Source organism: Hyposmocoma kahamanoa, unplaced genomic scaffold (assembly GCF_003589595.1).
Source record: "Hyposmocoma kahamanoa isolate Upper Pololo Valley unplaced genomic scaffold, ASM358959v1 210, whole genome shotgun sequence".
In the NCBI taxonomy this organism is placed as follows: Eukaryota; Metazoa; Arthropoda; class Insecta; order Lepidoptera; family Cosmopterigidae; genus Hyposmocoma; species Hyposmocoma kahamanoa.
In genome coordinates this window covers 11,056,729-11,128,817 of record NW_020653731.1, presented here as the reverse complement: position 1 = coordinate 11,128,817, position 72,089 = coordinate 11,056,729, and the positions used below count along the sequence as shown (strand labels likewise).

The 72,089-nt window shown below is 36.0% G+C and overlaps 1 long non-coding RNA gene across 1 annotated transcript; it reads right to left on the bottom strand.

Moving 5' to 3' along the window:
- Positions 1–35,277: 35,277 nt before the first annotated feature.
- On the bottom strand, positions 35,278–40,670 carry LOC113227462. Its single transcript, XR_003310199.1, has 3 exons — positions 40,552–40,670; positions 40,285–40,415; positions 35,278–35,328 (listed from the first exon to the last, which is right to left on the bottom strand). It is a non-coding gene; the product is annotated as an uncharacterized LOC113227462 (long non-coding RNA).
- Positions 40,671–72,089: the final 31,419 nt, after the last annotated feature.

Below are 72,089 nucleotides of genomic sequence, written 5' to 3'. Positions count from 1 at the left end.
CATTCCAGTGACACTCTATTGAGACTCTAGTGCCATTGCAACTAGATTTTAGAAGAATAAAAAATATTATCAAATCGATCTTTGTATTAATAATTATAACAAACTAGTGGAGTAATTTCACAAAAAGGTAATTGAATATCAATTCAATACAAATTTAATTACAAATAATAGCGACGTCTCTAGCCAAGACTGGTAGCTGTAAAGTTACCTAACCGGGCGACTAAATATTTTCATAGATTTCTCATAGATGGCGTTATGTCTAAAAAGTCGTTGAAAACCGAATACAAAGATCCGACAACAAGCACATAGAAAAACTCGTGAGGTCTGCTGGTTCGTTCCATGGCTCAGTTGGCATAGCGTCTGGCACGATTTGCTAGAAGACGTCGCTTCGAATCCGGCCGGATCGAAGGAATTTTTTCTAAATGTTCGATCTTCGTATTAATAATTACAACAAACTAATGGAGAAATTTCACAAAAAAATTCAAACAATATCTAATATTTACAATGACCTGAGGTTCCAAGAAAATTAGTAAACTGGGATCACAGTGCCCTTTTGCCGTAGCGTAATCCCCGCAAACAAAAAATTAACCACATTATCCCCATTCACGTGGCTCTCTTAAATCGTGATATTATTCAAGTGTGACAATTTCCCCACTCGTGCGGCGTTTTTGCCAAGGGGATTTCTTTAATGCGCCACGTTTCTTCCGACGAGTCCCGACCACAGTTCATGAATAATTTCATACTTTAGGATTACTCCCAAGTTTTTTAACTCACATTGTACTCCTTTATGTTTGACCTGGGAAATTTGTTATGGGATGCGTGATTCGTAATCTGGCGTCAGTTTTGTCACCAACATAATAATATTTTTATAAATTAAAACCGACGTCTAAAAGTTGTAGAATTTTATCTTTTTGCCAAGTTTTATTGAAATCGGTCAACGGAAAGTAGGTGAAATCAATAAACCTGATTCATCCCATAATTTGCCTCCCTTGGAAGTGGAATCTTTGAATATTTTCTTCAAATTTAAATGTGTCTTCTATTGAGGTACTCCTTTCCCAACAATAGAGGAATAATCAAAATTGTTTCAAAAAAACAGAATAGAATTAAGAATCTACTCGTTTTTTGAAGTCTTTGGTATATTATATACACCGGGCTTGTCAACTTATGTCTCAGTGTCCTTCAGATCTTTGCTATTTAAAGTTCTGGAAATGGATTTGCCATGGACAGGAGTATCGCTTACCATCAGGCGAACGACTTGTTCGTCCCGTCACTTGGTAGGTATAACAATAATTTAAAAAAAATTCTTTGTTGTAATCTCCTCAACCATTGTAACTCGGTGTCTAATAGTAACTTACCTCGTCGAATAAAACTGTCAGGCGTTTTACATAAAGGAAACTAGAGCGGCTTATAATTTTGAATAACATATACATCAGTCATCAGCTCTTGTATCATAAAAAAATAAATAAATACATCCAAAATGGATAAATTCAGCAGTTACTTTGCAGAAGTCTATGTCAATAAAAATGGATATCGATCATTCTGCTACTCCGCGAATCAGTGAAGGTTAAATCTTGCAAAATTTAACCTAAATTTCTATGTATTTGAAGATTATAATTGTATTGTATTTACTACAGTCACAAACACCGTCACTAAAAATATGCGTGCCACGTGTTTCTCCTTCAGGAATTGTTGAATTGATTGTTCGACACTCGTTCTATGAAATGGATTCTTCCATTTTCGTATTAAAATATGTTTCTTCCTCCATGTGAAAAGTAAAAGCCCGTTATTTGTAATTCGTTTTGGTACATGTGTTGGCTTATACGTGGATGATAAATGTTAAGGGAAAACCGTTTTAGCAGATTCGTTGGCATGGAAAAGAAAGATTGGAATAATAGAAACGTATATTACTCGGTGGATAATAACATGCTGAGTTATGCAGTATGACTACAGTGACCATGGTTTTGCATTTAACGCCAACGCTTGAGCCAGCCAAGCAGGGTGAAACTTTGTAAAGGTTTTTCTTTAGCTTTTACTTATAAATAATTATAAATTTTCTAAATTCTAAATGTCCTTATTTAATTATTAATTTATTATTATTAAATAGAGTTCCTTATCTCTTAGATAGATTCTCCTGAAACAACTACATATGTTTATAAGAAATCAATAAATATAAAATTAAATATATTTATAAAGAACAACCTCGTTTCTTGTAAATACATTATTTGTTATAATTTATTCATACAAAGATCGAACACTTAGAAAAAATTCTTTCGATCCAGCCGGATTCGAACCGACGACGTCTTCTAGCTAACCGTGCCAGACGCTATACCAGTTATGCCACGGAACGAACCAGCGAAACTCATGAATTTTTCTATATCCTTGTAGCCGGGTCTTTGTATATGTTTTTCCACGACGTTTTTAGTTCACCTATAGGAATTAATAATTATAAAAAATAGTGGAGTATTTTCACAAAAAATAATTGAATATCAATTCAATACAAATTTATATACATTATTTTTTAATGTAGAGAATTAAACTGGGCTGGTACACCAGTTTATCTGACCTAATTATCTATACATGTAGATATATGGATGTAGATATAAGGGTATGCGTAAGAAATATCAGAAAATAACGTATAATAGCAACTGCTTTTTTTTAAAAGCGAAAAATAAACGAACCCTTAGTCACAATTGTTATTAAGCGATATGGTCCACGATATTACTCATTTGTGTAGTTATTCATATTCACTCTAGCCTTTAATAACCCTAAATTGTAGCTTTAGGAATACATAGAGAAACTGGCAGTGTATTCCATTCCAAAGGAATGGATGAAGCAAAGCGCTTCTAGCAAAAGGGTGGTAAGTTGTTGATATAAAAAGATGGACTGTTTCGGTGTTACTTTCTCCTAGACCGACGGATGTGACTTATAATCACTTTTCTGTAGTGATGGACAATGACATGAGGATAGTTGCTAATTAGTCTCTTTGTGTTTCCACGCAGCCAACTCGTATCAAAAAGTGCCACTCCAACATTGACTTACAATTATATGGACGTCGCGTCCGCGCTAAAAAGTGTCAGAACTTATAGGGCGTTAAAATCGTATACAGACCCGGTTTCTCTCAGGACCCTGAGAGAAACCGGGAAAAACTTGTCGCTGAGCTCAACCATGTTTTGGAACATATATCGTCGTGGGGCTCCCGAAACTTGGTTGAGTTCAACGCCAAGAAAACCCAGGTATGCGCGTTCAGCTCCAAAAAATCCCCATTCCTTCCACTTCCTCATCTTCAGGGTACAACGCTGACGCTGCAGGACAAGCTCAGTTTACTGGGGATGAGCGTCCGGAAGGACATGAGCAACAAAGATTATATCGAGAGCGTCATCTGTACCGCGTCGCGCAAGCTTGGCATCCTGAACAAGGTGCACCGATTTTTTACTCCAGAGCTGCGATACCTGTTGTATAAAGCTCAGGTCCGAAGCAGCATGGAGTACTGTTCGCACCTTTGGGACGGCTCTGCCAAGTACTTGCTCGATGCCCTAGATGGACTGCAGCGCTACGCCTTCCGTGTTGTAAACGATCCTCATGTAACTGAGCATGCGGAGTCGTTACAGCTTCGCAGAGATATAGCGTCTCTTAGCGTATTCTATCGCCTGTACCACGGTGAGTGCTCTGAAGAGTTATTCAACCTTATCCCTTCCTCTCCTTTCCATCAGCAGACCACCCGTGCCGGACTGCGTTGCCACAGTTGGACGGTCGGTTCAATACCGTCCCGCACTAAAAAGTTTGGCAATTCGTTTTTATGCCGAACCATCAAATTGTGGAACCAACTCCCGGCGCATGTATTCCCTCCCCTCTATAACATCGGGTCCTTCAAACGTAGTGTGAAGAAGCATTTGGCCAGACCGGCAAAATGATAGTGACGGAGTGAAGATATTTGTGTTTTCCATCCGTTACTCTCATCTCTGGACTGTATTCGCACTTTCCATCAGGCGCGGTGCAGTCATGTTGCCGAGTCACAATAAAAAAAAAAAAAAAACAGCGTCATTCACGCTTTAGTCTTATTTTGTTCGACTGACAGCGAAGCAAGCAAAATTAGACAATATTGCGATGACATTACGATTTAAATTCAACGTTTTAGCTTTTTCATATTCCTTTACATGTCACTACGTTTAAATAGGTTGACTTGGGACATTTTTTTCGTGGTTTTTGTATTAGATCCGTCGTCCATTTATTTGTAAGTCAATGCACTCCAAGGATAAAAACAGTAGGTACTCTCTATACACGACATTGATAAAAGACTAAACTAGACGGCGAAAATAATGCCGAATTTATTTGCAGCAGTTTTTTCCAGTGTTTTTTATAAATACAAGGAATCGCTCTGGACCTTTTGGAGGGAAAAGTTTCGTTTTTATTTTGACTTTCGATTATTTTGTGAAATCTAGCTTAAAGTGGAATAGGATAGTGCTATTGCGCCTTAATCGCAGATTAAAACGCGAAATTATACGAATCTCGAACTAGAATACCCGTAGCGGCCCGTTTTAAGGAATCCCGAGTCAATCCAAGCACGCCGCCTCAAATTGCCTATCCTCTTTGTGGCGGCCATATTTACAGAAACATAAACTTCATATACATTCTGCTAAGCGGAAAACTCGACACTGGCGAAATCTTAAAAAGAAGGAACCGCCATTGAGCAAAACGAAGAAGAAGTATAAATACAAGTGGCGGAATGAACAAGTCGTTCGCCAGGTGGTAATCGACAAGCCTGTCTATAAGCAATAATGAATAAATAAATAACAGTTGCCGTGCCATTTAGAGCTTTAAATCGCAAAGATCTGAGGGACACTGCCAGCGCACCCTTGACCTTGAGACATGAGTTAACAAGTCTATATTTTACCAGGACCCAAACTCTTTAAACGGAAGTAATATGAGTTTGTCAGTAATGTGAGCATTAATGCTTAAAGGCAGAAATACGTAAGGTGGTAGTACTTCGTGTAGTACTAAGTAGTAGTACTAAGTGGCGGCATTAAGCTTGACTCTGTTCACGTCTCCCTAATCGCCGCTTTCAGGCTCAAGATCGACCATGTGACCATGTTATGAAAATACGTTTGCCAAGCTGCCAAACCTCAGATCTTCCAGACGATTTATTATATTTTGAACACACGTTACTGTTTCTATTCTATTAGATTGCTCTACTTGTTAGTTAATATGAGTTTGCCAAACTTATCTAATGAAATAAGTTTTCCACATCGTCCTTGCAGATCAAGACTCAGAAGTTACTTTGTGTTTCGGAATGTTAAATGGTTTTATTACGAACATAAACTTCTTTTAAAATTTTTACTTTGTATTTAGGGCTGACCTTTAAGTTACTATTACATTCTTGAATTAGGAAGTGTGAAATCGAAATCGGTACGGGGTCGTCGAGTCAGTATTAAGAAAAAAGTCTGTGCGAGAAAAATAATAAAAAAATCCCAGTAAGTGATCATTATACAAGAACCAATTTAAAAACGAGTTTAGAAATGTGTTTATGTGTTTGCAATGTATGTCCTAAATAGGTTTAACAGGGGATGAAAATGTTATCAGAAATCAGAAACATTTATTGTACGTGTTGGTAAAATATATATAGAAATTTAAAATTCTTCGTCCAGTCGCTTGACTTACATGAATATAATTAAAACAGGTCTTAATTAAATATTCTTCAGATGATTTATTATAAAAATTAATTAATATTATTATTGTTTTGAAAATTAACGATATTTTTAAATTAACTCTGAATTTGTTTTAAACTATTAAGCATGAAGAATGTATATATGTTATATTATTGTAAAGGTTGTTGCATACTGCGTGAAAGTTTTCGTTAGTAAAGCCGATTAAAAGAAAAATCACCTACCTTAACAAAGGTTATTTTTTTCATAAAAGGCGTGTATAGTATAATAATCAAGTTGGACTAAAGCGGCCATTTACAGAAAAAACAAAAAAATATACCTGTTAAAAAATCTTGAAAAGACGCTTTGGCGAAACTTAAAACAACACTCATTAACAGACAAGACACTAGTAAAGGTAATTTCATTGGTTCCATAACGCTAAATATAAAATTACAAAATCACATTATTTTAACAATTAATTACTTGTAAACAAACTTTCATATCGCGAGAATCGCGACAAGTGAATGCAATTGTTGCCACTTTACTTTTTAATTGAAGCTGCTAATTAACACGAGCTTCTCTTTCCTTTACATAGGCTAGGTCTAGTAAAATAAAACACCTAAACAAACATTTTTGTAACGCTATTTATCGTTCAGCATTTACAAAATACTAATAGACCTTTTTTACTTAATATGTTATTATAATATTTGTATAATAGTAAAAAAAATGTTTTGCACTTGGCAACATTCTTTCCTAAGAAACATATTGAGGGCATGTTAGTACGTATCTTTAAAAATCAACCTTCACGCTATCTAATATAAGGTTTAAATTTAAGTGAATATTCGATCATAACTCCATCATTAGCGGGTTACAGGCGAGCCATTTCTACCAATGTGTGATAGCGAACTTGCGAATGTGTGCGTGAATTTTGATGTATACGCGTAGGTTTTATGAATGAAATGAAAGCCGAAAAATGCCGGCTTAATTCGGGTTGTGATTGGTTAATAAGATCCATCGGGTAGCTCCGTATTATCAAGGACAGGTTACGTACTACACGTTTATGCGTTTATTAACAAATATTTTGAGTAAAGTTTTTAAGTAGTGGGGTTTGCGCGCTGTCTCGTACAGTGTTTTGATTATTCGTGGAAAATTTTAGGCACGCCTCGAACGAAATTAATATTATAAATGCGACAGTAACTCATGTGTTACGTTTTCACGCCTTAACCGCTGAAGTAATATTGATGAATTTTGGTATAGAGATTGATGTGACCTAGGAGAAGGATATAGGCTACTTTTTGTCCCAAAAATAAACCTTATATGGGGTGAAATAAGGTATGAATGTTTCTGTAAAGAACCATAAAACTATGAAGATTTGTATAGTACATCTGACTACTCGATGTACCTATCCTACACAGCTAGTATCCCAGCAAATAAGAAAGCATGGTCGCTCTACTTATGGGAATAACCTTTCGATTGCTCTGAGGATGAACGGAAAATTGAATTATAACCATATTAATACTGTAAAAAGAGATGAAATTTGTGTTTCCCGTAATTTTGTTTTTGTTTTGTGTCTGGAGGTACATTTCTTTTTCGTCCTTTTTTTTTTCGCTTTTACGACAGGGATTTATTTTGAATTTTCTTATTTGTCGAACATGTACGTATTTCCCATGTCTCTGTTTATATATAATCTTACTGCTGATGTCGAAACAGGTTTCAGTAAAAGAAAATTAAAGGTGGAGTTGACTAGGTTATTTGTGCAGTGAAATAGGATCGCGGTAGACAAATAGTGTCAACAGCACATGTGCTTGTTTCCGATAGAATTGAAATTGTATTAAATGACCTTTATGTTCGAGTAAAATACAATGCCACTAACGCAAATGATTCTTCCTATAGTGACGAGTGACTTAGCCTATATTTTTCCTTGTAGCATATATTTGTATTTAAGATCTGCAGATGAGGCACAATGTTTATCAAATTGGAACGGATAAGATTTTTGTTTCAGCTGATCTCATGGCTTGAAATGTATATATATATATATATATATATATATATATAAGTGAGTTACTAAAACTAATAACTCTCTTTTATACTAATAAAATTTCGTTTAAGTTTTATTATATTTTCAGTTTCATAGTTATTTGTTATCTTTATAAGCTATATAGCCAATTGTCAATAAATAAATACTATTAACTATTGAGCGTTTTTCGAAAATTTTAGTACGAGTTAACAATCTTTAAAGTATTGTTGATAAATTATTGGCATGAATGTTATTGCAATTTTTAAATGGAATTTTAATTATTTTAATTTATTATTACATTTAATTTTATTGACCGAAAATCGTAAAAATAACTTTGAAATATCGCCAAGTTTGACTTTAATGCAATCAATGAAAATGTATGAATACAAGATACGTTCCAATTATGTTATCAAATTACAAACTCTCCTTGTTAATTTCAATGATAATGACTAGATATGACATATAATTTTGTCGTACGACAAATTGTAAAATATGATTGATAAGTTGCCGATATTACAAAACGTAATAAATATACCTAATCAATAGTAAAATTAATAAAACAAAAATAGAAATATCTCCATTTTAAAACACAATGGGTTAATAGTGCTTGAACGCTCCCAGGATAGTATATCTGTCTATTTCTTTCATATGATTTATTGTGTAGTTCCATCTCGCTCTTGTTAGATGTCAGCTAGCCGGCCAGAGACTATAATTAACGTTTAAAATGTAAAACCCATCATCCTGTCATGCCATTCCTGTTCAACTTTGTGTAGATCATGATACGAATTTAAGCAATTCGGTTTTACCACGTCAAGTGAATTGCATGGAACTTGGCTGGCTGCTTATAAGCTCATAGTAGGCCCCAGCTTAAGACTCCCACGCCTTGTTCGTCCCGTCACTTGATATAATAAATAAAAGAATAATAATGAAAATATCGTATTTAAAAGCGCTATAAAGACCAAATGGTATCTAGAGAAATACGTTTTTGATATAAAACTGAATATACTGTCAGCAATAGCATAAAAAAGGACATACTTTTACATTGATTAAACGGAAGTGGTCTATTTTTATGAACGGGAACTCAATGGAATCTGCTTTCACAATCAGTCTCATTGAAATCCCTATAGGGTTGAGTCAATACAAATAATTCGAGAATTTGAATAAATTGGAACTATTCGAGTGTCCAGACTATTCTCCAACTCAGAAATAACGTAAAGCATAGTAAAGAGTACTGTTAAATAATAATTAAAAGCAATTTTACAAAAAAAAAATCGACTTTAAAAGTTGGTGGAATCTATTAGGCAATTTTTACTGCAATCTGTTGATGGGAAGTGGGTGAAATACAATTAACCGTATTCATCTCCTAATTTGCCTGCCTTAGAGGTGGAATATTTTCTTAAACTTGGAATGGGATCACTACTAAGGTACCCTCTTTCTAACTAAAGAAGAATCATCGAAATCAGTTCAAAAATGTCGGGTAATCACGTAACGAACATCATACATAAGCTCACGCCCTGGTACCACAGGAGGGATAGGCAGAGACCACGAAACGCCACTTTATCCTTGAGCCTCACATACTTCAACGACACTTAATATAGACACCAAAAAAAAAAAACGAATTTTCAAACCTTAATTGTACATACATATAAACTAAAACTTTAACAATCGGTTTATCGGAAAGTGCGCCAAACTGGATTCATCCCTGAGTTAGCTACCCTTAAAAGTTGAATATTTTCTTCTAATTTAAATTTGACCAAGACGGGGGTAATCTCTTTGTAACAAAAAAAAAACCATCAAAATCGATTAACAAATGCAGTATCGCGTACACAAAAAAATACAGTCCAATTGTGAACCTCCTCTTTTTTGAAGACGGTTAAAAATAAATTCCAAGCTGACCTTATCTCGACATTGGCTCTACCACTTTTTCAACACCGTACAGTACGTACATACGTAAGTCCAGCATCTACAATGAGGCTTATCGTTTTTGTTTGTTTTTTTGTCAACCCTTGTCCATGGAACATGTAATCGCCATGAAATAAATGGATAAGTTATTAATTAATACTAAATCATACTGTGGCAAGTAACTCTTGGAAGTTCATAATCCTTTAGTGAATAACGAGGGAAATCTTAATATTGATATCCAGTTGACTTGTTTCGTTTCTTTTTTGCTATAATTCGATGGCTTATTTACTGTACCTTACCGGTTAATAAAGTTGTTATGCTATTACATTTTGAAACTGCACTAATTGGATCTATCTAACTGTGAAGTTAATCTGCTAAGGCTAAAGTTAATTAATCCAGTTATTTACAAGAGGCGCCGGCTGCAAACAAGTATTATGATGTAAATTAACTTTTAGTTTACTGTGGACCTACTGTTTATTTATGATCTGAAATTTAAATTGGACGGTTTAATACCACCACGTTTCTTTGTAATTTATTGTTGAACAATTTTTTACTCGCGAATTTTGAGTTGGTTCTCTTCTATAGAGCGGAGTATATTTGAAAATTTAGTGCGTTTGTTTATTAGTGCGCGGTACTAATTGACATAGTCGATTTAGATGCGGTTGTCGGTTATATATACATAACTTTAGATTTAGTTAGAGTTATCGAGTTTTTAAGTTCTCGCGATTGTTACACGTAGGAAATGAAACTATTTTTCCGGATTTAATCCGCGTATATTTGTTTTTTCAAACAAACCAACGTTTCGGGCCTTTACAGGTCCCATGGTCACGGTTGACTGAGGTGGTACAGTCATCAACCAGTTATGTCTAATATTAACGCAAACCAGCCTATTTTTATACTATAGTTACAGTTATTAATTAAATACCTTATTTTTAATTTTACTAAAAAATTCCAATTTACGCTACATTATATTTTACAAATTATTTTATTTTAACAATATGAATTTTTATTAAGTTAAATTTATTATTAATTAATAATGGAAATTATGATAATTTAAAACATATTAATTAGTACTGCAGTCTTATCTCTGTCTGGAATTTTTCATCAGAGGAAATACTGGATCCCAAACTGGTGGTACGAAGAAACCATATTTCCTGTTGAATTTATAATTTAAATTATAGTTAAATTTAGTTTATCTGTTGAAGTGACATTACCACGACTTCACGAAGCAAACTGCAAACAGCGAATTTAATTTGTAAACTTTTTGACAGTTATCGATTTGAAATGGAACGTTACGCTGACTTGTTAATTTTAACAAATAGATGGCGTTAATATTAATTCGTTAGATAATTGTAGAGGTCACTTCTAGGTAATTATTAAAAGGGCAACCAAATGTTGCAATGTTGGCGCTTCTAGCATGACTGGTTAGACAACTGTGTTTTTTTTATAATTCATAAAAAAGGAACACTGTTGTATTCATCATAGAAATTGTCTTGACATAAGAGTCCTGAAGAGACCTTGAAAACAAATCCGAATTTTATTAAGAAAAAGAACATTTGTAGAGCAGAGCTCCTTTTGAAAGAGTTCGTCCAGGGAAGTATTGCCACCTTACCTATTTCTGACGCTAAGCAGTAATATGAGAATTACTGCGTTCCGGTTTTAAAAGGTAAGGTGTTGGTGAAATTAAAGGCACACGAGAGTAGTCAACTTATGTCTCAGGGTGACAGTGGCAGTATAACTTAACACCAGACGCATGACTTGTTCGTCAAGTCGTTTGCGCGACTTCACGCGGCAATATTCACGAAATTTCAGACGATTTTTTTTCCTGAATTCGAAACTTTATGTCACGCAATAATATTATTTCTATTTAAAAAAAATGTATACGTATTTCGTATTATTCTCCGAAAAGGAATGACTCGCATAATATAACCAAATTGAAATCAAAATGTTTATCATATATGAAATATTCATATCCTCTCCATTATATCAGAACGAGAGCACCTAAAATAGCAAATTCTGAAGATTACTGTGTATTATCAAAGCATGCTTGTGTTTTCCTGAAATAGATAGTGAACTGATTGTTATTGCTTCGAAAACACTGTTTATGACCAACGGGAGCGCGGAACGGCGCGTGCTCATCCCACTGCGTCGCTCCAAAGCCCGGAGTCGTCTGTATCGCCTCGCAGATGACGCGCGTTTCACAAACATGCGTTTACGACGCCACTGAATTTGTGAACGTGAGCCAAGACTTAAACGTTAAACACACAGAGAACGGGTGCGGGTCGGGCGCGGATCGGGTCAAATTTCGTGTCTAATTCCGTGTATTTATAAAGACGACAACACACCGAGCGCGGGCGCGGGCGCCCGACCCGAAGGCCCAACTCGCACCCGACCCGCTCACGCTTTCACGCTTTACTGGCTGTTACTGAATCTATAGAGTTTCAAGCGCGTTAAAGTGCGGCATCTGCGTGTCGTATGCGTAATAAATATGCGGTGTGCACGTGCTCTAAAATATTTTTGCAATGAACAGAATGCGAGACGTACCTAATAGAAATATAATACCTACCTTAACGTATCATATGGCTGTAGCTGTGGGAAATAGTTTGAAATTGAGCAGCATAACTTCCTTGTGTATACAATTATACCTATTCAACCATCACCAAGAAAGGTATTCGTTTTTAGTATATAGTCTGGAAACCACTAACCACGGCGCATAATAGTTGATTTATTTAAATTGGCGAAGTCTAATATCACGATTGCATTGCCGACCGTGGGATCTTTTTAGATTGGTTTTCTTCGGAGATTTAAGTCTTTTTTTAATAAAATAAGTGCGCATTTGACCGTCACTTCACTCGACGATGAGGTCGCATCGGCGACCTCATCGTCGAGCATGAACACGTGTATTTTTAATGCCTATTCATTCTCGCCTTGAAACGATCCAAGTTTGGAATCGATACAATCTCAACGGCTCTGGTTGATTCCGCACAACAGCGAAAGTGTTAAGTCAATCACTTTGGCAAAAATATAATATTACAATTGAGGATATACACTGATTTGATATGAAAATTTATAATAGACTACCAATTGAAATAAATAATCTCAGTACAGAGTAGTAAAAAAACCAACCTCAAAAGTACGTGGAATTACGTCTATTTGCTAAGTTTTATTGAAATATCCCCTAGTTCGCCACTATACAGGACTACACTGGAGATAATAAAAATAAGTTCTCACTAAGACACTACTCAAAGTATATTGAGAGAAAAGCGCCTTGAATTGGAGAAATAGCAATATCAACCATTAAAGTAATTGCTCCTAAATTAAAGTTAGGCGCTGTTTATAAAAATGAATCTTCATGCGTGAACAGTCACCCTTCGAGGTTGATGATTTTCTTCAAAATGAAATGGGACCACTATGGATGTTCCAACAAAAAAAGAATCATGACAATCGGTTCACAAATACCGGAGTTATCGTGTAACATACATACAAAAAAAAAAGTCGGTTAAAAATCAGACATTTAAAAGAATAACAACTGAACTGTATAAATACCCAGTTAAAGTAAATGACTACTTAGAAGATTAAATTTAATTTTGCATGCTTTTGTATAATGGCTGAATAGATGAACTCAAATGTAATAACTACCATCCTTTTATAACCTATTCAATGCAAATAAACCTTATTTCATTTCATTTCATTTGTATACGGTGGAAAAACACGCTTCCTAAAAATTTTCACGATGGACAAAAACACAAACTTACTTCGAATTTTACAAGAAACCCGCTGTATGCAATAGGTATTTTACAAAACATACCAATGATTTTTTTATGTTACTGGCCGCTATGGTGATACCGTTTATTCTTTTTTTTTAATTAGTGAACCTCTGTTGCTTATTACGTTCCACTTTGTATTTTTTAACCGACTTCAAAAAAGGAGGAGGTTCTCAATTCAACTGTATGTTCTTTTTTTTGTATGTATGTTACGCGATAACTCCGGTATTTGTGAACCGATTTTCATGATTCTTTTTTGTTGGAAAGGGGGTAATTCCATAGTGGTCCCATTTTATTACGAAGAAAATCAACCACCTCAAAGGGTGGCTATTCACGCATGAAGATTCATATTTATAAATAGCGACTTTAATTTAGGAGCAATTACTTTTAGCAATTATTTAGTTGATTTTGCTATTTCTCCAATTCAAGGCGTTTTTCTCTTGATATACTTTGAGTAGTGTCGTAGTGAGAACCTATTTTTATTATCTCCAGTATCAAGTCCTGTATAGTGGCGAACTAGGGGATATTTCAATGAAACTTATCAAATAGATGTAATTCCACGTACTTTTGAGGTCAGTTTTTTTAGTACTCTGTACTGAGATTATTATATTTGTATATTTCGCTTTGTCGGAAGAACAAAGCAAAATGTATAAATATGATCGACTACACTTTTTTAAAAGCCTACAATTGTATACAGAGTTATTTGTAAATACTAACAAGGAATAATAAATTGTACCAAGTCGCAGGACTAAGTATATTTTTTTCCACAAATTTTGTTCCATGATTTTTTTTACAAAACATAATACCTAACTAAAATGAATTTGACGATTTCTAGACCTGAATCAAATGTGTAAGCGTCCTCCCCGACAATCCCCAGCCCCGCTCCAGCGTTTTGTATCGCACTGGTGTTCACGCGCTTTCTTTTGTTACCGCACAGAGGTGTTACCGTTTAGATCTATTCAAATAACAGTAAATTCTGATGTTAGGAATATAGTCCTGAGAAGTTGTTGGTATTTTAATAATCTCAGTCATGTCAGCCTGTTAACACCCACTGCTGGGTATAAGCCTCTTCTTTTGCACGCCGGCTCAATCGGACGTGTGCGAATCTCATCCACAATCTTCCGGCCACCCCGTCGATATCGTCCGACCATCAATCAGGTAGTCTGCCTCGAGGACGTCTTGTTCCTACCGGGTAGCACTCAGTGACTGCCTTGGTCCATCGGTCGTCGTCCTGCTCATCTCCATTTTAGACCCGCGATCTGCGACGTCTATGTCTCTTGTTCGCTGTCGTATCTCCACGTTGGGTATACGGTCGACAAGGGAAATTCTGAACATGGTGCTCCATTGTCCTTTGTGCTACTCTGACTTTGTGCATGTATTCCATTGTGAGCGGCCATGTGTCGGTACCTTAAGCTTTAAGCCGTAAACTTTAGTTTTCAGGCTTTGAGGGATTTTAGATTTAAAAACGCCCTCCAGTTTTCCAAAGGCGGCCCGTCTCGACTGAATCCTTCTTGTCTTGGGAAGCTCGGCTAAAAGATACACACTGTCCTAAATAAAGGTACTTGTCAACTACATCTAGCTGGGTGTTCCCAACGAAGATGGTAGGTTTTGGGCCCGGACGGTTGGACATGATCTTGGTTTTGGACTTGTTCATCTCAAGGCCGATAGCTAGTGAAGCCTCGTGCAGGTCTTGGAGTATAGTCTGGAGATTAGCGGAGTTCCCAGCCATGAGGATCAGGTCGTCTGCGAAACGCAAATGCGTCTTGCGACGGCCATTGACGTTAACACCTCTCTCATGCCATCCATCATTTTAATAATCTCAGTACAGAGTACTAAAAAACCAACCTCAAATGTCATTCATCCCCTAGTTTGCCACCCTTAGAGGTGAAATATTTTCTTCAAATTTAAATGGGACTACTTCAAAGGTATCCTCTTTCCAACGAAAAAAGAATCATCAAAATCGGTTCACAAATGCCGAACTATCGCCTAACATACACACAAAAAAACATATAAGTAGTCCAATTGAGAACCTGCTCCTTTTGAAGTCGGTTAAAAATAACCCATATTTGCCGGGATATTGAAATAAAAATAGCCACGGTGATCTTTTATTCCATACTCAGGTAGATCGTTTAAACAAAGCAACAAGAAGCAATGTTTTTTTTTAAGCTTTGAATACTGTATTACCATAGATATATGCAGTATTACTTACTAAAAAATAAATGTACTTAAAGCAAAATATCCTACCTACAATACAATAGAAGCAGAAGAGCTCCTTAGTCACTTGGTATTATATTATAAATTTAATGTGCTTTTGTCTGTACGTTCGTCGTAAAGAAATGAAATAACCCTTCGCTTATTTAATTTCATAGGTCATTCAATATTTTCTCTTTCATACATTATTTTAATTAAGTACGTTATGGCTATAAATATATCTTTTGTTGGAAAAGTGTGTTTCACATTTGTTGTTATGCCAATTATGGAGATGTTCCTGCCTAGATCGTATTATTTTATAAAAATATCTTTTTTTTTCAACATTATTAAGGGTTTCGGTTGCTGAAAAGGAACAAAGTAGGGACTTGTTAAAACAAAAATCGATGAAAGAACAGTCCCCTAACACGAGATTCTTCTCATCTTAAAATTATGTTACATTTTTTTTGTTTTGTTTAGTTCTGCGTGTGTACCCGTGCTTTTAGTTATAGAGTCCTGTATAAAGAAGTTAAAATATACAGGTAAGGTACAATAAAATATTAAATACTAGAAACTAAAGCTAGGATTAAATTAAATGAATAAACTTGGGTTCCCGCGGCAAGGTGCCCAAGATGCTGGTAGCGTTCCCTCTGTGTATAGCTATGCCAATACCCAAAGGTAAGGTAGCTGCCGGCCCTACGAGCTACGAGCCATAAAACACATGCTAGTCCTTTGAAGAATACTAGCGCAGTCTCGGGAATCTCTGCACTTACCGTATCTACTTTTTAACCGTCTTCAAAAAAGGAGGAGGTTCTCAATTTGTCTGTATGTTCTTTTTTTTTTGTATGTTAGTTTCCCGATAACTCCGGTATTTGTGAACCGATTTTCATGATTCTATTTTTGTTGGAAAGGAGGTATTTCCATAGTGGTCCCATTTCATTTTGAAGAAAATCATCCATCTCAAAGGGTGGCAGTTCACGCATGAAGATTCATTTTTATAAATAGCGCCTAACTTTAATTTAGGAGCAATTACTTTTAGCAATTATTTAGTTGATTTTGCTATTTCTCCAATTCAAGGCGATTTTCCCTCGATATACTTTGAGTAGTGTCGTAGTGAGAACCTATTTTTATTATCTCCAGTATCAAGTCCTGTATAGTGGCGAACTAGGGGATATTTCAATGAAACTTAGCAAATGGACGTAATTCCACGTACTTTTGAGGTCGGTTTTTTTAGTACTCTGTACTGAGATTATTACTATAAACAAGTTGACTAAAAATTCAAAAGCTATCTAGAAACAAGTGAGAATAGTTGATTATCTAGTTTCTGTGGTAGTAATAATGTAAATGTGACGTCATATAATTGGTAGCGTTATAATAAAGATTTTTATAGATAAAATGAATAGCGCGGGAATGGATCATACTGTTTTGTTTTAGAAATAATTGGTTCAGTGATTATTGGTGTTTTATTTGGTTATTAAGTCAATATTGAAGCCATTAGAAGGTGAGTCAATACGAAATTGTTGTCGCACAACCGACTTTGTAATGAAATATTCTCCTACCTGCTTTCTGTTTTGATAATATGGCCAATGCTATTGAAGAGAACCATTACTGTATAAATAAAACTGGAAATAAGCAAAGAAATGGAAAGTAAGTAAATACGTGGAAATGACCATATTATTTACTATGTGAAACGCAATAGAAAATATGCCGCACAACACATCTCTGACAGCACGAGAATATAAAAAAAAGTTTGTGACAGCCGACAAATACTTTACTGCCACCTCACTATTCTGCCGTCAAGCAGTAACGCTCACGTTACTGCGTTCCGATTTTGAAAGGTAAAGATTCTGGTGAAATTACAGGTACATGGGACTTGTCAACTATGTCTCAGGATGACGGGCGCCGTGGCAAAGCCCCTGAGATCTTTGCGATTTAAAGCTCTGAGTGGCACTACAACTGCTATATGCAGCCGTGTTGCTTACCACCAGGTGCACACTTATCGATCGTTCCGTCATTTGGTATCATAAAACTTTAAAAAAATCGAAACGATACGACACAAAAAAAGAGTAATACCATAACAAATACAAAAATATCCGTATCGAAAGGAAAATATTTGATACAAAAAAATATCGGTACATTTTTCCTTTTCCCTATCCACGCCGCAAACGTTCCGTGTTTTAGAGACAGTGAACTAATTAAGGTATATCGAAATCAATAAAAACTAAGTTACAACTGAAAAGAAGTTAAAGTTTTTATTGACCTATATTCTACATTATACGTACTAGGTCAAGATTTATTTGGAAAAATAATAACATGTAACTCTGCAAACAAACCAACAACTACTGAGTTAAATGGGATTCCAAATCGAATAAATATGACAATGATATTATGAGAAACACTGTTAAGATTCTTTAATGTAATTAATATATTTCTATATAACGCCCCCTATAGGAAATTTCTGTATCGCGTGGGCCATGGACACATTCACGGATAATGACAAATTACACCCAAACTCACGAGAAAAACAAAATCTCACTCCTCATGGAAGAATGGCATGTGAAGTTACATCAAAAACGTTTATTGCTCCGTTAGATACAGAAAAATATAACCTACATCCTCTCCAAATCTTGTAACTCTAGCGACTAATATTGTAGATAGAGTTACCAAAATTGAAGAGGGTGTGAGTTATATTTTTGTGTATCCATGTAGGCCACACAAAATATTTCTCCCGGCCCAGGAATCAAACCCGAGACATCTGCGTGGCAGATCCGCATGACAACCATTCGGCCACAGAGGCAGTTACAATTATAGATGATGATCTTGTATTTAGGAAATTAATTTATCCTAATTTATTACATACGAATTACACGCCTTCCTTACGCCACGATCTTACACTGTCACCATCTTAATTGGAACTCTCAAAGCAAACGTGTCAATAGTGGGAATTGTTAGTGACTACGACCTACATCTTACAATTATGAGTTAGTTATATTGCCAATCCCGTATATGCTTAATGAATTCGTCAGTCACTGTCATCTGGCGTCTTTAGCGGAAAGCATGAAATGTTCAAAATTAATTTTTGGTATTATATTGGATTAAGTTTTTACTCTTACATTAACCTAAATGCGTCAATAAAGTTGAGTGATAGATGATATAGTGAGTAGAATAGAGAAAGGAATGTTGAGGTGGTTTGTGCATGTGGAGCGGATGGATCTAAGAAGAAACAGATTTATAATGCGAATGTGGATTGTAAGAGGACGTCTCAGAAGAACTTACATTGACCAGATCAGTGATATCCTCAAAAAGGCTGTAATCCGAAGTGACAAGAATAAAAGAAGTTATATGAAAAGGGTAATTGATATATGTGAGGCTCGAGAGTTGTGTCAGGAAAGAGTAAAGTGGCGTTCCGTGGTCTCTGCCTACCCTCCTGTGGGACTAGGACGTGAGTTTTTGTATATATGTATGTACCTAAATACGATACACTGCGAAGCGTAAATCCACAAAGAAGATTAGATCATGTTGGAAATGCAACAATTGTATAGGATGTAAATCGCGTTTATTTGTTTTTTCAAACAAACCAATGTATTTGTTCCTTTATAGGTCCTTTGGTCACGGTTCACAATAAATATTCGCGACTAGGTCCAAAAAAGTGGAAGGAGTTGATTTCTAAACTTTAGGTCGTGATTACCACATTCGTTCAATGCTAGTCAGGATTATCATGTGTCTTCTAAAGTTTTTTCTTAGTTACAGTTACCCGTCTGAAATGATGATTTTCCTGAAAAAGCGAGTGAAGAGAAAAATTAGTACCAATATAACACATTTAAAAAACTATTCAACCACCATTTACTTTATAATAAGGTTTAAATAATCAAAGAAAAAAATTTCCTTCGAAATCCACGAAAAACTTCCCTCGGTCTAAACGAAACGGTGTTTACCATTTTGCTTCCACTCGAAGTATTCGAATTGTCAATACAATCGAATGAACGGGCAATTTCGATAAGCCGAATTCGGTTCAGGTCATCTCGCCATACAATGTTCCCTATTCGACAATATATTTTCCGTAACAGCACTTCCAAAGCGATGGTCTAGAAATTATGGTTGTTGGTTAGTTATTTATTTTGGTGAAAGCGAGCGTAATGTATTGAATTATAAGTTTTATTCGAAAATAAAAAATATCCATTTCAAAGACCGTATTTTGCCAATATTTGTTTTTTTAATATCGTGATGCTTTGACTACCATGACGTTCATATATTTTTTGTGACGATATTCCACTAGTTCGTTATCATTATTGATACAAAGGTAGTATGGGACACCAGCGTGGCAACAGACTTCGGTCTGGCTCAAACCAGCATCTGTTGTCACATCGGCGGCCCAGGCATGGCAACAGATGTCGTCGTCAGATCGAAGAAATTTTTCGTTACGTTGTATCAATAATAATAAATATTAAACACAGAACAATCTGGAACTCTAAATTTGAAAAAAAAAATCTGTTGTTCTTCTTAGCAAGCTCAATAAACTTGTGATTTAAGTTGCTCCACTGTTAATTAAATTACTCTTTACAATACTAATCATAAATCTCTTACAACACAACATAAAATTTTAAGCAAATAGAGTCATTTGGCTAAATTTTGGGCTTCAATAATTTATAGTCAATCAAGTCAAAAACCTTTATGTTTACATAGTAAAAGCAAAAAAAGTGTGCGCTTTGGCTCGTACAGTCAAGAGCACATTTTGGACCCTTACGTTTACTGAACGTTCTTATCGTAAGCGGCATGGCATAGAGTTGGATGTAAGTCTTAAGTGTAAAGCTTGACGTGCTCTTGACCCTCTACGACGCGGCTCGACACTAATTGGCAACGAATCTCTTCTTTGCGAATATCCGATCGCGTTCGTACGCAGCATGTGATCGGCAGCGTCGACACCCGAACATCCGCGACGACGTCCGAACGGTAGCGTCAACGGAGAATCGGCTTACAAGTGTGGTAAAACATTCTTTAAGTTGATAAATGTGTTGAGTATCGTAGTGTAAATAACTTCAACAACATAGTATTGTTCGTGAACATTATATAATAATAATAATAATAACGCACACGCTCAACATGGCCCCGCACTAGAGAAATCCTGTGTCGCGGGTGCCATGGACACACACATAGACAACCACAAATTACACCCAATCTCACGAGAGAAATAAATGTAGGCCATACAAATATTTCTCCCGACCCGGGAATCGAACCTGGGACCTCTGCGTGGCAGTCATGGCATGGTAACCGTTCGGCCCCTGAGGCAGTTAATATATTTAGAAGTGGTGGATCATGTTTGATCCATCAGGTTGGGAGAGGTTTGCTTCACATAGGTCGTCTTGGCGATCTACTATCTATAAAAATGTAAAAACATTCAAACAAAAGCTACTCGAAATATTAAATGAAAAACGCCAAATACGTAAAGAGAGACTTAGGCCCTTCTAGAACTGTACTTTCAACTCTGTTGGCCAACTTTATTGCTCTGTTTGTGATTGGGCATTTGAAACAAAATTCTGTACAGTTAGTCATATTAGGGCACACGCAAGGAACTAATTTTGAAAGCGTCGCTGTTACCGAAATCGATAAGGAATAGGTATAATATATAATATTTACATGTGTACTTTTATCTTGCAAAGTAATCACAGAAAGAATTTTGAGAAAAAGAAAAAGGAACTTAAATTATATTTCAGTTTAAGAACAAAAATAAACTTTTTTACTCCCCGTGTATATAGTAGAACAATTGCGGAGTAATGTACGGTACGTTATAAAAATATGAAGTTCTATTTAAATTAAGTTAAATTTACATAACGTGTAATATTTCAAATTTGTTTTGTAATTACGCGGCGAATAAAAATTCGACCCCTTGAACATCACTACACTTGGCCTTTTAGAACAATAGTGGGTCAGTGTAAATAGTAAATGCAATTTGCATGGCGTGTACCGCTGACATTCTGCTGTTCATTGGAAACTAGCTGTGGTGCTGTAAAATTAGTATTTTTGTCTTTATTTTTAGTTAATTTTTCAACCGACTTTAAAAAAATGAGGAGGTTTTTAATTCGACTGTATGTTTCTTTTTTTTGTATGTATGTTATGCGATAACTCCGGTATTTGTGAACCGAATTTGATGATTCTTTTTATGTTGGAAAGAGGGTATTTCTGGAGTGGTCTGTTTAAATTTGTAGAAAATATTCCACCTCTAAGGGTGGCAAACTAGGGGATGAATTACAGTCGAGGTCGGGTTTTTGTACTCTGTACTTGAGGTTATTTAGAATCTTATTTGTAACGCTCACACTCAACATATTATTTAATTGAGCTCCTATAAATCGACTGCTAACTTCCGATTACGCAACGCAATACACACACAACTAACTTTATTTAATATATACATCTACATAAAAATTGTTACTAAACTATTTAAAAATTGTTACATATCTACATCATCATAATCATCAACCCATTATACACCCCACTGCTGGGCATGTGTCTCCTCTCAGGCGAGGCCTTTAGGCAATAGTCCGCCACGATGGGCCAATTGCAAGTTTCATCGCGATGTTTTCCTTCACCGAAAAACGAATAGCAAATTTCAAATAAAATATCGCACATAAATTCCGAAAATTTCAGAAGTGTGAGCCCGAATTAAAAACCATGACCTCTGCTGGAGAGATGGTCAAACCATTAGGCTATCTTGGTTTATTTCTATATATCTCGGTTCGTATACTAATACAAAAAAAAAACAAAAATAAAAACAATCAAACAAATTGGTGTGATCTAGTACTTTTTAAACGTTTTGATTACAAAATGTCTATATAAAAATAAAAAAATTCTTTAAAACGACTCTATAACTCTATAAAACGGAATCCGTTTCATATGGCCATCATAGAATCAAGTATGTCAGATCACAAGTAGATTTATTTTGAAGTAAAGAACTACAAAGCTGAACCAGTAAAGACCATGAAGTACGATGCCATAGACTACGAAAAGCTTTATAATACATATGAAACAATAAAAAATAAAGACTGTGAATATAATACCCTAGAACAAAATTACTAAAAAGAAAATCCTCCGAAACAAGACTGGATAAAGAAAGAAATATCAGATGCCATAAGGAGTAGAAATGAAATGTACTAAAAACACAAACAAAACCCTAAAGACGAAAAGATAGAACAATATTTAACGAAAAGGAAAAACGTGGTGGATATAATCCAAAAAGCAAAAGTTGAATACTATTACAAAGCTTTCAAAAATTGTAAAAACAAACCTAATAAAATGTGGTCACTTATAAATACCCTCTCCCATAACAAAGCAAAGGAGACCTCTGTTTCACCCAAATTACAAATTGGTACAGATGTAATCACTGACGAAAGAAAAATCTATGAATGTTTCAATGATTTCTTTTCAAATATAGGAAAAGTCTTAGCAAATGAAATATCAAAGAAGTATCACACAAGAATAAGTCCGGTACCTGAATCTCACGCACAGAAACTATGACACCTATCACTAGCAACCACAGATGAAGTTTTAAAAAATTGTAATCATTTGAATAGTAACACGTCCTCAGGTGTTGACGGTTTAAGCACTAAAGTAATTAAATGTGTTAAAAAATTGCTCGCTGAAGACTTAACAAAATGTATAAATAAGTGCTTAGAAGTGGGAATATTCCCTGATAACCTAAACCCTGCTAAAGTCAATCCTATTTTTAAGTCGGGAAATAGAACCAATCCCGGAAACTATCGCCCTATATCAGTTCTGCCTGTTCTACCAGAAATTTTCGAAAAGATCCTGTACAATAGTGTTGAAAAATATTTAAACGCAATTAATTTCATCTACAGTAAACAATATGGTATCAGCCCAAAGTCGAACACTCTCTCAGCAACAAAGATCTTATCACCAAGTTAAAATCTAATATGGATAAGAAAAATATTGCATTAGGTATATTCATAGATCTAAAAAAGGCCTTTGATACCGCAAGTCACGAGATATTATTGGTGAAAGTAAATAACACTGGCATAAATGGAACAGCTTATAACATGCTACAATCACACTTATCGAACGTAAACAGATCTTAAAAATAGGAAACCATCAAAGTCAACCTAAAACCATTAGTTACGGCGTCTCTCAAGGATCATATATGGGACCATTATTATTTTTAATGTATATAAATAATATATATGAAATTGGTCTTAAAAGTGACGTCACTCTATATGTTGATGACACATGTTTATTTTACTTTGGAAGTTCTATAGAAACTATTGTTGCTGAAGCGCAGAGTGATCTTAAATTACTTAATGAGTGGTTTCAGTATAACCTTCTAACTATTAACGTTGCTAAAACAAATTATATAATTTTCAAAACTAGAACTAGAAAAAAATTTCAAATTATTAACCATTAACAATAGACAGTGAGAAATACTTGGGATTCATTGTTGATAGCAAACTGACGTTGAGGCCTCATATTCAAAAGATTAAATCTAAACTATAGTCTCTCACTGGAGCCATAAGAGGTGTTACCCGATGTCTTCCACATAGGGTGCGTTATTTTGTGTGCAATTTTTTAATTAAAAGAGAAGAAGAAAAAAGAGCTCTGGGGCTTAGCGGCAAAAACAAATGTAAACCTAATACAAAGAGCACAAAACAAACTAATAAAGGTACTCATCACTTTCAATACAATTACTTCACACCTACTAAGTACATATATGAAAAAATTTTAAGTATTAACAAAACATACCAGTTGTAGTGCTACTCAGAGCTTTAAATCCCAAAGATCTGAGGGACACTGCCGTGCCCGTCACGCTGAGACATAAGTTGACAAGTCCCACGTGTCTGTAATTTCCCCCTTACTTACCCTTTCAAACTGTAACGCAGTAATGCTCACATTACTGGTTAGCGGCAGAAATAGGTAAGGTGGCAGTACTTGCCTGCACGTACTCTTTCACAAGGACCTCTACTGCAACTAAACTTGACTCAAATGTGAGATGCTAGACAAATGACACCCCTTCAACAAACCAAAACGACTTTAATGAACATGTTCCAACAAGTATTTTTCATTCTATTCAATCAATCCTCTGTAGCAATTAATCAAGTATCGATTAACTTAATTGTCGATCTGTTCGCATTGCATAAAAGTATTTGAATGCAAAAGAAAAGAAATTGCAGCAATTTGATGCTGTTTCAGACAAGATCCTCATTAGTTATGTGGAGGTGCAGCTGGTGCTGGGGGCGTTCTGGTGGATTGTAATGGTGTGTAGCCTGGATAGCAGTAATAGCCTCCGCAGCCTCGCAGCCTCCAACATCTTATTTAGTAAATTTAGCAATTCAAACGTTGAAAGTCCAGTTTATAGATATTTAATCGGTTTTAACAAATATAATCTTTAAAATGTAAACTGTATAAATATAGCAAGTAAACGATTCAAAAAGATAAATCATGGTATGTTCGATACCGCGGTCGCGCAGAGAGTGACTATGGAAAGAAACAAAATCAGAATGTGAGGTAAAATGGAACAATTTTAAATTTAAATATGAGTAGAAGAAGAAAAAACGATACGATACGAATGGAGAGAGGCGATACAAAAAGGTGGGATGACGGTATAAGGAGGTCACACCGTCACAGTTGGGTGTGTATTGTATAGTCAATAGAATATTTTGGAACAATAACGCACCTAAATAATATCCGCTCTTTGACGCGGAAGCCCATAGAATGCCGTTCATTGTGGTGTTGGATTCGAGCAAGTTATGGCCTCGTGATAATCTGCACGCCTACAATTTGCAGTGCCAGTCTTAGATTTAAATTGACAAGTGGCGTTGTGGAACTACTAACGCATCCGCTACTCTAAGACGTAAAGTTGACAAGTCCCATGTACATTTACTTTCACTACTTTATTAAATATTAGATAAAATCACATAGGTATGTTACTCTGATCCCAAACTAACGATGGTACCTAGACCAGAGACAATATAGGAAAGTTAGTTTTTCTTCGTTGACCCGGTCGGGGATCGAACCGGGGACCTGAGAGATGGCGGTACCATGAAAACGGGTGTACATGCCATTAGATCACAGCGGTCTTTACTAGCACCCTCGCCTTTCAGAACCTGAACACAGTAATGCTGCTTGACGGTAGAAATTAATTATAATGACAGTCTCCCCTGGACGAACACAACCTGGACCTTCACAAGTATTGATTGATTCTTTATCTGTATTGCTACTTTTTGGCCCTTAACGACCTCATCTTCTTCTAACGTGAACCCAGTAAATGGCTCTATAATTGTATAATATTCTGTAAGAAAAATAATATTAATTTCTCCTCTTACCTATATTTAACAAGCTTTTCAAAATTCGTTAACCCCACGGACCACATAATTAACCCCATGCCATTGGCTTTCAATAGACAGTTAATAAAAAGCCAAGGAGTTAATAATTAAGTCCTTTGTCTTCGTCCAAGGATTATTTGTACAAAACTATTTAAGGCTGTATTTTATGATCAAATTTGTTAAACAAACTTCGATGAAATATGGTTTAATTTGTTGAAGTTTCTTAGAGAATTGTTCTTTCAATTTGCTACAGAATTTAGATTGTTTTAACGGTGCTAAGTTCGGCACAGAACCGCTCAACGTTTGCCGACGTCGTAAAAGTAATGAAGTCTTAAATAAATAGCTGGGCGGTTACGCAATCATGTCAAATTTTTTAATATTTTCGTTGTGGTTGGAAAATATTCATATTCAGGATCCAAATGGAAATTCCATTTAGATCCTGATTATAAATATTTTTCTCATTTTTAGCAGTTTTAAACGTATAGGTCCACAGTTCGATACATTGAGCGTGTGAATGATGATGAAAGGTGTACATTATAATAAAAATGAATAAATAAACTATTACACATTAAAAATACAACAGCAACACAGGGTAGTATTTAAGTATAATAGAATAAGCTAATATTCGACACTCTTAAATTCAAAAAATGAGCAACAAAATTAAAAAAAAATATTAAAAAATGCTGTAACTTTTTATTTTTAAGGCTATGAGCATAAACATCTACGTTTTACGCTAAAATGTTTGAAATAAAGTCCGCTTTTATGAAATAATGCTTGAAACTATCAAAATTTAATAATTATGGAGATGAGAAGGGACACTTCCCTTACTCTTGCGCCAATTTGAAAAATTAACCCTCATTACCAAAGGTGATTAGTGACAGTTTGGTTGTAGGCGTAGTCAAATCTTACTAATTAAAAAAAAATGGTGTAAGCTTAGAATAATAACGCATAGAAACCTAGTCCGCAAACGCTAAGTGAGGCAAATTGAAGCGCTCCCAATGGGCCTACACAAGCGGGCGGGCCGTCAGTGCTCAAGGTCAACTTGCACCGCGAACAGCTCAAGAATTTTAGCTAAAAATGACGAAATGGTAGATGAGTGTAAAAATACGTCAGACAAACATAAAATAGATACTAACATCACATTCCACAAGGAAGTAACGCGTTTCAACTTGTATTTTCATATAAATATTCACTAAAACCGAAAATTAATTTTGTTGCAACAAGACACGAAAATGTTGCAAAGTAACGGATTTCTTTCTGCCAATTTTGCTATTCTGTTTCAAAATAATTATATTATGTAATTTTTGTGTAATAATGCTTACCTGAAATAAAGATTATTTTGATTTTGATTTTGATTCTGGGTATCGTTTACGAGGTATTTGGGGGTGCTCATTACGAATATAGCACTTATTTCTAAATCCAAGATGGCGGACATGGCATCATTATTTGTATATTTGTGTGCGTGCCGACGAGTGTAGATACAAGTTACTTACACCTACATGAATTTGATTTTTGCCTCACTTGTGACAGTTCGTTTCATATGAAACTATCATTCTATGCGTTATTATTCTAAGGGTGTAAGTAACATCAGCTTTGACAATAAAGATGTAAATGTATCAGATCATAGCTCATTTACATCGTTATTTCCACATTACGTATTTTAAAGTAGATTAAGACTGGGATTTAAAAAAAAACAACCACTTCATAAATAATCTTTTATCAAATTCTCCGCTAATGTCCTATTATCAACAAAAGTAATGTCATTTAGAAATTATTTATAGCCAAAGTTTCTTGCACCTATGAGCATGCTATAGATTATGACGACTGTTTTAAAATATATGCGTCCTGTTTTAAAATCCAATTTTGGTTTTAAAACTCACCTAAAAAAATTTCGAAATGGCGCTTTCGCCCTTTCCACAAAACACCAACGAAATGATACTTAATATACAAGATACTTTTGCTATAAATAGTTCTAAAATAATAATAATAATAATAATAACGCACACACTCAACGTACAGATTCTGATTCAGATTCATTTATTTCTCAAATATAACATTACAGTATAAATTGCATTACATGTCAAAGTATAAGAAATTATATTGAGATCGTCAGACAAAAAGGAAAATTATAAGAAAAGCACACAATAATTAGAAAATTAACAATTCATTATGTACTATTGTTGTTATTAAATTACATATCAAATATCATTCTCCATCAAGGATCGTCATAAGTTGATAACAATTATACAAGAGTATGTTAATGCGGTAAAAATTAGAATAAAAATAGAAAATACTGAATTCGTTACAATTTAAAGTCCATAAATTCTTTTACAGAGTATATAGGATTTTTCAAGACAAGGTCTTTCAGCCGGCGCCTAAATGTTTCGTCATACGGTTCAAGTCTGAGAGTAGCGGGTTAACGCTCATAGTAAGTAGGTCCGATGACACGCGGGTTTTTCTCTGCAAGTGCCATGCGTCGGGAGACTGTTCTCAAATGACCGGTACGGCGAAGTATGATGCCAGAAACATCTACAGTACCAAATGAAGACAGATTATTTCTAACGTACATTATAATTTCGTATAAGTAGAGTGAGTAGTGCGTCACTATGCGTTGCGCTACAAAGAGATTTCTGCAGGAATGTCTGTGTTTTACCCCAACCAATACGCGTACGGCATGTTTTTGCATTAGCATCTATTTGCATTCGTGGAGTTACCCCTTATGAGTGAACCGTACGACATCAGCGAGTGGAAATGTGCAAAATAGACCTGTCTTAATGCAGAATCAGAAATGAGCAATTGCATAATGAGCGTCTTCATTATCGAATTAGAATTTGTCAACATCACGCTACAAAGTTGTGGATCTGCAATATCGTTTGCAGGCGTAATATTAAGTAACAAAGGACTCAGGGCATCGCAATATACAAGGAGTTGCCACAGAAGTTGCAGATACATCAAGTGTCGGAGAAATAAAGTCGCTGGTTATCTCTTAGACATTATTTTCAGGAAATGGTATCACACTGCAGGGTAGTAGAGCTGCAACATCGTCTGTAGACGTAACGTCAAGTTAAGAAGGTTTAAACGCACCTACTACTAAAGGGACCACTGATTTCAATTCGCCTAATGATTGGTCACAGTTTCTGTAAGTACATCAGACCTCGTGTGTTATAACTAAATCATTACAAATAAAAGTAGACGAAATTTGAAACTCGACCGCAAAACGTTGTTGTTTTTAAAATTGCAGACTATTTAAATGGTTGATAACTAGGAATAAGAATCTATTTTGCTCACCTGTATAACATGTATACATTATACAAACTTTATTTTTCATTTAATGCGTGCATGACAATTTCATGGACAAGAATGAACAGGGTCGAAAGAAAGTCGAAACTGGTAACCTGGTAACCAATGACGGCTTATTGGGGATGTAACCACAACTACGATTTCTAATAATATGAATTGAATCTATTTTATTATTTACGTCATAATCGTTTAATTACCATAATATCAATATTATTACTCTACTCACCTTTAACTATGCAACTACCCTCTAATTGTAGAATAATTGTAATACTTGTCTTTCTCGTCCGTTATATGAATTGACTCGTTTTTTTAATATCTTTTCTCATGTTAAGCGATTATTACGTATATCGTTAGTAAGAAAAGAGTGGATAATTTACAAAACAGGGCTGTTATGTGATGTTTTCACAGATATTTTTTAATATTTACTTACATTTATTAATGAACACATCGATGTAAAAAATCAATGAACTCAAATAAAAAGGTTGGTGTTGGCCAACAATGTAGGTAAGTAAAATGATATTAATACAATTTTTGTACTTATTGCTGTAAATCCATGTGCTTAATTTAAAAATTCAAATTTTATTTTCAATTTTAATTTGACGAAGTATTCACTTCTTTTTTTTTCATATATGATGCACTTGGCATTTAAATGACAGGATTTACACGTGAGATGTAAAGAACAAAATAAACGATTTTATGTGGCGTAATGGACAAATAGTAAATTTGGTGAGAAGTAAAGTCAAAATTTCTTTTTTAAATAGTGTAAGGGACAGGAAGGTAGCATCGAAGAAGTTATTCCAAAATTTCTTGTTTAGATTGGCATTTAAGGCAAAACTTTGCAGCAATTTTTATATAGCGTCCCTTAACGCAAAATGTTGCATTTTGCGTATTTCAAATATTTCACGGGTGTAAGGGATTTACTTGAAGAGCTATCTAAATTCTAAATATACAGAAAGATAGAGGAGAAAAAAAGAAAAATAACGGTGCAATAAGAAGAATGGTCGGATGTCCCTTACACCAATTGAATTTAAGAGTGTCGATATAGGTACAACAGTCAGCCTTATTGTATATTAAGGTGATATAAAGTCAGTCACACAATCGACGAGATATGATAAAATTTCCTCCGTGTTATAATCCTGATTTTACTAAAAATACAGGGTTCTTTTTCCAACAAACTTTTAAAATAATCGTTCCGGAACTAGGTTATAAGGTCAAAGAAATATAAGTGAAAGAACAATACAACGTACCTTTAATTAGTTATATGTTCTTTTATAATTAACAAAGTTTCATGGCATGTATTCATAAAACTTTATTATGACCGAGGTTCTCAACGTTTTAATTGGCTTTTGTGCTTTATGCACCTTTTTTCTTATTACTGTTACCGCTATCATCATCATTATATGTCCCTTTCGTGGTCCAAGTCAGTTTTCAAGGATTGTGGACTCTCTATATGCCGCTATACAATAAAGCTATTCTATCCACACTTAGCTGTTAAATTCGAGTGATAAACCGGCATTTTAAAATTTTATAACAATAGCGAATATGGCGAGCACCGTGACCTCCCATTTTTATGTCATCGCGAGCGCCGGCGACCAATGACTACAAAACATAAACACAGTGCCAAACATGGCTGCAAGGTAGCTGATTTTTAAATATTTGCACAGTAATTTTATCAACTTAAAAACTGAGCGCGACTAACGAGATGAAATGCGATGATTTAACAACAAAGATAGCTATATACGCAATTTCATATAGTTGTTCTCGTTCTTCAAAATGTATAACAGTAGTTCATTACCAAATAAGCAAACTTAGATTTATCAACTGAATTAAAAATTATCACTTGGAGGTTTATTATGCTGCCTTGCTACGGCCACAGGTTTCATCACGAAGTCTTTCTTCACCGTTATCGAAAGGTAATGCTTACTAAACTTTCAGAAATGTATATAACTTAAACTTTAGTCATAGGTACGTCTCACCACAGGGTAATGAATCGACGACCTCTTTATTTGAGAAGCAGCCGTTCTCCACTACCAAAACTACCGTTCTTTATATCTATTTAGTTAAAGACTTGTGTATGGAGTGCCAAAAAAATGGTGTGATATTTTAATTCCAAACTCTGGGATATGTACTAGAGCCCCACGAAGGGCGCCATTGTTATAGATTTTTAAAAGTGACGCCCAACGTGGGACTTCAGTATTAACGGCAACGGCTTCAAAGAAACCTTACACGCGACCAATAGAAAATAAATATTATAAACATTTATCTTTTAAAGTGAAACTCTTAACATAATGCAGGATAATTTTATATTGTTCTTTGTTAACCTAGAAAGTTTGTTTATTAAAGTATTCGATTTAACACTTTAATCAACATTTGTCGCGTTATACCCAATTAAACCGTATCGGAAGAGATTATCCTTGATGAGTATTCTTAAATTAGTTTTGTTATAAGAGAGTAAAAACGATGTTTGAGTTACCAATTTATTTTTGTTCAGAATACAAATGTTTGCTTTAAAAGTAGGTAATTGCTTTGAGCGTTTGTAAATAGGACCACATTATAGCATGTACAACGTATAATTATTTAATCTTTACTTTAAATTCAACTCGTAAGTGACAGGTGGTTAGTGTCAGGTAGGGACCGACCTAGGTGAATTTACCATGACTAAATTGAGGACGTCCAAGAGTACCCTTAATCGACGAGCTTGAAAGCATTGATGCGTGTTGATGAGGCGAATGATGTGTGTCAAGATCGTGTGGAAGCAAGTGGAGGGTGTGAAATATATGCATGTTTAATAAAGTACAAGAATATTTATGTTTAGTAGTAGTTAGTTTCTTGTAAAATTGTCAAATATCTAATCCTATATAATAGAGTAACAGTAGAGATCCTTTTGAAAGATTTCGTCCAGGGAATAATTGCCACCTTACCTATTTCTGCCGCCAAGCAGTAAGAGTGAGTAAGAATAAGTAAGAGTGTTGCTGAAATCACAGGCATATGAGATTTGTCAACTTGTCCTTCAAAAGGACGGGCGCAGTGGCAGTGCCCCTCAAATTTTTGCGATTTAATGTTCTGAGTGGCAATACAACTATTATGGACAGACGTGTAGCTTACTATAAATGTGAGGCCAGACGAGCGTAATTTTGTGCGTTGGGAGTTTGCGCAGCATTCGGTTTCATATAAAAGTACAGTTTGTTTCACACGACGACGCAAAATGAGTTATCTGCCGATACACGGGCGTAATGACGACTGACTTTCGGTCGCAGCGTGTGACGGACTGGCGCGGGTGGAGGTAGGGGTGAGGGAAGGGGGTCACTTTGGTAAAAACGCTTAAAAGTAACTGAATAAAATACGTTCGTCTGGTGCTCCAACCGAGTTTCGGTCGAGCGCAAACTGCGCACCTCAAAAAACGCCACTCACAATTCACAAAATTGCGCTCGTCTGGCCTCACCCTAAGGCGCATGAGTTGTCCGCCCTGTCACTTGATATTACAAAATAGAAATCTGCCGCAAAGCGGTGATATGGCATTACAGCGTTCCGGACTTATCAATTTTATATTTCGGGGTGACGAATTGCAGTGGAAGTAAATCACAAAGACTTGAAGGTCAGGTCTTTGTGATTTAAAGTGGCACTACAACTGTTACTAAGAACTGTCATTTGATAATATTAAAAAAAAGAAATGTATGTACGTCACCGGTGTTTAACCCTTTCATGCTCAGTAACGGCGTTTGTCGTAAAATTTAATGTCAGAATATGGTTAGTACGGGGTAGCCCGTTTCGCTATTTGGGTCTCAAGAAGCATGTGAACACAAAACACATTGCCGTTCACTGCGTCTTTATAGAGGAGTATCAACAAAATTGTATGATTTACGTTGTACGTTATATGTAATAATAATAATTTTCTTTTTTCATATCGAATCAATAAAAGCACTACAACCCAAAGAAAAGCAATTTTTGAGTGCGGTGTTATTTAATTCCTGGAGGTGCAGTGCGTCTGGTATGTTCGCCATGAATAGAGTAGATCATTTTTGCAATGATACGCGAACAACACCGATTGGTCTTTTCCATCGAGTTTATAACCAGAAATAGAAACGAAATGTCATTTAGTTTGTTTGAAAACTATTCTGTTAAATCATTGCGGTGACAACTGCGCTCCATTTGGCCTGCGTGAATTCGAAACAATTGACGAGTGTTGTCAGTTGTTTCATTTCAATACGACCAGTTTAACTTGAGCTTTGCTATAACGGACGAAAATTAAAAAAAAATCATAATTTAATATTTAATTACCGATGAAATGTGGTGATTAGATGTTTTGCTGTTTTTCTTACACCACCGAATGGAACAGCCCCCATTGTTAGAGATATAATCTTTATTACAATAAATACAGAATATGTTTTTGAATACACAGAGACGTACACACAGGTCAGTTGTTGGCGCTGTACTATTTCAGCTTTCTTATTTGTGATTTCAGCGCAAACGAGAGTTGATATTTAAAAGTTATGTCAGTACCATTTGACTGCGAGAGATTTCTTACGAGAGTCAGCGATTCGGCCAATATTATTGTAAGGATAGCATGTGCTACTTTCTAAACGAAAACACAATATTTAAAATATAATTTATTATAACGATTAGTTGTACTTGACGTATAATTTAATTTGAATATTAATGATTTACTTCATTAATAATAACGTGAGTTAATAAAATTCAAAATAAGTTATATGATATGTAATGTGATGTTAAATTGTTATTAATGCGTATATACCTAAATAAAGAAACATTTTTATTAAGTACTGTCTATGAATGGGTTAACTTGTTTAGTCAAACACACAGAGAGCGAGTGCGGGTCGGGAGCATGGCGGGTCTAATTCTGTGTATTTATATGGGCGACAACACACCACGCCCAGTATGTTTCACGGTTTAATATAATCTGTTTTTGGATACGTGCGAAATAAATAAATTTATTATTATTGTTTTTTATAACGAATTGGGGATTTATTTCTTTACTGTTAAGTAACGTAAGTACAGTATTACGGAGTACGTGACCAGGCATCATTATGGCTAGTCACATTCTCGCATGAGAGTCCGCCTCATTTCGGTGTCGAGGTCAAGGGTGGATGTGTAGTGGAAAAGTGATTTAGAAATGCTAATCGTGTATGATTATGACTTTTGTTATTAATGTTATACGGTACGAAAATCGTATTTTCAATATTCAGTTTCTGCAGGGACAGCCGCCTTCCAAATACGTGTAATAAAATTTGCTTTGCTTCAGAATAAAGAGCATTGAATGGAATATGCTCTTTGGGAAATTAAAAATAATTTGTTTCCGTTTGATTGCAGCCGTGGTAGCTTAACGTTTGACCTACCTTTCAAACTGACGCCGTGGGTTCCAATCCTGACTTCTGAGTTTCCCGGAATTGCTGTGCAAAATTTAATTTTTACCATAAGCTTTTCGAAAAAGATCCATAGCCCTCGGAAAACGTGTTAAGTCCCCAACACGCATTGGGCCGAGGGACGTGGCGGCTACGGCCTGAACCCTCGCGGTCTTCTCTCAGGAAACCCGTGTCCAGCAATGGGATGATGTGCTGAATTGCATATTTTATTTTCTCTAACAAACCAATGTTTTGGTTTCTTTACAGGTTCCAGGATCACGGCTGACAGGTAGTATTAGTCATCAATCTGTTACAGTTTAATTTTGAACTATGGTTACAAAAACTATTAATTTATCTACCTTATTTTGATTATAGTTATTAATACAAAGACCGAACACATAGAAAAACTTTTCCGACCCGATGGGACTTGAACCTACGACCATACTGCACCGTAGAATAGCTCTCACCAACTGAGCTACGGTCAAGTTATCGAGTTGTCTAAATTCTCCTAATGGATTTTAAGGCATTCTTAACCATTGGTGACATCTAGTGAGAGATTTTAGAACCGTCTTCATTATCTTACTCTTTATTTTACGGCAATAGGTGACAATTATTATTTTATTTCAACTGATAATTCTTGTACATCGACTTGTACTGCGATGACCCTAAAACTTATAATTCCGATTTCATTTTGTAGTCTATTTTTTTTTTTTTTTTTTTTTTGGGGTATTTGGCTTCTGTCCTACTGAGGACAATTTTGCCAGTGTCCGGGTTGAAAGATACACGGTATATTTATCAAGATTCACTCAAACGACGATGATCGGTTGCACCATCCTATGGACAAAGACAAAACACGGGGTTATTTGACTAGCTACTTTGGATGAAAAGCGTAAACACATGCTGTGCACATAGTAAAAGTTATAAACGTATGTTATTTTGTTCAATATATTTAAATAGAGTAAATAGTAGAGGAGGTTTTAAGGGAGAAAGGATACTATAAAAATTTGTGGGACGAGGGATACAATCTGGAAGAAGATCGTATAAAGAGACGGGATATAATGCACAGTTAAAAAATATATGGTCAAGAGTTCCTTCTTCAAGACCGCACTCACAAAGGGAGTGATCCCTTATCCTGAGCTTAGCAAGAAAAGTGGGTCTGCAGTTATGTCCTAGGCGCAATCGGATGATAGTTGAAGTTGTTCTTTTACTGGCCTCACGGAACTCGAAAAACCAAGGTTTCTTGGGTATTACTGGTTGAAGACCAGCATAATATTTGCCTTTTTGTCTGCTAGAAGACGACCAGTAAGTCTTCCAGTTATTGTGTAAATCAATCTTAGCCTGGGAGCGTAAGTCTTGAGAAAAACATTTGTCATATATAATGGTACCAGAATGAATCGCCCATTTAGCCCATCTATCCGCTTGTTCGTTCCCAGGAATGCCAGAGTGTCCAGGAATCCAAACCAGAACAATTTGTATGCCAAGGTTTGAGCAATTGTAAAGGAGCTCTTTTGTTTTAAGATTGATTGGGTGAACATCTTTGCTACGAAAGGGGAATTTTAACAGATCGTCCAGGCAGCTACGAGAGTCTGTAAAAATTACAGATTTGTCTATTTTGTGGGATTCAACATATGAAACTGCCTCAAAAACAGCGATCACCTCACCCGAATATACGGACGCTTTAGAGGGAGATTTAAAAGTTAAGGAGATATTAAATGTAGGGATCCAGACGGCAGAGCCAACAAAATCATCTGTGGTGGATTTGGAAGCATCTGTAAAGATATTGAGCCAACCGTTCCATTTCTCATTAACAATTTTATTAAAAAGTATTCCAGCATTAGGGTCATCTTTGACAATTCCTAGGTTGGTAACAATGTTGGGTTTAAAAATTAGTGCATCAAAATCAATTAAAAACAATGGATTACCAGAGTATTGATTGATAGGGGGGCCAATGAGAGATTTGTTAAAGCTTTTTAAAAGGCATGGAGGGCTCTTATGTTCCCAGTATTTAGAAGTTGTAACAAGGTTCGCTAGTTGAGTCAAGGGGGCAAGTAAGGGGTGGGCAGAATTTTGTAAGATTTTGAAAAAGAAACGGTCGCATAAGTACTGACGACGGAAACATAACGGGGGATCTAAGCTCTCAACCTGCATGGCATTGATTGGAGATGATTTCATAGCTCCTAATATAACACGAAGACATCTAGCCTGTATATTATCCCAATAGTTAACAGCGGATTTGTTACAGGGTTCTAATAAAAATGAAGCGTAATCAAAATGACTCCTTATTACAGCATTGTAGATCAATTTTTGGGTATAAGGGTGGGCACCCCACCATACTCCACACAGAGCTCTAATAATATTTATACCCTTTTCACATTTATTTTTAATATAATTTAGGTGAGGGATTCCAGTCATGTGGGAATCAAAAAAGAAGCCTAGAAACTTAACCTTGTCGTGTACAGGGATCAGTTCATCATTTAGGAAAATTTGTATATGTGGGACACGTCTTTTTCTTGTGAACACTACTATTGAGCTTTTACTGGGTGATAGGAGAAGGCAGTGATTAGTGAGCCAATCTTGCAAGTATCTAATGGCAGTATTTAGTTGGATAGTGCATTCATCAAGAGACTCTGAGGAATAATAGAGTGCTAAATCGTCTGCATACTGTAGAACATCACAGAAGCAGTCAACAGATTTATCAAGGTCAGCAGTGTATAGACTATAAAGGATGGGGCTCAAGACAGAACCTTGTGGGAGTCCCTTCCATATCATTCTGGGGGGGAGAAGAGAACCATTGATACGTACTGAGATGGAGCGAGACATTAGCATGTTATAAATGATGTTAATCATCCTCACTGGTAGACTCAGCTGATGCATTTTTTGCCTGAGTAGCGGGAGATGAACATTGTCATAAGCGGCTGTCACGTCCAGGAAGACTCCAACAAAGTACAATCCTCTGGTGAGTGCGAGTCTGATCTCAGTAGAAAAGGTACTGAGGCTGTCAAGAGTGCCCATACCCTTACGGAATCCGAACTGCGACCTGGATAGAAGTCCTTTGCTCTCCAATATCCACTCTAATCTATTTTTGATGAGGTGTTCCAATATTTTGCATAATACTGATGACAGCGCAATGGGTCTATATGAGCCAGGATCCCTTGGATCCTTACCTGGTTTAAGAATAGGGATAACAACTTGAAGTTTCCAGGAGTGTGGAATATCACCATTTTCAAAGACTTTATTGATAATATTAAGTAGGACAGTTTTCGAAGAATTTGAGATGTTCTTAATAAAAGAGTATGGGATACCATCGATTCCAGGTGTAGAGTCTCTTAGGTGGTTCAAAACTGAAGACAGTTCTACGGAGGAAAATGGTTGATCCATTCTATCATTAGAGTTGGGGGAAAAGGAGGGAGGGAAACAGTCCATAGATGGGACAGAAGGAGGTGCCAATCTATTAATAAAGTCATCGATCCAAGTTGAGGGCTCATTACAGGAGAAAGTATTGGATACACGAGAGCCTGAAAACTTTTTAAAATTTTTCCAAACTAGAGAAGATTTTACACGAGGAGAGAGATTCTCGCAAAACTGAGACCATCCAAGGCGCTTTTTTTTTGAGAACAGCTTTTTGGATTTAGCATTGAGCTTCTGGAAGGACAAAAAGTTTTCAATAGTAGGATTATCCAAAAAAAGTTCTTCAGCTCCATTGCGTTCTAGAATAGTTTCTGTACAGTCGGAGTCCCACCATGGGGGGGAGGAGATGGTGTCTTTCTTAGATTTTTTAAGAGGGATAGAGAGATCAGCAGCAGAAAGCAGAATGTTAATGAAATCCTCATAGATTACAAGGAAATTCTCATTTGTAATTAGTGGGAGTAACCTAGTTTTAACTTCCACTAATGAAGAGAATTCATCCCATTTAGCCTTATTCAGTTTAAATTTAAGGAGGGGGGGTGCAGGCGGTGCCAACTGGACAGACTGAGCGAAAGTTATTATTATAGGAAGATGGTCACTGCCATAAGAATTGAAAAGTACTCTCCAAGAGAATTTGGAAATTAATTCAGAAGAAATTAGGGAAAGATCAACACAACTGGGATTTTGGGCGGGAGAAGTTCTTCTCGTAGGGGAACAATCGTTTATAACACAGAGATTGTTATTATCAAGCATGCCAATAAGAAAGGTGGCAGGAGATGAACAATGGCTAGAGCCCCACATTGTGTGATGACAATTAAAATCACCAAGCACAACAAGAGGGGATGGGAGAGAAGCAAGGATGGAGTCTAGTTCAGTGAAGATAGATTGATCAGGATGGGGGATGTATACTGAAACAAATGTTATGTTTAAAGCTCTAGCTGCTACGACATTAAAATTCGGGGAGTGAGAAGGAAGGTGTAATAAAGAATAAACAGTGGGTCTTTTAATAATTAGAGCACAGCCATCATATCCATTGTTGTTATCATCCCTGAGACATGAGAAACCAGGAATCCTAAAACGCGAAGATGGCTTTAGCCATGTTTCCGAGATAGCCAGGATGGTGGGCTTATAGTTATTTATTAAATCAATTATTTCATGTTTTTTATGACGAATTGACTTACAGTTCCATTGTAGGATTGGGGTCATTATTAATATGGATTAAAGAGTTTAATTTATTCAGTGATTGAATGACATTGTTCGGTAGGGAATCATCAAATTTAGAAAGAATATTGATAAGTGTGTTGATAAGTAATTCAATAAGATTTTCGTTTCTGGAGGTACTGTTTGATAAGTCTGAATTAATAGCACAGCCATTAGGTTGTGTGGACTGCGGAGTCATAATAAGGTCATTGTGGCTTGCTTTATCGAAACCAGGTTTTGGGGAAACCCAGGGTCGGCGTTCAAAATAAACAGTTTTTCTTTGGGAGGAGCTTGGGGAAAGAGGGGGGAAATTATGAGGTTGAGAGGTTGTAGGAGAACATTGGGTTGCTGCAGGAGGTTGAGCTGTCATGGAGCGAGTGCTGTCAGCAAAAGATTTACGTACAGTCCGGAATCTAAGGGAAGCCTCCGAGTATGGGATGTTTTCTGTTGACATAACAACCTTAATAGATTTCTGTCTGGCTTGTTCAGGGCAAGAGGGATCCGTGGCCATATGGGGGCCACAACAATATAAGCATGTTGGTTGGGAGGTACCACAAGAATCTCCAGCATGTGGTTGGCTACATCTGAAACACCTGGGCTTTGAACGGCATTGGGCTTTCACATGACCAAAGCGGCAGCAATTGTTGCACTGTATGGTTGGTAGGGTATAGATCTCTACTGGAAGGGATGTATGATAACACAGGACTCTTTCAGGTAGCTCTTTGCCAAGGAAAGAGACCATTACTGTTTGGGAGGGGATCCAATGTGGTTTGTTATCAATATATTCTTTCCTGTTTAGACGTCTGGCCTTAATGGCTTGGGAGCCATTAGTGCAATCAATTGACTTGACCAGTTCTTCCATAGTCCACTCTATCGGAATGTTTCTAACAATACCATTTCTTATCAAGTGAAATGTGGGGATAATTGCTTTGTAAGAATTCGTGGTGAGGAGAGAATTTTCAATAAATTTGTTTGCGGATATTGCACTAACAAAAGTAACTACAACCCGATTGCGCCCTGTAGCTTTGATACCGTCTTTTGCAATCCCATGTATACCATTCTTACTTAGAAACTGGGCAAACGTCAATAATTTGATTGTAAGACCAGATGAGGGGTTGGACTCTTCTCTCGATACGTGAACTATAAATGGACCCTTATCAGATTCACTATATTTTAATTTCATACCGTCAGCAAATTCGGGTAAGCTGTAGGTTTGTTGGGTAGATGCATTTGGAGGAGCGTTTGAAGAACGTTTCGGAGGTTGCTCCGATGTAGTTTGGGAGGAAGATGCTTCATCACTGGCACGTTTTTTAGGCCTGGAATTAACATTTTGGGTGGGATAATGGTCGAAATCCATTTGAGAATCCGGGCTCAAGAAACCGCCAGTAGAGAAGCCGCCTCCCCCATCAGGGGGGTTATCGTCGTCCATCACCAGTTAGTATCTAAATTTACCTTCACAAACACAACAACAGCACCACAAAGTATACAAAAAAGGCAACCAATTTCACTCGGAAAGTAACAATTTAAATTTCGACACGTGTATACTGACAGGAGCCAGACACTCGACCTTTGTAGTCTATCTTTCTTGAAGACTGAGTAAAATGACATTTGTAGGGTTGCCAGTTTTCATAAAATTTTAAATAGTTATGTAGGTTGTTGTCGATAGTTTTATAAATAGATCTCGAAATAAGGTAAAAAATTTGCCAAAATGACTGAATTGTCAATGTTACTACGTTCCAACTATTACTAATTGCGTTGCCTTCTTTATTCTTATTCTGACTGATGGCCTCCTAGTACCGATATCAATTTTTATTCTTATGCATTTTAACAAGGATAGCCGAACTTAATGTCCGTGTTGAATTAAATCTCTGTATTTGTCATAAACATAGTTCTAAATATAGTGTATGAACGTGGGGCGCACTATAAGTTTCCGGAATGAAAAAGAAAAAATACTATAAATGGTCAGAAATGAATTTATAGTTTCTCAAAATATTCTCCGTTAGCGTTAATGTACTTTTTCATACGAATGAACCAATTTTCAAAAACAGTTATGCCTCTCCTCCGTGACAATCTCTGAAACATATTTTTCGTACTCTTCGACAGATTCTTCAGGTAATGAAAATGGTTGACCGCGTAACTGGTTCTTAATTTTTGGAAATAAATAAAAGTCACAAAGTGCCAGGTCTCATAAGGTCAACGTTGTTCACCTTCAAAACTTCATTTGTCTGTTTGGCCGTGTGAGAACTGGCATTATCGTGATGCAAGATGATACGGCGTCTACGGTTGCTTAATAACTTCCGGCAAAAAATGGTCATATACCAATCACTATTCACGGTTCAACGATTCTTCAAAGCAATAGTAGCCACGTGTCCAGTTTTATTAAAAAAGATGCAATCATCCGTTTAGAGGCACTTTGCACGCGCGCCACTATGGTTGGTTTCGGCTCATCTCGAAAGACCCATACGCTTGATTGCTGCTGTGTTTTAGGATCGCAACTTATAAATCCATGTTTGTTTGTGATGTAGACAATCAATTTCTAAAATGACGCCACAAAGTGAAAACAAGTGATAGCCAGATGAAACAAACTGTATTCTACAGCCAAAGAGTTCCATTTTCAAATGTTTTAATTACTTTTTAAATAGGCGCTTTGTCGTCGAGTTGCGGATACCAGCCCGTTGCACCAAATATCAAGTATGAGTACTTTTTAAATATTGTTTATGTATGTGGCCAGTTCCGGAAACTTATGGTGCGCCCTAGGTACAAACTACTACTAAACTAGGTAAACTGACAAAAATTGAAAATTCAAATGAATTTATGTTCAGTAATTGGTCGATGATGATTTAAATGAAACAAGTTCGGCTATTTATTCCATAAGCGTGACCAATATTCAGTCGGTAGTCGATAGAATATTTATCGACTACAATCACTAGCTGCTCACAACCGGGCAACAGTTTTGCGCTATGAACTGTCTTTTTACTCCACATTCGAAAAAGACAGAATATAGAGAAATTTAAACGTAGTAATGTAGTTTTATACGGTGGAAGGTTGCGTTAAGTTTAAAACTAGAAAAATGCATAATTCAAGTTCTTATATTTACGCGATTACTTTACATTGGAAATTAATTGGAAGGAAGAAATTGGAAATTAAATTAGGTAGGTATTAGTTAATCTAAAATCGCTTACATTTGATTTTTCCGAAACAAACCAATCTTTCGAGTTCTTTACAGGTCATGTTTCAAGTCAGCCGTGACCAAACAGTTGCAGTGTAACCACTGCACCCGTTAACCTGATACATAAAATTGACAAATCCCATGTAGCTTCACCCTTAGTAGCTCAGTGATTTTTTTTACTCCTAAAATGGGACATGTCTCCATAGTTAGGTAAGCTTACCTATCATTCAACAAAAATCATAGCTTCAAAATCCAGGTGATGTCCCGAAAACTTGAAAAATTATTATTTCGGAAAGTATTCGGTACTTGATTTTTTTTTGTGGAATTAGTCTTTACGTGCAGCTAGGTTTTAAAGCATGTTGAAAACTAGCATATAATAAAGCCAGAAAAAAATAAAGTAAAAAATGAGTAAATGGCGATTTATTCGCAGCTTATATGAGCCAGCGCGGCCAAAAAACGTTTATAATATGCCTACACGTAAGGCCTTTCAAAAAACAATCTTATGTATTACTTAGCTTAACGATTTGGTCACTAGAATTTTATTTTCAATAAATATCAAATACTTACGAGACATAAACTTTGGTCGAAGTTTTCTCCAAAACTATTGTGGTGAGACTGATGGGAGTTTTACTCGTACATTCGGAATGAAAAGTTTTCTCTGATTCTTTTGTTAACAGGGACATGTCCGATTTGCTGGCGTTGCGTCCACAAATTTGTTAATAATACTACGTAGTGTCACCGCCGCGCGGACGTCGTCGTGTCGACGCTGTGCGTGTGTCGTTGGCAAGATGCTGACACTCGAAAGACGTTAGTGTTCTCACTCTTCAAAACCGGAACGCAATGAATATCAAGTCTTACGGATAAATACGAACAAAGTATCAGGAATTTTGTTTTTACATTTTTTGCGACCAATATAGCATTTATAAGTCCTTTAACTTGAAAAATATGGCCCAGTAAATTCACCATTTTTATAAAAGCGGAAATCATAAAACCTAGCAAGAATACGCAGTATAAATACAGAAGCTGTTTTATTTATGGCTGATACCTGCTCCAGTCTTCATCCATGGTTATGCTATGCTTTAGTCTTTGTGGTATGGTTTGGGTTATGAAAGAAGCGAGAGCGTTTTGCAAAAAAAAATACTTAAGGGACACCACACATTACCTATATACATTACGGATACGCATTAAGGCGGTAAGAAAAATATCATTTTTTCAAACTCGAATTAAAAATAATTTTATTTCATAAGTAAAGAAATTACACTTGAAATCCTCAAATTGATTACAATGACAACAACAATCTCTTTGTTTCTCATTGTTTTTGTTAAAAAGTAATTAAAAAATAAAATAAAATAATTTTACACTTAAACATTGTCATTACTGTTATTATATTAAGCGTCGTTACTACCTTAGCTGGAATTCAAATTTTTGCCGAGGTAAGTTTGTGTTTTTTTTCTATAGTGAAAATTTCTAGGAATCGTGTTTTTACCTTATAGTAATCCGTGTGTATCTGCAATTTTACTATACATTTTTTCCAGTGATTGAGTAAACAATTTCACTGCTATGCGAAGTCAACCAAAGCCATTTGAGGTTGTATAGACTCTTAACTTAAAGCGTTTTTTTCATTGGCTTAAGTCGATCAATAAAAGTGGTGACTAAAACATTACTAATGCCGCTTTTACATTTATTATTTTTAAATACACTAACGAAATTACAAATAAATAATCTCAAGAAATGGAAAATTACATTTTATGGTCCTTCACCCATTAACTAATGCTACTTCGAATTTGTATTTCAGGAAATAATTATCATTTTCTAATTTAAATAGATATTTTCCATGAAAATTGCATATAAAGACGATATTGCACCACCATCTTGGAAGAGAGACTTTGCCTGTTCTATCGCTTGTACAATGGTCAATGTTCCGAAGAACTGTTTGACGTGATGTCAACATCAACATTTTATCATAGCACCACTCGCCATCGGCAGGAAGTCCATCCTTACAGTCTAGTACGGTTTCAGAGGAACTTTCTCCCACGTACAATCAAGTTATAGAATGAACTCCCTATCGGAGCTTTCCCGTAGGAATATAGTATGGAGTCCTTCAACAAGAATCCCAAAGGGTCGGCAACGCGCTGGTGACACCACTGGTGTTGCAGGCGTCCATAGGCGACGGTGACCGCTTAGCATCAGACGGCCGTATGCTTGTTTACTATCTACATATTGCTTAATAATAATAATAGTAACAACAATAATAATAATAAGAAAATGACTGTTATTATTGTACGTACGTTGTGACGGTGTGACCTCCTTACACCGACATCCCACCTTTTTGTATCGCCTCTCTCCATTCGTATCGTATCGTTATTTCTTCTTCTACTTATATTTAAATTTAATTTAATTTTTTAAATAAATTATTTATTCGGTGAGTGTGCCCAAGAGCTCCATCAACTCACCCCGCCTGCACCATTTTTTATCTTATTTGATCGATACTCCCTTCAGGCGTACTTTTCGTCATCTTTTATTACGCCCTTTTCGTCACCTTTTATTACGCGCACAGGCCAGGAATGGAATTCCCTGCCTGCGAGTGGGTTTCCAAGCACATACAACCCGAGTATATTTGAGGTGCGACTGAATAGGCATCTACTAGGCGATTCCATCGTATTGTAGTGGTCAAGAGCAAGTCAATTTAATTAAAAAAAACATGGTATCATAAAAAAACTGTTATACAATAATATAATCTATAAAATGTTATAAGCACTGTCTGTCTTTGTGCTCGCTCTGTTTGTATTTGGAAACACAGCCTTAAAAATACGATGAACACGCAATGTTCCCATAGCGATTTGTGGAGCGATAACTGTAAGCTGTAACCCAACAAACGTGGGAATTCAACTTGGAAACGTGCGTAAAAGACGATATACTTCGAATAGACGTGTTACGTTATACCTCATGTCTCACTCGTTTATTGGAATACTTATGTATGAATAATAATATCAAATACAACAATATTACGTACACTCTTAGGCAGTAACCATATAAGGACACGGAATCAAAATTAAGCTGGTCAGAAAAAAGCTTTATGGTAATCTGAATATCCTTAATGAAGATATTAAGATGTCTGGACATGAAACTATTTCTTTCGTATCTAAATCGCGCATATTTGTTTTTGAAATAAAGCAATGTTTTGGGCCCTTTACAGGTCCCATGGTCACGGATGAGTGAGGTGGCAAAGTCGTCAACCAGTTAGGTCTAACAGATCTATAAAAAATCATCCACTTCGAAGGGTGGCTGTTCACGCTTGAAGATTTATTTTTATAAATAGCGCCTAACTTTAATTTAGGAGCAATTACTTTAATGGTTGATTTTGCTATTTCTTCAATTCAAGGCGTTTTTCTCTCAATATACTTTGAGTAGTGAGAACCGATTTTTATTATCTCCAGTGTCAAGTCCTGTATAGTGGCGAACTAGGGGATATTTCAATAAAACTTAGCAAATAGACGTAATTCCACGTACTTTTGAGATCGGTTTTTTTAGTACTCTGTACTGAGATTATTACAAAAGCTAATAATTAAACAGCTTATTTGTATTCTTTTTCTAAAGAACATTCCATAATTCATAATTCATTTATTCATTGTGTTAAGTGGATTAACAGAGGTGTTACATAATAGTATTCCAGCACATGAACCCTGTATGGGCACTATAATGGTAATGACTAACTAGATATTAATCTCGTATACAAGCTGTGTCATTAATTATTACAAATATTATGAAATTTATCAAAACTAATATAAAAATTTAGATCACAATAATTAACATTAAGAAGCTTAATAAGTGATACAATTTTTTTATCATTCAATTAATTAATTAATGGTCAAACTTGGACCAAATAATGCTTGAAGGAAATAAATTATTAACATAAAAAAATATAATAATAATAATACCAACAAATGTTAGTAAATTATGATAATTTTATTATGTCAAAAACGTGATAAAAATTAAGGTATGTCAAATGCCAGTTGAAAGTTTAAAAACATAAAGTCTATATATGTCATGTCATGAAGGAAATGTTTATAGAAAATTATTATTAATATTTATGCAGTTATTGTCTTATCATTCAAATATTTACCAATTGTATAAGTTTTTTGTATTAGTAGGTCTTTTAGTTTATTTATAAATGATGACGTATTTTGTTCTGATTTGATGTTTTCCGGTATTTTATTGAAAATTTTAATTGACATATCTAGGGGGCTTGATCTATACATTTCCATTTTCGATGTTGGCATGATTAATTTGTTTTGATATCTTGTGGGAAAGCGATGTCCCCCTGTTTTGTGTAATAATTTGGATATTTTCTTACAAATTTGGCAGTTTCTAGAATTTATATCGATGGTAATGTTAATATTTCTAAATTCTTAAAATATGATTTACAGCTATCAGTATTCTTTAAATGTTTTATGATTCTTATACATTTTTTCTTCCAATTTTACATTTATACATTTTTTTTTCCAATTCACGTTATATAATTATGATTTACAAATTATTTCTTTTTAACGATATAAGTTATTTATTAATTTATTATTATTAATTGTTAATGGTAATTAGAATAAATTAAAACATTTTAATTAGTACTGCAGTCGTCATGTCAATGTCTGCTTGCGATTTTTCATCAGAGGAAATACTGGATCACAAATTGAGGTATGGAGAAACTGTCTTCCCCGTTGAAATAACAATTCTTTTAAATTCCAATGGCCATTTGATAACGGACTTCTTATGCGAGGACCTGGGGTTTGTCGAACTTTAAGAGCCAAAAAAAGATAGTACGTTTCACGTAATCGGTACGAGTGAAAGCGAAATGACCATTATTATCATCTTCGCTCTTATTGAAGGACGTAAACCTTTTTTGAACGCCTCAAAACGGATTTGAATAGGTGTTGTGACTCCTTTAGAAATAATAGTATTTCTTCTATGCACATATTATCTAGACCTTTGTCGACTTTTCAATTGTTTTAATATCTTTCCAATCTGATATTGACTAAAATTCTTTCTCCCACGTTCAATGGACTCTGCTGTGTAACATTTCTATGAAAGCTGATCAATTTTTTATCTCTTTCGAAATGTCTTCCAAAATAGCAGCAGAGTTATATTTTGTTATTTCTCTGTTTACTCTTCAGTGCTGAGTATAGGTACTCCCTTTTTGAGCTGGAGATACGTTCGCCACGTGCAGTGGTCTTGAATTTTGAATGCGGTCATCTTCTTATTGTATAGATAGCATTTATTTTATAACGTCAAGTAACGAGACGAACAAGTCGTGCGCCTGATTGTAAGCTACACGCCTGTCCATAACAGTTACTGTGGCACTACCACTGCGCCCGAGTCCCATGTGCCTGTAATAAGGCATACAATATAAACTCGCCTACGCTCGGTGTTGGTTACGTTTATTTAAACATCAACACAAACACATAAATTAAATTAATTATAATAATTCCCTTCCATAACGTTTCAAAAGTACATTATTTATTACGATTTTATAACTTTGTTTTTTGTAATTATTTTCACTACGCAGCGATCTGGTATTTGCTTAACAATTTATTGACAATAATATTGTATTTATGGTTTACAAAGAACGATAGTAGTCTAGCGGCAGAAACGTTGCTTCTTATAGTATCGATGGCATACACTGTAGTGCTGGCCATCGTAATGAAAGGATATGCCAAGCCGCGGAAGGTACTCGCCGATCGTTGCCTAGGGTACGCCAGGCGTACAGGAAAGGAATGGAGGCGCCTTTCATGTACTCCATAATAATAATAACGCACACACTCAACATAGCCCCGCGCTAGGGAGACCCTGTGTCGCGGGTGCCATGGACACACACACACACACAGACAATCACAAATTACACCCAAACTCACAAGAGAAATATATGTAGGCCATACAAATATTTCTCCCGGCCCAGGAATCTAACCTGGGACCTCTGCGTGGCAGTCCGGCATGGTAACCGTTCGGCCACGAAGGCAGTTATGTTAGTCAATGTGATGGTAATGTGGAGCATCCATCCTATGAGCAAGAGGTCTACACAGATCTCGACTTTAATGAAAATAATGACATTGAATGTTTTATTGAAAGTCAGGATTCACCACCATGATATTCAATTACTTACCCCACTAGTTTGTTATAATTATTAATACAAAGATCGAACACTTAAAAAAATACTTTGATCCAACCGGAATCGAACCGACGTCTTCTAGCAAATCGTACCAGACGCTATGCCAACTAAACCACGCAACGAACCAGCGGACTTCACGAATTCTTCTATATGCTTAATGTCGGATCTTTGTATCTGGTTTTTAACGACTTTTTTGACGTAGCGCCATATATGAGAAATCTATGAAAGTATTTCGTCACCCAGTTAGGCACCTTTACAGCTACCTTAATTCACTGTAATTAAGTATTTTATTGAACGTCAGCACGTTTCACGGTATTTGATTATTTTTTGGGAAATAATTGAATATCACGGTGATAATGGCATTATCTAATATCGTTGCATAAAACAATTTCCTTCTAATTAACACAAATGGGTGTTAATCAGAAGGAAATTGTTTTATGCAAATTAGATATAGACGCGTACGACACTTCCAGTTACTTATAAAGTTTCAGTGCTATGTACTAGCGAGTCAGTAATATCAGTAATGAGAGGTTGTATAAATAATTTCTTGGCTCACGTGTGTGTCATTAAACTGCAAATCTTAGCGCCCTCGTCGTCAGCCATCATAAGAATTTAGAAACATTAAATTTTATAATGCAAATTTATACGTATGTGTACATTCAGCCGTAGATTAAGCCGTGCACTCTGACACTAATTGCACTGTATAAATTTCAACGCTATGTGAATGACATAAGGTACAAAATTCGAACCAGATTTTTTATATAGATGTTCTCCACTGTAGCAATTATTCTATTTGGGTTAATTACTTTTGGATTATTTGCTGGTGATTGTATTTTAACATACAATAACATTATACTTACCACACATCACTTGGTATTATAAAAAAAAAAAGATCTAACCGTTGTGTTACCACAGCTTGGTAATTCTTTTGAATTATAATAATATATACGTTCGGTTTTATGTATGTATTGTGGACCGATTTTAAAAATTATTTTTCATTTGAAAGGGTGCACTCTAGTGATGGTCCCATTTGATGAAATTACAGGCACATGGGACTTGTTAACTTATATCTCAATGACAGTGCCCCTCAGATCTTTGCGGTTTAAAGCTCTGAGTGGCACTGCAACCGTTATGTACAGGCGTGTAGTACGACTTGTTCGTCCCGTCACTTGATATCATAAAAAAACATATTGTTTTACTACGGTTAATGATAACATATGCGCCATAGCAATTACCTGGTCTCGAACTTGTAAATTCTCCTTACCCTGAAAACCCAGACTAGAGACAATTAGAAAAGTTCATTTCCTAGCCGTTAGGCCGCCGAGGTCGTCTTGTAATCTTAGTAATTACTGGGTTCACGCCACAATGACGGTTACAGCAAATGGCATGAATGTTCGTTTTCTATTCTGCCAAGACAAGAAGGTCGTATAGCATGATACACAAAACAGTTGCGGTATCCTGGACTTAACGTCAAGTAACATTATCCGGGCTTGCACCTCTGAGTGTCTCGGAATTTATGTGCGAAAATCAATTTTAAATTTACCACGAGCTCTTCGGGAAACATCGTGAAGAAATCTGCATACATTTGAAAAGCAATGAAGTGTTTATAATCTGCACTTTAATCTGCAATTACATCCCAAGCCCTCTCATTGTGAGAGGAGACCTATACTCAACAATGACACTATATAGGCTAATATTAATAGGTCTCTTGCAATCCAATTTTTCCCCGTCATTTTGACAATATCGTCAGTCGGGCGCGTCGCTTGTCTATGCTTCAGTATCTTTCTCTGAGTCTCCGCTGACGCATCATTCTATCTCCATCTATGGTAGCGATGCACAATTGCGAATGATTTCGATATCCGACTCGTTAGTAATTACCAATCCTGTCGTTCGAATGACAAATTAGTAACCTACTAATTTTCGTATTCGAATGATCCAAATGATCATTCATTACTGATTAGTGTTACTTATCTATAGATTCCATAGAACATTTCTGTGTAAATACCGTAAATGTGACGGGGATAGGGATATTATATTCGCATTATTAATACAATAGTTTATTAACTCAAAAAGTGGACTTTCTCAAATTCGATGAAAAACGAATTACTCACTTCCCGCAAAAAATCATTGAAATTTTTGTATATGTTATACTTTATTATAATAATAATAACGCACACACTCAACATAGCCCCGCACTAGGGAAACCCTGTGTCGCAGGTGCCATGGACACACACATAGACAACCACAAATTACACCCAAACTCACGAGAGAAATAAATGTAGGCCATACAAATATTTCTCCCGGCCCGGGAATCGAACCTGGGGCCTCTGCGTGGCAGTCCGGCATGGTGACCGTTCGGCCACGGAGGCAATTATAGACACAAACAATTTCCCAAATATATTTTTTTCAAAATGGAAAAATATTTTCATATTATTGAATATGGATCGTTTTGACCAGAACTAGCTGCTCACATAAAGTGTGTCTCATTTTGAGTTATATAGACATGTTTTGATTGTTTCTAACAATATTCTAACGACGGTTTTATTGACGTGTAGAGAATAAAAGTTTTACGTTCAATTATGATATAGTATTAAATTTCACAAATTTTGAGTTACAACACTATTGTAATAGCAGTGCGATATATGGACATTGTGAATGATACTGAGTAGTTCCGACATAATAATCACTCGACTAGTGCACCCGACCGAATGATAGGGGCATTTGGTATCGATAATCATCCGAGTCGAGTCGAATGATTGTGCTTGAATTCGACTTAGGCGAATGATTTGCCCATTCGAATAATTAGTATTAGTAACATTCAAAGTCGCGCATCGCTAATCTATGGTCACGTGTAACTTGAAAATAGATAACAGAAAATTATAAAACGGTATATAATTATAAAATTAATCTAAAAAAGCATGGATGGTTTAGTTTTATTACGGCATTAAAAAATTATGTCTATACATATTATGTATATTAGTCCTCTTACCCAATTTAAAAGCAACGACTTTCCCAAAGGTTTTGGAATGTAGAGTGCAGAAAGATCTAGAACTTTAAAGAACGTATAAATAAATAACACAGTGCATTCAAAGGGATGGTGGGAAGAACCAAAAGTTGTCTCGTAATAAAGTTGTAAGTTCTCTTTGAAACTGTTTGTTATACTTCGGTGCTTTCAAATTGAACTTCTGGATTTCAAAGAGAAAATCGCGGTGTCCTTTTGCGTTTTAGCAAAAGATATTCCAGACCTTTAAATTGCTAAATAACTTCAATAAAATTCGTAGTTTCAAAATTTTATCACAAAGAAATTTAATATACGTAATACTCTGTTAAAAGCTATTACGTACTTTGACGAGATTTTTGATTAAGTAGATGTTTAGAATTAATTAGCACCCACATTTAAAATTCCTATTATGTTTTTATGTAGTATGTTTTATTCTAAATAACTTATTCTAAAATTTGCTTTCATTTCTTATCTGCCATTTTGTGAAATACCAGATTCAAAATGGCGGTTTTCAATCGGAAAGTAAATTTTCCGCATCAGCTCCTTTACAAGAAGGTTGTGAAATTTTAGTACTCATTAAGGGAAAGCTTTTACTCTTCGGACTTTAAATTGGGGTAAGACTTTATTCCACGTGTAATTTCAATTTAGAACTTTCCTTGCTTTAGATTTTATTTGTTTTTGTCCGAGTTTCCCTATTCAATTCTAATATCATTTTTATATCCTTTCCTGATGTGATAACATAATTTTTCTGCATCAAAGTTTCAACACAAATCAAGCTTTTTAATTAACAAAATAATAATTTTCTTTTCTGTTCTCTGAAATTTAATTTTCATGACTGTAAAGCATACAATGTAAAGGTACTTTTACGTGGTAACCAGAAGAATATTTCGTGTTTTAATTTTTAGAAGCTAGATTTTAAATTTGCTAATTCTTTCTATTTTGAAAGGAACTTTAATTAAAATGAAAATGAATTTGCTTTGTTGAAATTTTTATATTATATTTTCTTTTAACTGTGAATACCTGAATAAAAGCTGAAATACCAGTAACTAAAACTACAATTAAATTATATCAATAAAATTGGGTCTGCGCGGCAAGGTGCCCAACGTGCTGGCAGCGTTCCCCCTTTGTATTGCTATGCTAATACATTGGGCGACGTAGCTGGCCCTTGGGTTTCCTCGATAGTCTATTAATTTGTTTGGATAAAATGTTGTACAGATGAAGGGCACCGGAACCCCACTGGTCAAGAGTTTCGACTCCAAAGGGTTGAAATAGGTAATCGGAGCCGAGGTTCTGGTACTTATTACTCTTTATTCTTTCCGCCAGCTCAGCGGGGCCAGCATTCTTGCTGGTGTGCTGGAGATGGGATGGGGCAAGAGTGTCGGCACATAGTATGTTGCGACCCAGAACTTTACTACACGGAAACCGCGTCACCAGTAGCCGCCATTTAATCCTTAAGCGTGAGGTGTCCGGCCATACAAGGCACGATGTGGGCCATAATTTGAATCACACCGTACAAACCCAGGCTAGAATCTTCCGAAGAGCCGGCTTTGGAGCTAACCGGACATGCTTGCCATTGTGGTGAAAGTATTTGCCAATCGGCGTATGGTAATTGCTGATTGTAGCCCTAGGTGCGCTAAACGCACAGAAAAAGAATAGTACGTCATACGGGACGGTTCTTTTTTATATAGACGAATAGTTGGATACGTACAATTTTACCTGATGTTAAGCGTCAAAGTGAAAATATTTTTTAACCGACTTCAAAAAAGGAGGAGGTTCTCAATTCGACTGTATGTTCTTTTTTTTTTCTTTTTTTTGTATGTATGTTACGCGATAACTCCGGTATTTGTGAACCGATTTTCATGATTCTTTTTTTGTTGGAAAGGGGGTACTTCCATAGTGCTCCCATTTCATTTTGAAGAAAATCATCCACCTCAAAGGGTGGCTGTTCACGCATGAATAGTCATTTTTATAAATAGCGCCTAACTTTAATTTAGGAGCAATTACTTTTAGCAATCATTTAGTTGATTTTGCTATTTCTCCAATTCAAGGCGTTTTTCTCTCGATATACTTTGAGTAGTGTCGTAGTGAGAACCTATTTTTATTATCTCCAGTATCAAGTCCTGTATAGTGGCGAACTAGGGGATATTTCAATGAAACTTAGCAAATAGACGTAATTCCACGTACTTTTGAGGTCGGTTTTTTTAGTACTCTATACTGAGATTATTATAGTAGCAATAGAGCACGTTGTGAAAGAGTTGTTTCAGCTAAGTACTACTATTAATAGTATTACTGCGTTCAAGTTTTGAAGGGTAAGGTTGCTAGTGAAATTATAGGCACATTGCTATTTAAATCTCTGAACGGCACTACAACATTGTTTCGCTTATCATCAGGAGCACGACTAGTTCGTCCCGTCACGCCTCACGTGGCATTATAAAAAAATTAACTGCCCATAATAAACAGCGCGAAACAATAACGTGTTACTGTCTTGTAAATGTTACGAAATTTTGTATTTTTTGTTGTAGACATAATCATGAGTTTTAAATAGAAAACCACCGTGAGGCTCAAACATGTTAGTTAAACTAACGCATAAGTCACGTATGTAAGTCGAAATTTTTTGCTCAAAAGTGGCGTTTCTTCTGTAGAATTCTTGAGCATTCTTGGGTATTGCCACAGCTACCGCACATTTACAAAAATTCACTTCCAGTCCGTTCCGCAGGAATGCAAAATTTTGCAATTTATGAAAATTACTAGAATACCTTTAGAATACATGCTTGGCTACAATCTCGACCCGGTGTTAAGCGACCTTGTGATGGACAACGTGTTTGTTGAGAAAATGCCTATTCACTCTTCCTTGAATAGCCCCGAATTGTAGTTTGCAGTAAAGGCAGTGTATACTATTATTTTTAAATTTACTGCGAACACAAGGTAATAAAAATATAATTAAGGAGTACGAGGTTAACAGCGCGCCATTATCAGTGAAACAAAATTAGCAATCATACAATGGAGGGCATGTATTAACCGTAATAATTTAAGAGTCAATAGTGCTTCACGTTCGCCGAATCAAATGTACCGTGCCCATGGGGGAGATAACGCACAATATATTTTGTCGGGTTTTCGCAGCCAGGCTACGCATTGCGGCATTATGCAGGAAACTTCCTTTTCTGAATTTAAATTTTTGTCGCCTTCTACGGAATCCGAAAGGAATTGTTGGCCAGTAATTTGAGTATTGTTTTTAGCGACTTTTTAAAATCTTTTTGTCATTTCATGAATTTTAAAATCCAGCCAGTTGTTGTGTTGTTGTCTTCAACTTTTTAAATTGAATGACTTTTTTAAATATTTTTTACCACAATTTTAGACGCTGATAAAGAGCTACCATCGAGTATATAACCAGAAATAGAGACAAAATGTCATTTAATCTGTATGAAAACTGAAATTCTGCCATATCGTTACTGTTACAACTGCACTCCTATTGGCTAGCCCGAATTCGAAACAATTGACGGGTGTCGTCAATTGTTTCATTTTAAATCGACCAATTAACTTGAGTTAAGCTATAATGGGCGAAAATTGCAAAATTATATATTTAATACTTAATTTGTAATTAGATGTTTTGCTGTTTGTCCCCACACCACCGAATGGAACAGCGCGCTATTGTTAGAGATATTATCTTTAGTACAATAAATACAGACTATTTTTGGAATATACGGAGACGTACACACAGGTCAGTTGTTGCTGTCTATATTTCATTGCTAACGAGAGTTGATATTTATAAGTGATGTATCACTGATGAGTTACCAGGAATGCATGGCCCTTATTTCGTCTCTATTACTGGTTATATACTCGTTGAGAGCTGCAATGGCGCGTCTGTGGCGCTGCAGCAGTGCCACTACTAATTTTCATAATTTTTTTTATGACACCAAGTGAAGAGACGAACATGTCGTGCGCGCGGTGGTGAGCGACACGCTTGTCGAGAGCTTAAATCACAGAGATCTGAGGACCACCGCTACTGCGCCCGTTACCGTAAGACATAAGTTGACAACAAGTCCTATGTGCCTGTAACTTCACTATACTTAGAAGCGCAGCTGTAGCGCCACAGACGACAGAGATTTTAAGACATTTTAGTTAAGCAGTACCCTTTACTTTTTTTAAATCGTCTGAAATAATTATTTATATTAAATACACAACAGATGCATAGTCACGATTGAATGTTGGGAAAAAATACGTTGAATATACTATACTTGCTAGTAAACATGTAGAATTGTACATTCGTCGGTATATAGTGCTACGGAGGTAGCGCTAAAGTATAGTCATAGGTATAAGAACCGTCGGATACCACTAATGAATACCATGTCAAGTTAATTTTTGGACCTGTTCTGTTTTTTTTTTGTTTCTTTTTTCTCAAAAACTTAATTTTGTTGTTTTTTTTCGAATTTTATTTTTTGCTTTTTTTTGTTGCTTTATTTTTTTCACGAAATTTGGGGAGCATAATATTGGTAAATAAATATGGCTGTTTACAAAAATAACAGAAGCTGACCTGTTTTTTGGTACACCTAAGTTGGTGTAGTGTTCGTTGGTGGTATTGCGTTGGCCTATCCTTTCAGAATCAACCGTTTTTCTACCGGGGTACTGCCGCTGTTTAACCTGAACAAAAAAAAAGTTTACATAGGACAAAATATAGTTTCATTTCCTATGTGTAACAATCGCGAAAACCTTAGAACTCGATAAATATGTTTGTCATCTCCGACTGCCACGTCGGAGAAAAATATAATTAGTTTCTATCTTTTCCCTATAATTTCTAACATTCAAACAACTTCCGTTCTTGTTACAGATTAAATCACAGATAGGAACGCTGCTTCAATATGGTGAGTAATGCTTTTATAGTTTGGAAGAAAGGACATAAAGTCAAACGCACAAGTGTGCCAAGAAAAATATGCCCCGATATAAGTGGCACTGCAGATATTCGACTGAATCGATATATGAATATTGGTTTGGTTACGTCATTTTCAAGCTATGTGAATAAAGGAGATACCACACTTACCGACGTACAATCGGCTTGATAGAAAAAGCTTTCAGCGCATGCAATGAAAGCGAAAAGTTGTTGTGCGTTTTGCTTTCGCTCGGACGATGTGGACAATTTGAACCAGAAACCGAAGAGCCGGAAAAGTTTCATCAAATGTGTCGATCTCCTGAGAATTGAGCCTGCTTAGGCGATGTGCAACCTTTATCGCGAAAGAGATCTATTTATCTTTGCCCCGCCTTCTTGGAGTCGTCCTCTAGGACATGAATTGCCACGGCCGATCTGGCCTCGGATTCGGGTTAGTCCGAGTAAGGACGATTTGTTCTGGTGGGGATTTTCAGATGGTTCTAACCTGGAGTGCTTGTGCGCTGCAATTCAAATGATAGCTCATCTCACGTGTCGTGCCCAGCACACCCTAAAGTTTGAGGATTTATTGGCGGCTAGCAGTGATGCGGTCGGTGTGGCTGATTTCTAGGCCACAATATTATAGTGTATGCCATCGATACGATAAGAAGAAGCTGGATGAACAAAAAGCTTTTTCTTTCTAGCCGACTCAAGCCGATTTCGCGTCAATAAGTGTGGCGGCATCCTCATATAACTTGAGATTGAGAGAGAAAAAGTATCATGTTCCTTATTCAGTATGTGGAAATACAGATCTGTTTCTTATCGTCAACTTTGTATTACCTGTTTTCTACGACTACGTAAGTGAACGTGTCTCTTTGAATAAAAAAGAATTCAATTTTCTTTATATCTACATCGTGTTAAATCTTTTATGGTACAGTCAAGCGCACATCAAGCTTAACACTTTGTCCTTTGAACCGTTCCTATTGCAAGCGGCATAGAGTTAAATGTAGCCTTTAGTGTCAAGCTTAACGTGCTCTTGACCCTGTACCTACATAGAAGAAACACTACATTTCATTCCTTGATATTGTTTTTTATCGAACGCAGCCAGATATAGTGTTGTAATAGAATCGAAGTCGAGTTAACCACCAAAACTTCGAACTAGAATATCTTTAATTCCAGACTTCTCAGAATAGCAAAAAACCAAATTTGTGTTTTCATACATTTTTCATAAACAGACGCATACAAATTATGTTCACAAAAATTTATATGAGAGTTTGACATTCTTCTTTGGAATGTTCATTATTAGCGGCAAGTATGTCTAATAGAACATGGAACAACACTCAGAACAAAAAATTAATAATTATGTAATAATTAAATTGATATTACAATGTATCATAAGTGCTCGTTTTTTTGCAACATAGTTTATTTAAAAACAATATAAAATATCAAATATGACGCACACGAAATATTTAAAAAACACGAATAATATATATTTGTGTTTCATTATTCTAATTTACTCGTAGAAAAAGTAACGTGTGCAATAATTACATAACTTAGGTTTCAAAACCTTGTACCTACTTATCGGTAACCGACTTTAAGAACCCTTATTATACGACGACTTCATAATAGTATTTTATGTGACTGTTACATAATGAAAGGCATTAGAATACGAGTGTGGGTTACAGCAATCAACATCTCACGAGTGTTTTAATGCCTAATTAAGTACAGTTACATACACTACTTTATCTACACACATATTATAAGCTCTCTGTGAAGTGTTCAGGAACCGCATGTCACGAATGGCGAAATGGCGGCAAATAAAAACTTCTCTCACGCATGTCACACAACTGTAGTTTTTATTTTTAATTCGTAGACAAACTAGAATCGGCGCCAACTATCATATCGTTCTATATCAAGTAACGTGTGAAATTGTCAAAATTGTTTGCTATTGACATTTCATTTCGAATAACAATTCATCTCGGCTGATATTAGAATTGAGGTAAAATCAAATTGTTTTATTTTTCAGAGATGTTAAAAATTTGAATGTAATAATAACATCGAATTCGATGATAATATGAAGCAATAATAATATTTTCACAGATAAGAAAAAGAGTATAAGAAAGAGAGTTTATGATATGTGTGTATATAAAATATTATTTTCAATTTAAAAAGGAACTTTACTGTATAAGAGAACATGTTCTTTTATCGCGTTCCGTAATGCCATTTTTTTATGATACTAAGTGACAGGACGAACAAGTCGTGCGCTTGGAGGTAAATGACACGCCTGTCCATATCAGTTGCAGTGCTACTCAGAGCTTTAAATCGCAAAGATCTGTTGTGCACTGCCTCTGTGCCCATCACCCTGAGACATAAGTTGAAAAGTCCCATGTACCTGTAGTTTCACCAGCACCCTTCAAAACCGGAACGCGGTAATGCTCACGTTACTGCTTGGCGGCAGAAATAGGTAAGGTGGCAATACTTCCCTAGATGAACTCTTTCACAAGGAGCTCTACTGCTACTAAATTTATTTAATTCTACTAAATATACATGTAACCTAGATTCAGACTACTTAAATATACTTTGTATATATATATATATAGTATCTTCGACAAAGAAACGGCCAATATACCACCTAGTCTGTGCTGACCACACTGCCCAACTGTCTTCCGAGTCTCTAGGATTCGAACGCCTTCCATCAAACCGTTGTTAACGTCTTCAATGACGCCACATTTGGGCTACAATATGGAGTTGGTATAATACCTATCAAAAAGGTAAACTACTTTGAAGGAATGTGTCAAGTGCACAACCTCAGAGACGTCACGACTCTAAGTCGTTATTATTCTTAAAAAATTCAAACATTGTTTCTTGTCCTTCTTCTTTTTTTTACTTGTTTTTGTTTGTACTTATACTACAGGCGCTCCTATTGCAATTAGCAAGATTATTTTCTTGCTGCAGACTCGGTCATAAATCATCGGAGCAGGATAGCGATATTGCGGTTTTTCTCTTACCTGCTTAGTGACGTACGCACGTGACGCGTGCGCATGGCTTAATTGCCTCCGTGGCCGAACGGTTACCGTGTTGGTCTGCCATGCAGAGGTCCCGGGTTAGATTCCCTGGTCGGGAGAAATATGTGTATGGCCTACATTTATTTATTTCGTGAGTTTGGGTGTAATTTGTGGTTGTCTATGTATGTGTCCATGGCACCCGTGATATAGGGTTTTCCTAGTGTGGGGTTATAAGTATGTGCGTAAAAAAGAGACATGTATTGGGTTGGTTATGATGGTATGCCAGTTATCAATGAAAACAAATGAGTCGCTAAGGGCGCGTGGCGGCAAGAGCGGTCGGTGTGGTAGCTTATGAGTAATTTATTTATTACCTGCTCTTATTTAAATGTCGCAACGATTTTTATTTTAATTAACCATTCACTGTATGAACGTTAACCTTCTCATAATGGATAGTTTAAAAAAAATCATATTTCACATATCGGAATTCATACTACGGCTCAAGTACGTATAAAGTATGTTATCAATAGTGTGTTATATAAATTCTTTACTATTCATTTCCATTCCTATTTTCACCACTATTACAATAAAATTGAACATTATTTATTTCGATAGAATTGATCGACTGCAGTAATGCACGGTCCTTCGCTTAAACAAAAGGTCAGTACTTGTTTGCACCCTACTGCTCAGTGGGAGAGAAAGCGCAATATCTCTTTCCCGCTCCGATAAAAATTATGACCGAATCTACAGACAGCAAAATCTTCCAGGAAACCTTCGGGTTACAGGATAAACTTCAGGCTGCTGTGCCATGGACACACACATAAACAACTACAAATATAATTATTAATACAAAGATCGAACACTCAGAAAAAACACTCAGAAAAAATTCCTTCGATCCGGTCGGATTCGAACCGACGTCTTCTTGCATACCATGCCAGACTCTATACCAACTAAGCCACGGAACGAACCAAGGGACCTCACGATTTTTTCTATGTGCTTGCGTCGTGTCTTTGTACTTGGTCTGTCAACGACTTTTTAGTCGTAGCGCCATCTATGAGAAATCTATGACAGACTTATCACCCAGTTAGTACCTTTACAGCTACCAGTCCTGGCGAGAGATGACGCTATTCACTCTATTAATTAAATTTTTATTGAATTGATATTCAATTATTTTTTGTTTTTGAATATCAGTTCAATAAAAATTTAATTAACTACAAATATCATAAAACCGCTTAATATTATAAAAATACGAAGCAAAATTTCAGGGGTATAGCTACTCTTTATCAGTAACCAATACTGCCAAACCTGAAACAGAACCTTTTTAAAAGTTTCTTACCACTATGATAATCCACAACAATAGAGTGTCCCATAAACGTAATGAATCCAAAAACGTGAAACCAATTTTATTGCTACCAATGGGTTAATAGGTAGCAATAATAAAAGGTTTCATAAAATTTTCAATGTTCTAATCTCGAAAGAAAGCAAAAAAAACAAGACAATACAAAGCAAAGTGATTTCGACATGTTCCTCGAGCGTACGACATTGTAATCCACTAAATAAAATCCGAAACAATAAACGCCTTGGCGACGTAATAGAATTATTATTTTTCGAGTCTCAGGGAAATAGGGTTGGCAAAAGAAGACTGATACATATTTTTACATATAGGAGAGATAAACTCTGCATCATTATCATCCAAAAGTTCGTCCTACTACCAGGCATGGGTCTCTTATAAAAAGAGAGATTAAACACTTCTACTTATTCGTAAGGAATTAAAAATTTATTATAGTTTTCACCGTGATAACTAAGATCATTATAAAAATAATAACAATAAAATATAAAAAAATAATTAAAAAAAGACAAATACATTATAATAAAATTATACTCTCGATTCCCTTAGCAACCATCATTTCACAGAATCTCATCATAAAAAAAAAGGAACTTCAGGGTTTGCACTTTGTAAATAGACACCTGACATATACACCTTATCTGTTTCTGCCTCCAAGCAGTAATGAGAGAATTACTGCATTTCAGTTTTGAAGGGTAAGCAAGGGTGCTGGTTAAATTACACGCACGTAGGACTTTTCAACTTAAGATATGACTCAGGGTGATAAGAAGGCACTGTGGCTGTACCCTTCAGACGTTTACAATTTAAACACCAATGGCACTTCAACTACTATGACAAGCGCGTCGCTTACAAACAGGCACATATTATAATAAATAAAAAGATTTGGAAATGTAAGTAGAGCAAACCTGAAAGAGCAGTTAATTTAACTACTTCAACAATTTTATGTTTCTAATACAATGCAAAGACAACAGTAAACAACAAAGGAAGTTCGTCCTATTTCCAGGACCTATTATTAATTTATTTTAAAATTATTAATCGATCGAATGAAATCGATTACGCAAGGATAATAATTGTAGCGACGATCTAGGTGATGAAAGTTGACATTGGATTTGTATAAGTTGATTGTGAAATACAGGACAAAGGCTGGGTTAAGGAGGTTTATTAAGTGCGTAAATTAAACTAAGTGGTAACACTTCAAGGTAAAATGTAAATTAACTATCTATTATTAATCTTATTGCATGTCACGATGTTTGACCACAATGTTATTATTTTTTTATGAAGTTACTCCACTAGTTTGTTATATATCGAGTTCTTAGGTTTTCGTGATTATTACACATAGGAAATGAAACTATTTTTCCGTATATTTGTTTTTTCAAACAAACCAACGTTTCGGGACCTTTACAGGTCCCATGGTAACGGTTGACATTTGTTTTTTTCAAACAAATGTTGGTTTGTTTGAAAGAACAAATATACGCAATTTAAATCCGGAAAAACAGTTTCATTTCCTCTAGTTTGTTATAATTATTTAGTTAGTTAGTTAGTTTGTAATATATTACAAAGGTCGAACACATAGAAAAAAACCCTTCGATACATTTGGATTCGAACCAATGACTTCCAACAAACTGTGTCTGGCACGGTTTGCTGGAATACGTTGGTACGAATCCAGCCGAATCAAAGGATTTTTTTCTAAGCGTACGATCTTCGTATTAATAATTATAACAAAAAAAGTTTTAATAAAACGAAAATAAAAATGTTTACTGCATTCGTCAATTCGCTTCTCTCCAAGCTTCCGGCATATGGTCTTCCCGGACGCCTTTGTGAGTGGATCTCCGGCTTTCTGCGCGAGCGAAGATTGCGTGTCCTTGTTGACGGAGGCACTTCGCGGCTCGTGACAGTTAATGCTGGGGTGCCACAGGGCTCCGTGCTGTCGCCCACGCTGTTCCTTCTGCATATCAATGACTTGTTGCCTTTTGGCAACATTCATTGCTATGCAGATGATAGCACAGTGCACGGTTGCTATTATAAGCAATCGTCAAGCACCCGGGAGGACCCTGAGAGAAACCGGGAAAAACTTGTCGCTGAGCTCAACCATGTTTTGGAACATATATCGTCGTGGGGCTCCCGAAACTTGGTTGAGTTCAACGCCAAGAAAACCCAAGTATGCGCGTTCAGCTCCAAAAAATCCCCATTCCTTCCACTTCCCCATCTTCAGGGTACAACGCTGACGCTGCAGGACAAGCTCAGTCTACTGGGGATGAGCATCCGGAAGGACATGAGCAACAAAGATTATATTGAGAGCGTCATCTGTACCGCGTCGCGCAAGCTTGGCATCTTGAACAAGGTGCACCGATTTTTTACTCCAGAGCTGCGATACCTGTTGTATAAAGCTCAGGTCCGAAGCAGCATGGAGTACCTACTGTTCGCACCTTTGGGACGGCTCTGCCAAGTACTTGCTCGATGCCCTAGATGGACTGCAGCGCTACGCCTTCCGTGTCGTCAACGATCCTCATGTAACTGAGCATGCGGAGTCGTTACAGCTTCGCAGAGATATAGCGTCTCTTAGCGTATTCTATCGCCTGTACCACGGTGAGTGCTCTGAAGAGTTATTCAACCTTATCCCTTCCTCTCCTTTCCATCAGCGGACCACCCGTGCCGGACTGCGTTGCCACAGTTGGACGGTCAGTTCAATACCGTCCCGCACTAAAAAGTTTGGCAATTCGTTTTTATGCCGAACCATCAAATTGTGGAACCAACTCCCGGCGTATGTATTCCCTCCCCTCTATAACATCGGGTCCTTCAAACGTAGTGTGAAGAAGCATTTGGCCAGACCGGCAAAATGATAGTGACGGAGTGAAGATATTTGTGTTTTCCATCCGTTACTCTCATCTCTGGACTGTATTCGCACTTTCCATCAGGCGCGGTGCAGTCATTTTGCCGAGTCACAATAAAAAAAAAAAATAAAAAAATAAAAAAAAATTCGAAACTTTTTGCATTGAGCTTTGACGCGAGTTTGCCGGAGATAGAAGTTGTGCTGGCCAGCGATCCCATAAGTGACGATCGTATTAGATTTCATTTTTTTAAATGTCGAATTTTGAACAACGAATGCCGAGTTGTGTCGTAAAATTATGCATTCCATAAATTTTGCTGCACCTCACTATAGACAACAATGTACAACAATTAGCTCCTGAGGAAAAATAGCGGGCTTTTGAAGTAACAAGTACAGCTTTTACAAAGATTATTTTTATTTTAACAAGAAAAAACGAAGAAAGAAATAGTGATGAAGAAAGTTAGAACTATATTTCTTATTTGAAACCAAGTTACAAAAGACTTTATCATAAAAATTCCAATAATTATGAATTCAATGTTTTTGTTCAAAGATATAGAAGATAATGTGATTTAAGTGTAAGTGAAAACAAAAATATTGACTCCCGCCGCTAAAGACTATTTAAAAAACCCAAATAAGTGAACTAAGTTGTTTAAGTAAAAGTGAAAACATAATGTAAGTATTAGAATCACAATCAAAAACATTACTGAGGATCCCGATAATTAAACGAAGACATGGCTCAAAGGACTTGTATCCAAGTCAAAACTCTTAATAAAACAAAACAATTAGCTCCTTCAACGTAGTTATGATATATTATAAAAATAATTGAATATCATGGTGGTAAAACAGTGTGACATTCAATAAAAAACTTAAAAAATTACAATTTATTTTAATTTTATACAAATTGAAAACGATAGAAAATAAACTGGATTACCTTTAACTCGGGAAGCGTTCAAATGACGAGCTTTCATATCATAATATTAAGGGAATGATAATATTTAACGTGCTATATAAACAAATAGCTTTTTGATTTTATCCAACAAACGTGGTTAAGCTGACTTTAGATCTGTGCATGGTAATATACCTTACCTATTTTTGCCTCCAAGCTGTAATGGGAGCATAGTCAAAGGCAAAGGCAAAAGCAAAATCAAAATCAAATATTCTTTATTTCATAATCGAATCGAAATCGTCATACTGATTAAACTCTACTGCTTATTCGTAAGGCAGATTTCCTTGAGAAGAAAGAGCAAGAAACTCTAGGGGTTGCTCTTTGTAAATATACATTTGAAATTCTAAGTAATTTCTTTCTTTGTGATACACAGGTTACAAAAGGTGTTATAAAAAGTTCATATAGAATCATTGTGATCCGGCTTGCAGTATACAAAGTTTCATATTTTGTTTTTATATACACACTCATGCAATAATTTGTATACTGTATTCATGCCGTCCAACAAAAATGACGTCATACAATACTGAAATAAACAAAATGACATAAATTAAAAGAACTTAAATCACATGAGGTTAAGAATGCGTCTAAGTCTAAGTTTATTATTTTTGTTAATTAACCTACTTCAAAAGAGGAGAAGGTTCTCAATTGGACTGTATTTTTTTATATTTATGTTACGCTCTAACTCCTGTACAATTTGTGAACCAATTTTAATGATTCTTTTTGTTGGAAACCTCAGTATTGGTCGCATTTAAATTTGTAGAAAATATTCCAAGTTTAAGGGTGGCAAATTAGGGGATGGTCCGGTTTCGCTCACTTTCTGGTAACCGATTTCAATAAAACTTGGCAAATAGATGTAATTACATGAACTTTTATGGTTGGTTTTTTGTTTTATAAAAAAGCTACAATTATCTGAATAACGCTAAGAAAACTTCAATATCTTATCTCTGTGTCTAGATGTGTTTGCCATTTTAAATTATATCTATATGTAACTCTACAAATTTTACAGTCAGTGTTTCTTGTACCTCCCTATTTTCATAGAGCTCCTTCTTAAAGAGTTCGTCCAGGAAAGTACTGCCACCTTATCTCTTTCTGCCGTCAAGTAGTAATGTGAGCATTACTGCCTTTCGGTTTTGAAGGGTAAGAGTGCTGGTAGAATTACAGGCACACGGGCCTTGTCAACTTGTAATACGAAAGCGTAATGTAAAATTTGTAAAATTTATAATAATTTTTTTTGTCCATTTTTTTTGTTATATATATTTTTTTTTTAGTTGGTTTTTGAAATTTCATGCTTGCCACACCTGTACGCTTCCACTGACGCTCCCATCGACACGTTAACACTGACACACAACTACACTAAGACTCACTGCACGTCCTACACATTACTTACACATTGCTTTTTGCTGTGATACACCACTTCGCGTTACCCACTAGGCGATAGCTGAAAATCAGTGCGTTGCTTTTGGGCAACACCTGCACTGAGCTATGGCCTGTTTGGCTTGCCGCAGCACTCACAACTTGCTTTTTAATTAATTGTAGATATATGTCGTTTATTGTGTATATTTATTTGATTTCATTCCTTTTTGTTATATTGTATGTTTTGTTTTGAGTTTTTTCTTTTGTCATCTTACTGTCTTTAGCTATTTGTTGTTTCATATTATTGTGTGTGCTTGTGGTAAGTCGATAAACGTATTCTTTCTATCTATCTATCTATCTAATGCTTCGTGTGACCTCTTGGAATATCCCTAACACGTAGAGGTAGAACGTCAGCCTACGTCTAGTCCCCGGATGATGGAAGGAGCAGCAGAGATCCGTGTGAAAGATTTCGTTCAGGGAAGAACTGCTACCTTACCTATTCCCGCCGCCAAGCAGTAATATGAGCATTACTGCGTTACGGTTTAGAAAGGTAAAGGTGCTGATGAAATTACAGGCACATGGGACTTGTTAATTTATGTCTCAAGGTGACGGGCGCAGTAGCAGCGCCCCTCAGATCTTTGTGATTTAAAGCTCTGAGTTCATTCCGTCCCTTGGTACGATAAACAAATATTCCAAATGGATAAAACAGAGACTCATACACTATGTGTGACAATTTCGAGAAATAATATAAACATAAGTACAGATATAATATAATATAGAGTTTGAATTTTATAGAAAATTTCCTCGACGGCTGTACCGTGGGGCATAGTGCCCAAAAGGCTGGCAACATTTCCCTTTGAATTACTCAACTTATTCTTTATCGGTTATTCTTTGGTTGCCAGGAGCACAACAACAGATTAATGCTCTGGCCACACAGAGGCGGCCGCGGTAACGTTTCTGGCGCGGCTGGGTTTATATGAAATGGTACATTACAAAAATTCTCGCGCCCGAAACGCTTCCGCGGCCGCCTCTGTATGGCCTGATCATAGGAGATTAAATGGCAAATGGTGTGTGTCAGGGTAAAATATCACAAACTCGAATTTTTTTTCCGAAATAACATTTGTTCGAATTTTCATTACACCGAAAACCGAACTATAACGAAACCGTTGTTCTTTCAGGATATGTTGGATGTTTATCGCAAAGACACGATTAGGTTCGGTTAGGTTAGGTCAAGTTAGGTTTAATAGAAAAAACATTTTCTCTCAAAATTACTTTCGAGGTTATGAAAGTTCGAGAAAAATTGATAGGTAGCCGTGTGTGAGTGCGTTCGTGGGCATAAAAACAAATTAAATTACCTACTATGTATTTATCACGTTACTACTACTAGTTTTAAAAATTACCTTAGAATTACAAAAGGGATCTTGTTCGCGAAATTGTTCATTGTATTCTCTTGAGATAGGCGAGATAAAAGAATTTTGACCATAATTTGTCCGGTGCTCAGGTGGGCAAAACATTACAGTGTGACGTGTCCGTCTAGGGCGGTATTAAAGTTTATACTTTCAATGTGTGTTTACGGGTATTAGTTTTTTACTTTTTTTTAATTTCCATCTCACCTGATGGAAAGTGACTATGGGGGTCAACAATGTAGCATGCACACCTGAATAACGCCTATTCAGTTACACCTTGAAAAGTCTCAATTTCACAGGGAAATAAGTCAGCAGGTAGAGAATTCAGTGGAATTAGTCTAAGCCGTTCGCCATATAAATGTGGAAGCGCAACGAATCCTTGGAATAACCGCAACACATACAATGGAACCCCAGTCTACGTCGAGTCCCTCGATGATGGAAAGGAGAATTCCCTCACACACTCTCCGAGAAATATCTTTTACAATACCGATAAAGAAGCAACTTTACGACGGGGTTCAAGCTCAAACTCAAATTAAAAAAAGAAATATTTCATACTAATGTATGTAATTTGCTAATGCAAATTATACTTGAAATCGTCATATTGATTAAACTCAACTGGCATTCGCAAGGTAGATTCCCCAGAGAACAAAGAGCAAGACACTCTAGGAGTTGCTCTTTGTAAATAACCATTATTTGTACACATTTATCATTTACAACATTTATTTTAAACATTATAAATCGAGACTATACTAACAAGAGCTAAACGGGTTATACTACCAGGAATTTTTGTCGTCCACAAGTTTTAGTTTCACTATAGTTTTTGAACTCGTGAATGGCATTTTTTGAATATCAACCGGAATCTTGTTATAGGACCGTATACATTGCCCCTTAAATGAATTAGGAACTGTAAAGACGACTGTCAAGGACAGCTTAATAAATCATTTATTGCAGACAATTTACAGTCCATTTTGTAAATACACTTACAAATTTATCTTATTCTACTCTTAGTACAAAACTAAAAGTTTTTTTTTTAATTTTTCAGCCATTATTGTCACACTGCAGCGCAAAGGCCTCCCTTCATTTTTCCACTGGAGGCAGGCCTGGTTTCATAAAAATCGGCATTCCCGTGTCTCAGGAGTACGTTTTATTCGTATACCTAACAATTTACGAGATTAAAAACATTTGAGAAACAATTTGAACGTAACTGGAAAAGTTTTTACGCAGCATTCGTATCAGTAAAACAAACAACCCTCCTCAATAAAACAAATATCTCATTCTCTCAATTGTCTAATGTTTAGCAGGAAGTAATCTTTTTATTGGTTAATTATTTTACACAACCCATGTTAATTTAAGGCATTTGTAACATTGAGGCTCATTTAAACTAGTTGCAATATATGAGAGCTATGCTGCGACTCATGGCCTACGGTAAAATGCGACCAAGAGCGAGTTGCTTTTGTTCAAAGTGGGTAGCAAATGCTTTAATTATGTCCCAGAAGTTAAGTTGTGTGGCACTCTTTTGAATAGGGTCACTAAATTAACCGCTCACGCGATACATGCAGCCGTAGACGCATACCACACCCAAAGGTGCCGGTGATGATTTTATACCGATTTATCGGATATCGAAGTTATAACAGGTAAAAGGACTAATATTAATTGCTATTTCGGTAACTACTCTAGCAAACCATAAAGTTTTTAATGCCTGGGTCTGTCATTTAAAAAAAAATAAACAACTTCAAAAATACGTCACGACAATCGTGTGTGTTATTGTTTGGGCTGGTGATTTCGGTGTTTATTTATTGAAAACATACCGTAAGTAGCATTTTTTAAGTTTACTCTGAATATATATGTTTATAAACTATACTTTAAGGAGTAATATCATGGTAAACGTTAGAACCACTCAAACGGAATATTATCATATTTATCCAAGTACACCAAAAATTTCATTAGTGCTTTTTAAGTGCAGAATTTGCGGTGTATTACTGCATTTTATTTGAGATGTTTTTGTTGGTAGTACGGAGGGTATTTATTTAGCAATGCAGAATAATAATTTTTATTTATAAAAACTTTATTTAAACTGAATGCTTTTCTAATTTGCGAAACCAAATAGCCGCCATTTTGCGGTAGGAGAAGGGCATCGCGTGAACGGATATAATACCTTTGGCATTGGATCACTGAGTCTTTGGAAGATAACACTGACATTGGGAGAGAACGTAGGGCGGTGCAACATTTTGGCCCGTAGGTTTGCAAGGTGTACCAACGACGTAACGTTATGACGATGTGACCTCCTTACAAAGGTGGGAACCTTTTTATCGCCTTTTCTCCGGTTCCTGGCCACTCGTTCTTAAATTTTGAATCGTGCTTTAAATCCTTTGTCTCGCCATTCTGATCATGGAGCGTGCAACCATTCCGAAATAATATATATTATATAACTATAAACTTTGAACCTATTTGTTTCGTCTAATTTTATCTTGTAAATAAATCTATTGTTTGCTCTCCTGTTGACTAATAGAGAAAGGCTCAGTTCATTGAGGCTCAGGCATTGAGCTCGCCATTTGTTCAGTTTTGTCTTTAATAATTTGTTTTCTATTCTTAACCGACTTCAAAAAAGCAGCAGGGTCTCAATTCCACTGTTTTTATGTATATGGTTTCGAGCACTTTCCAGTAACCGATTCCAATAAAACTTGGCAAATAGATGTAATTGTCTCCGTGGCTGATATGTTTGTGATAAGATATTCAATATTTCTTAGCGTTATTCAGATAATTCTAACTTTTTTATTTAAAAAAAAAACCGACCTCAAAAGTTCGTGGAATTAATAATAATAATAATAATAACGCACACTCTCAACATGGCCCCGCACTAGGGCAACCCTGTATCGCGGGTGTCATGGACACACATGGACAACCACAAATGACACCCAAACTCCCGAGAGAAGTAAATGTAGGCCATACAAATATTTCTCCCGGCCGTGGAATCGAACCTGGAGTGGATTGTGTTGACAGTTCAGTAGGATTGTAATGTTGTCGGGAGAGTAGTATAGTTGCCTCCGCAGCCAGCGCGTCTCCGTACATCTTAGTTAGAACGTTCAAAGTTCAAAGTTCAAAACGGTAAAGAACTAGTGGTAATAAATCTAGTTTTGTAAGTATTTATTCCGATTTTAACAATATTTACGATTTTTAAAATGTTTATCGTACAAGAGATTTTTAGTAACTGGTAAACGGCTCAAAAAAATAAGGTCAGGAACCGGAGAAGGGCGATAAAAAGGTGGGATGTCGATGCATGGAGTTCACACCGTTACAAGTAGATATCTATTAGCTGTTTTTTACAATATTCTAACGACGGTTTTAATGACGTGTAGAGAATTAAATTTTACGTTCAACAATGGTATAATCTTGAATTTCACATATTTTGCGTTACACTATTGTAATAGCAGTGCGATATGGGAAGACAAAAAGGACTACATAAACAAATTTTCATAATATTTCGAACAAAAGTGTTTGGCATTCATGCGTCGAGCCTCTTTTAAATTGTACATAACGCTTTGGTAACCCTCTGTAGAAAATTTATTACGCAACTACCCTAGTAGGGACAAAAATGAGAACAAAAAGTGTCCCGTTTGGACAACTTCCAAGTATCAGAACATGGGGCCAGAACGGATATGGAAAGCTAATGAGCCAAGGACATTCATTAATTTTATTGGAGCGCCCAGATAACATAATTTAACGTCGTGCTCGGCAAACATAAGATGTGGTGCTAGAGAAGAATGGAGTGACTCGGTTTGACATAATGAAAAATCAATGGCGCGTTAAGATAGTGAGTACATTTATCATAATATTTAGTAACAGATCGAGATCTGAAGGTTTCGCAGGGGCTACTCATTGGAAATGAAACTATTTTTAACGGACTTCAAAAAAGGAGGAGGTTCTCAATTCGACAATTTGTGTACCGATTTCGATTATATTTTTCGTTAGAAAGGGGATACCTCAATAGAAGAAAATATACTTCCTCTAACGGACTACACTAGCCTCTGTCAAGCGTTAGCGTCTTGCCAATTCAAAAAATTCTTTATATAGGTATAGGGCTTATACCCGACTTTCGGCACTATTTAGAGGATCTATTCCATTCTCCGTCCGACATTCGTCCCTGACACTTACTGTCAAATAACGGGAGTACATCCCCAGCAGGCACTCCTTGGCGCCGACGTTAGAAAGACGCTAATGTGGGGTGTCTCAATCGATAATCAAGAATGAATAGGCCTATTATCAAATAATTTCCTACTAAATTAGTGATGAAAGCGTTTCCCTTAACGTTGTACTTTTACCTTTACGGTTGTACTCCTACAAGTATATTAAACGTGTTATTTTCCAAAACAGTCAGCCGCGATCCACGTTGTATATGTATAATAAGTCCTTTTAAAATTGAATATGTTATTTGAAAATATTAAAAAAAAGCACTGCATAAAGAAAATGTTGTCTTAACATTTTGTCAAACTGTTTCGATGGTTTCTCTTTGGTAATTTTCTGTACAGAAGGACAATAAAATGGAGCTCTTAATTTTATCAAATAATAATACCATTATTTTTTTAATGGTATCAAGGGACGGGACGAGCAAGTCGTGTGCTTGTCGAAAGCGATACGCCTACCCAAAGCAATTGCAGTGCTATTCAGAGCAGATTTAAATCACAAAGATCTGAGGTATTCTCACTGCGCCCGTCACCCTGAGACATAAGTCGACAAGTCCCATGTGCCTGTAATTTCACCAGCACCCCTTACCCTTCAAAACTGGATCGCAGTAATGTGAGCTATACTGCTTGGTGGCAGAAATAGGTAAGGTGGGAGTACTTCCCAAGATTAACTCTTTCACAAGGAGCTCTACTGCTACTTAAAATATCGGGGGAGGCTTCTGTCCAGCAGTGGACTACCAAA